Below are 66435 nucleotides of genomic sequence, written 5' to 3'. Positions count from 1 at the left end.
CAAAACTAATGATTTAACTATATCCGAATTAAGGGAGATAAAGGTAGGGGAATAACTGATTTAAGGATTTTTGTTTCGTCGCCTTTGTGCTTTTTTCTGAGGATAGGATGTTTGTTGTGACATTGGGGTGTATGAATGGTATGCATTTCCTGCATTTGTATTGGCTACATAGCGTTGATGTAGGGTATGTGTATAGGATATATCCACTGGCAAATGATACTTAGCTTTAATGGGCTTAATATCTTTTTTTTTTTTAAATTAAATTGTAAAAGACAATAAACATCACAGCAGGTACAGTGTGAGGGTTTTATACTTCAGTCCCATGACCTATATTTAGCGGTCATTTATGTGGCGAATTCAAACGAGGTACTGTGATAGGATGCCACCTTTGCAATAAGTCAGTTCGTCTCTGCTAGATATTCCACGGTCATAAGTGGTACGATTGGAAAGTGGAAGCGTTTAGGAACTGCAGCATCTCAGCCACGAATCAGAAGACCCCGTAAAGTCACAGAGAGCGTGGTAACTGAGTGCTGAGGTGCAAGGTGTGTAATAGTTGCCAATGCTCTGCTGATTCCATAGATGAAGATTTCCAAACTTCCACTAGCATTAATATCAGCACTAAAACTGTGAGGCGGGAACTTCCCGGAATGGATTTCCATGGCCGAGCAGCTGCATTTAAGCCTCACATCACCAAATACAATGCCAAGTGTCGGATCGAGTGGTGTAAAGAATGGTCTCAGGAGCAGCGGAAACTGTTCTTTGGACAAATCACACTTCTCTGGCATTCTGTGGTTTGATGATGCCCAGAGAATGTTGCCTGCCTGACTGCATTGTGACAACTGTAAAGTTTGGTAAGAAAGGATAATGGTGTGGGGCTGCTTTTCAGGGGTTGGGGTAGGCCCCTCACTTCCAGTGAAGTGAAATCGTAATGCTTCAGCATACCAAGATATTTTGGACAATGTTATGCATCTAACTTTGTGGCGACAGTTTGGGAAAGGTCCTTTTCTATTTCAGCATCGCTATGCCACAGCGCACAAAGCACGGTCCATAGAGACACGGATGAGTTTGGTGTGGAAGAACTTGACTGGCTGGCACAGAGCCCTGACCTCAACTCCATCCTTCTGAGAAGAGTGGCAGCTGTTATAGCTGCAAAGGGGGGCTACATATTAATGTCTATGCATTTAGAATGCAATGTCATAAAAGTCCCTGTTGGTGTAATGGTCAGGTGTCCCAATACTTTTGTCCATATAGTGTGTGTGCCCTTTCAATATATCAGCTAATATTGAAAAAACAATCCACATGGACCACTTTTTTAGTGCTCCTATAGATTTTTTTTTTTTTTTGCCTAATGGCGTTCTCTGAGCAGATGAATTGAATGGTAAGTAACAAGGCTGTAGGATCTATTTGACTGAAACTGATGGCCAATATTTTTTCACCAAATAAGCTACAAATTGCTTACTTTGCATCCAACCTCTAAGGCATCCAAAAGAATAAAGAAGTGATTTTGCAGGCATGGAAAAAGTTGGCCGGGAGGCACATGCTACCTCTCCCACTAAAAAGGACACAAGAGCGATAGAACCCCATCTCATTTAAGAAATTTAATGCTGAACTTGAAAGAAAGCAGCATATTTCAGAAGCTATGCAGAACAATCCATGAAGACCTAAAATTAGTGGTGAAGGTTGTGATTAAGGAACTGCATCTTAAATTAAATACTTAGGAGGAAGAGCATGAGGAAGAGCATGAGAAATTGGTAGCTAAGACCGCTAGCAAAAGGAAGAGGCAAGGCGGAATTACATCAACATCAGAGGAACCAATGAGCAGATACCATTGGCGATGTTAATGTATTATCCACAAGTTACTTTAAAACAATAGTCCCTGACTCCACCAAGTTTCTTAGTCTATATATGAGTACCATATATCGTCGGTGTCAGTGACAAGTGAGTTAATAGAGTGCATAGGCCAAAGGAAGCCATAGTGTTGGTTCCTCCCATGCAACTACCTCAAAATGGAAAAGGTCACATGGGCGACAGGCAGAATAAAATAAGTGACTTTTCCTATACCCTTAGAACCTCACCTACAGAGATTTAATATGTTGCCTTTACATAGATGATACATTAGGAAGCTTTCAACATTCCTATGACGGAAACAAGGCACACAGCAGTCCCTTGCCGGGGGTGGCATCAAACATAGAAACATATAATTTGATGGCAGGTAATAATCATTTGACCCATCTAGTCAGCCCATTTTTCCTCATGTGTAGGCTCAAATCTTAATTAGCCCTTTCTCCCCACGGGCATTATACTCTCTAAACAGGGTTAGAACCAAATTCTGATATTTTACCAGTTATTGCCTTTTTATTCATTGAAAATGATCATGTTGGAGGCATTGAGTACACAGGCAAAGGCACTTTGGTGGTTGTGGAATGGATACTAGGGAAACTCAGATGGAAACATACAAGCCCCCATTGTTCTATAAGGCTGTTAGGTACCTGCAAGCGTGGCACGCCTCTTCCACCTCACAACCGCAACAGCAGCAGCTGATGCGGGGAAGAGGGAGACCCCACTCCACTATGCAATCGCCACAACAGCAGCAGCTGTACAGGAGAGGGAGACAACGTTCCACAACGTTCCCTGCAGCAGCCAGATCCCAGGGTGGCAGCAGATGAGTCTGTTCCTGACAACCGGCGCCAAATTTGAATTCTGCGCTATATCCTTCTGGCTCCTATTTAAACCTTTCAGTTCCCAGTGGTCCTTGCCCTCTGATGGTCGCCTATGCTCCATAGTGCCTGTCCGCAGTGTGCATTATCCTCTCTCAGTCCTTGTCGTGTTTGACCTCGGCTTGTTTTTCGTTGACGTTGATTCTCCAGTATCCTGACCTTGGTTCGTTATCCGCTGATCCTGATTCCTGTTATGTTGACTTTGGCTTGTTTGACCACAAGATTGTTCTACCTGACTCCAGTGTCTCCAACTTTGATGTGCGTGACAAAGGCATATATTGCAATCTCCATCAAATTGAAACATCAGCCAATACAGCTGCCTCAAGGCCAGATTAGTGCCTTATGGTTTTTAATGTTACATTTATAACTTTCTAACAGTGTATATTAATGTGATCTCCATGAATTTTAAATGGTTAAACAGACCCCATAGATCTGGTGTTACAGGCATACATGTCATATGACTTTATTGCATGTTTTTAAGAGACATATCTCTCTAAAATGAACCTTCCACACCGTCCATTCCTCTCTTTATATATCTACTAATTTCTCTCTCATCATTTTCAAACTTCTGCTCCCCACACTTTCTATATCCATCTCTCCAGACTTTGGCACACTTAAACCCCTGCACATACCAAGTCATACCAAAAATTAAGCTTACAGTCCAGCATTTTATCACACGGAAACCTGTTTTATCTTTGTTTACTTAGCTTTGAAATGCTAGATTATGATTAGCATGAGGTAACACAAAGCACATTACATTCCCATCACGTTTTGCATAGCCTTGTCAGCCAATTCCTTTATATACAGTAGAGGAACCTCAAATAACTACAGTGTGTTTCATTTCTATATAAAACTCTGAAACGTGCAGGTTATAAATTTAAAAGAAAACAGTGTAGTTATGCAGATACGAGATAGAGAGGTGGAGAACCGTTTTTAAACATTGCAGTTCTCTTTCTTGAATCAAAGGCCTATTGAATGTTACACAAACCCACACATTCGCTTTTAATGAAAACCAAATTTTTTCATTCTTGTGTTTTCATTGCCCAGATTTCAAGGGGGATACAGCTGATTGAAGGAACTTGGCTGTACTTTCATAGATCAAAATGTTTTATGGCATTGTGGCTTTAATATATTAACCCACTCTTATTAAACATCCAGATGGAAATCCACAGAGAAAATAAGTTTATTCATAGGTAGCAAGGTCTATTAATATCAATAATTAGTGTTTACCATTATACATCAGCATTGTTACCTGTTAGTAGTCATCATAAAGCAAACTGCTATAAAAAAAGAGGCTTGTGGCTTACCAAAGATTAATAGTCACAACTTGTGAAAGGGGTTAGACTACCTCTGTATCATGTGTCCGATTTTCCTGTTCACCGTCTGTGAGATATATATTACAGTTTTTGAACTGCTAATAGTGTATGGATCCAACACTTTGTAGGTGAAGTATGTAACTTGTAGAGTACAGATTCTTTGGCCATCGCCACTGTTCCTGCAGTATAAGTGAATCTATCTAGTTAGCCCCTTAGAGGGATTAGCACTACAAAATGCGCTGGCGCTCTATAAAAGATGTAATGTAATCTTATATGTATGTCTTGTTGCCTGTCTTGTTGTCTTGTCCCTTTTATTGCTTTACTTCTGAGTTTTTACACAGAGCGAGCGGCTAAGGCTTTCTATTGTTTACATATGTAATTTAAAAAAGTGTTTCCTAGTAGGATAAAATACATAAACAAACCAATTTCTAAAGAAAAGAGAAAAACAACTTATTAAATCAAATGTTTTGCATTATATTGTTATACCAATTAGAATTACAGATCAACTAGCATTTTGTCAAAGATACAGAATTGTCTATATTTCTTTGTATATTGCAAAATTATTAACAATTAACATTATTAACATGTTTAAAGCATAAAAATGTTGATTGCATACAGCAAGTATTCTGTGCTATTCTTCTTTGCTGTCACAACTATAATAAGCTCTAGTACAGCCAACTGTCTTTAGAAATCACATAATAAAAAAGTCTATTTGTGTGTAATTAATCTGTCATGTGATCTCACATTAAATACACATAGTTCTGGAAGGTCTCAATAATGTTTGATACATACAGGACTGTAAAGATTAAAAAAGCACGGGATGCAGTTTTTTGGGGAAGCAGTAATCACATCTGTGTTATGAAAAATCTCAAATATCTCTGAAGCTATAAACATTATCATAACCATTGTAAAACCCATCTTTCCAAAGAACGGCATCCACCAAAAATCATTGACCCAGCAGTGACAATGAGAGGAGCTGGAGAAGTCCATAGAGCAGCAGAAACTGTGCACAGGGCAGTGCTCAACCACATGTTCCACAAAGGTAGGCTTTATGAAAGAATGAGGACGAGAAAACTGTTAGTGAAACTTACCTTTTGTAAAATCCTGCGAGTGTGGCCGCCAAGACACATGGTCTTGCACTGTAGTGGTGACATCAAGCTGAAATTGAGCTATTTGTTGTCAGGGACTGACAACCTGGTTCTTTTCCCAGAAGCTTCATACATTGGTTTTACAGAGGAGAGCCCCCATCTGAAATCAGTTTCTACTACATCCCCCCTTACTTTTTTACCAATATAACATGCTGATTAAAAATGTGTCTACTCATTCGTATTCCTGGTAGTATCTTTGTGTTTCTCAGAATATGTTAAACATAATTACCAGATATCTTTTATGGAACTGAAAAATGAAGGGAGGTTTACACACACTGTCCTAGCAATGTACCTCCTTAAATGCTGTGTGTTTGCTTCAAGTACCAGCAAAATTCAAATCCTAGTGCAAGTCTCATATTTCAACACCTGTTGCATCATGAAGTGGTTATATTTTCTACAGTTCAATGAGAATTGAAAGAGCATCCCAGAACAGAAAGACTGATCGCAAATTGTGACAGTCTCACCAAATCTGCTCCCTGACACATAAATCGCACTTTCCCTTACACTTGCATACGCAAATTCTCTCTTACACATCTATGCACACTCTGTTACATATACAGTACATGAATACCAACTATCCCACACACATTGAAACACTCACTATCTCAAATAAACCCGTACGCAGAGCCGGCCTTAGGTGTTCCGGCGCCCTGTGCGAACTACTCCTCTGGCGCCCCCCCTCACTACCCCCCCTCTGCCCCATCAAACTACCCCCCCTGTGCCTTCAAACTACCCCCCCTGCCCCTTCAAACTACCCCCCCTCTGCCCCTTCAAACTACCCCCCCCTCTGCCCCTTCAAACTACCCCCCCCCCTCTGCCCCTTCAAACTACCCCCCCCTCTGCCCCTTCAAACTACCCCCCCCCCTCTGCCCCTTCAAACTACCCCCCCCCTCTGCCCCTTCAAACTACCCCCCCCCTCTGCCCCTTCAAACTACCCCCCCCTCTGCCCCTTCAAACTACCCCCCCCCTCTGCCCCTTCAAACTACCCCCCCCCCTCTGCCCCTTCAAACTACCCCCCCCCTCTGCCCCTTCAAACTACCCCCCCCTCTGCCCCTTCAAACTACCCCCCCCTCTGCCCCTTCAAACTACCCCCCCTCTGCCCCTTCAAACTACCCCCCCTCTGCCCCTTCAAACTACCCCCCCTGCCCCTTCAAACTACCCCCCCTCTGCCCCTTCAAACTACCCCCCCTCTGCCCCTTCAAACCGCACAGGGCGCCACACTCCAGGGGGCGCCGCCGCCGGGTCCTCCACCGCCGCCGCTGCTGCCGCCGCCGCCACGGGGTCCTCCGCCGCCGCGGGGTCCTCCGCTGCCACCGCCGCGGGGTCCTCCTCCGCTGCCGCCGCCGCAGGGTCCTCCTCCTCCGCCGCCCCCGCTGCACCTAAATGAAAACGTTGTTTTTTTTGTTGTTGGTTTTTTTAACTTTATTTAACATCCTCCATGTTAAATAAAGTTAAAAAAAACTTTATTTAACATGGAGGTTATTAAATAAAGTAAAAAAAAAACCAACAACAAAAAAAACAACGTTTTCATTTAGGTGCAGAGGGGGCGGCAGCGGAGGAGGACCCCGCGGCGGCGGCAGCGGCAGCGGAGGAGGACCCCGCGGCGGCGGCGGAGGACCCCGCGGCGGCGGCGGGGGAGGACCCGGCGGCGGCGGCGGCGCCCCCTGGAGTGTGGCGCCCTGTGCGGTCGCACAGGTCGCACACCCCAAAGGCCGGCCCTGCCCGTACGTCATATGTAAAATACATTTAAATATTCTTTTAGTGTGAAACTGATTAAGGTACAGGCCTCCATCAGTGCAGGACATAGGCAGTTCCCAAGATCCTGTGATTGCCCCATGCAATTGTGTTAAATGACATCTATTTTACCTCCTGAACTGGAGACATTTTGTGGATGATATAGCTCGAGTCAGAGTATGGAAATATTAGGTTTTAAAAACAAAGGTACGTCTATGCATTTAAAAAATAATAAGTTACTATTAAGTCAAAAATCATAGAAGAGCATACACTAAGATAAATACCTTCCTTTGGATGTATCAAAAGGCCTCATGTTTCAGGAAGTAACATCCTTTGACTCAATGTCTTTTCATAGACCCCAAAAGGATATAGGAGATTTTTGTCTGATCACAAAAGCAAAATGAGCTTAGTTATAAAGCAGCATGTAATATTCTAATTCTCATGCACTGGTACCGTAATTTGTGAAAAGTATGACTAATTAATTTTACATTAATTTCTGAAATGTACAATGTACACCTCTATAAACCTGTTCATGGGTAATGTGAATTAATAATTAGCACTTTCTGATTTTGCTAACTGTGTTCATGATGTGAACTTGTGAAAAAACATGGTTCTGTCAATAATTTAATACAAAGCCATGTATTTGTCCAGGAATTATCAAAAAAAGAAATACACTTTTTTTTTTCATGAGCAAATTTACAGTTTGAAAGGAATGCCACAGCAACGCACATTGATGTTTTAAAGCTTGTTCTCTTGAAAATATCAATATTATTATATTACTTAGTCAATAAAAAGAATCCTGAACAACTTGGTTGTAAGGTTCAAACATTATCATCTGATGTACAGGGATTTATATATAAAGCAAAACTGCAATCATCAGCCATAGGTAGAGCAGAAAACCATTCAATATAAATCTTCATGGATCTTGCAGATCTTTACTGTAAATTAAAATTACTGAATCTTAACAAACAAAAGAAAAACAAAAAAACATATAAAATCAAGCCTAGGCATGCTAATTTGTTTGCAGACTGCACCCCCTAGTGATCGGTATAAAGAATGCACATGTTAGTAAAACAAATGTGTTTATATTGGCAATAAATTATTACTGTTTATTTATTTGTGCCCTGGTGGGAGGTTGGTAGGATATTTCAGCAAATTCCCATAGACACCAATGACTTGCAGACCAACAAGACTTGTCATAGACAACAAGCTTTGCTTACCTCTGCTCATGCAACAGATCTATAATGTTCAGTATAAAGCTGCTGGATCAATATCCCCCATCCTCATGCAGCTAGAGTGTAAGGGTGTAGCGTGAGGCTGCTCTACATTCACCTTTGCTGGCCTTATAGTGCGTTATTTTACCAATTTTAGTCTGGCCCTGATGAACAACAATGTTCACTAATATGACAGTAAAATATCCTACAAGTAAAAAATTGTAAAAAAAAAATAAAATAACACAATATAAGTTTGAGGAAAGCAGGCATGTTACAGATCTAGTCATTTCCCGATTGTTCAGAGAACTCTGTTTGGCATGCTCGACATTTTCCTGCACTTTTTTTCCTGTGACTTTTTCCTAGAATGCGTTAGTCTGACTATTCTGTCATCCAAAAAGCTATGTGCTAGCAGTGAAAAATCAGAGGCCATAGCTACCAGATTCCTGCCTTGTCAAGGCCTGATTATTAAGAATATAATTGGCGGATGAGCTGGGGGGTGTAACATGGAAATTTCTCCCCATTAGGCAGACTGTTGGGTATTTTAATGTGTGTCTCTGTATGTAAGTGCCTGGTACATTAGTGTGCGTGTCTGGGCATGTAAGCATGTGAACATGTGTTTTTGTTGGGTATGTTAATGTCTGTGCCTGGTTGTGTTAGTTTGAGTATCTGGGTATGTTAGTGTGTGTGCATGAGTGTTAGTCTTGAGTCTCTGTGTGTGTTAGTGCTGAGTGTCTAGTTGTGTTCAGGGCTGGCCAAAGACATTGTGCTGCCTGGGGCGAAGTGTGAAATGCTGCCCCTGCCCCAGAAAAAAGTGCAGCAAAAAGTCCCACGGGGTGAAAAGAAAGGTGAAATATAACATATTATGTCCAGACTCAGTCTGGAATTAATGAAACTCAATAAAATAATATTTTAAATATATTTACGGGTCAAATATCTGTCACAGTGTCAGATGTGTGTGTGTATATATATATATATATATACATATATATAAACTATTAGACCTTGCTGCCAATACATTTTATAGTGAAAAAATTGGACCGCACGCAAGCTTTTCCTTGGGCCCCGCTTCACGCTCCTTAGCATGGAATCACTCCCTCCGCTCCAGCACCACAAAATAGGCATAGATCAAATAAACAACACATAAAACAGCACATTCATGTATAGATCAACTGAATAAGACACAAACCTATATAACTACATACATAAATAATCAACACATAGATAGAGAGATAGATCAACACATTAACACATAAACCCAGCATTGCATGTACAGATCAATTGAAATTCACATGTGAACTCAGCACTGAAGGCATAGAATCAGACAAACAAATCCTGTGTTTGCAGGTATACAATAATAATGTATGGAAACATAGCATTGCAGATATAGATCAACCGGAAATCACATGTAAACTCAGCACTGATGGTATAGATCAAATAAACACACAAACCCAGCTTTGCAGGTATAGATCAATTGGAATTCACATAAAAACTCAGCAATAAAGGTAAAAACCCCTAAATTACAGACACAGGTTGCACACCAAAAAGCCAGCCCTGGCGTCCACACTGCCCACATGAATCTGACAAGCACCCAGATAACACACATAAGACGTGCCATCTTTGTCCCCAAACAGCCCAGCATGAGTGGACGTTGTCACCAAACAGCCCGGCCTGCGCCATCTTTGTCACAGAAACACCCTGCCTGTGCCATCTTTCACAAATCCATCTATGATACACTTTTACAGTCACTCACCAATTCACACTTTCATTCACATAATTGTTTATTCTCTCACACACACAAATCATTTACACATTCATTAATGCATTCTCACAAATTCATTATCTCCCTCAGACAATTCATCCACACATTCATTCATACTCTTCCTCATTCAGACAATTCATCCACACACTGATTCATGTATTCTCACTCTATTCTTTTCAATATATTTCAATATAATCTACCCCTCTCTCCCTCCCTCCCCATAACCTACCCCCCTCTCCCTCCCTTCTCATCTACCCCTCTCCCTTCCTAACGTCTCAGAATCTACCCCCTCCCTATTATCTACCCTTCCAGCAGTCCTGCGGCGAGAGTCTCCTTGCTCGGTCTCGGTGCGCGCTGCTTCACTGCTGAGCGCCTGAAATGACATCATATTCCGGCGCTCAGCATTAAAAGCCGGCACTGAGACCGAGCTAGAGGGCTCGCAGAGGAGAGGGGCGGGGAGGGGGTACTGACAACTCGGCGCCCCTCTCTCCCCTCCGCTTAAAAAAAAAACGGCTCTTGGGGCGGCAAAGTGCCACCTCTTCCAAAGTGCCGCCTGGGGCAATCACCCCACTCTGCTCCATGATAGGGCCGGCCCTGGTTGTGTTGGTGTGAGTGTCTGGATTTGTGTGTCTGGTTGTGTATTAGTGTGAATGCCCCTTCTGATGTCAGGTTCTGGATCTGCCCCTGGCTCAGTAGTGATACCACTAGCAGTGAGATAGAGGCCTCGTACTCCCACCACAGGACCTCACCAAGATAAGTGATGGGAGAAAGGTGAGAGATATATAGTGAGAAAGGGGAGAAGTAGTAAGAAAATTGAGAGGTAAAGAGAAAGATATTGGGGAGAGATAATCAGCCAAAAGAAATGGGATATATGGAGAATATGAGGAGAGGATGAGAAAGAAGAGAATTGAGAATTGAAGAGAGGGGGGAGAAAAAGAGGAGAGATGAAGATTCATGGGAGGAGATCTGGGTGCTGGTCCAGTCCTATGGGTGTAAGCGCTGGGCTTTGGGGTGTGCGCCCCCTATGATCTGTGCCCACAACGTAAGTGCTGTCATCACAGGGTGGTTCATGTGTATGATGCGCTCATATGACCCAGCTCCCAAGGGCATTATACAAGGGGTAGGGCCAAGGGGGTTGCAAAATGAGCTTTTGTCCAGGGTGACAAAAATCCTTGCACCAGACCTGGCTGCAGGCAGAAAACTTAAGTATCCACGATTACCTGTCTTTTTTTATTTTTCCAGCCTTGGCCAAAAGCAAGGCTGAGTGATATATGTAAACAGCAAGGCTGATTGATATATGTCCACATATCCTCTCTACTAGCTCACTAATACATGACACTCATGTGTAGTATTTTAAAACCTTAATTACCAATGGTCTTAAATACTGATTTTTTTGTCATTTTTACTATACATCAGGCCTTTCGTTCAGGACAAGCATTGCTTTCCTTTGAAACCACACTACACTCCCTAAATGCAGTAATACCCCACATACATTTATGTTCTAGAGGGCCGTATCCATAATTTACCTAATACATTATATATTTACTACTACTGGCTTAAGGGGTAGTGAAGGTTTTATTTATTAATATAATTAATTTATTTAGTGCTTGGACAAAAGGATGCAGTAGTCAAGACAGGAAATGATAAGTGAATGAACCAGAGTTTTTGTGGATTTTTGGGTGAGGAATGGACGGATGAGAAATATGTTTTTTAGGTGCAAGCGGCAGGATTTGGCAAGGGACTGAATGTGAGGGATGAAGGAGAGGTTAGAGTAAAGGATGACCCTAAGGCATCGGGCCTGGTTAGTAGGAGAGATAGTCGTGTTGTTAATAGTGATAGAGAATTCAGGGAGTGGAGATGGAAGGAAGGAAGGAAGATAACAAGTTCAGTTTTAGAAAGATTAAGCTTCAGGTAGCGTCGTAGATTTGGCTATCATCAGCATATAGATGATACTGGAGGTCAAATGAGTTGATTAGTTTGCCAAGAGATGAAGTATAAAGAGAGAACAGCAGAGGGCCAAGGACTGAACCTTGGGGAACGCCAACCAAGAGTGGAAGAGGTGATGATGTCTTGCTAGAGAATCTGAGGAGATCCAGGAGAGAGCTGTATCTCGAATGCCTGTAGAAGCAAGTGAGTCAAGAAGAAGGTGGCGATCAACAGTATCAAAAGCAGCAGAGAGATCCAATAGTATTAGAATGGAGAAGTGACCTTTTGCTTTGGCAGAGAGCAAGTAATTTGAGACTTTTGTTAGAGCTGTTTCAGTAGAGTGAAGGGGTTTGAAACCAAACTGTAGAGGGTCAAGGAGGAAATTAGAGGAGAGGAAGTTAGTAAGGTGATTGTACACAATCCGTTCAAGCAACTTAGAGGTAAAAGGAAGCAGAGAGATAGGGCGGTAGTTAGTCAGACAAATGGGATCTGAGGAAGGTTTTTTAGAATGGGTGTGATTAGCACATGCTTGAAGGCTGTTGGTACAGTTCCAGGTGATAAAGATTAATTAGGTGGGTAAGTGATGGGCCAAGGGTTGGACATTTGTGAGGTGTGATGGGATGGAGTCATGGGGACAGGTTGTTGGATGAGAGGAAGAAAGAAGAGTGGCTCTCTTTTCTTAGATTGTAAAGGAAAAGGCAGTTAGTATGGGATGAGTGGAGAGAGTGGTGGTGGTTGGTGTAGGAGGGGTTGTAAAGAAGAGAGGTCTTGTCTAATAGTCTCGATCTTGTCTTTGAAGTGGGTAGCAAGATCTTGGGCAGTGAGAAAGGTTTGTGGTGCGGGTATGGAGGGACAGAGAAGGGAGTTGAAGGTAGAAAAAAGTGTCACGGGTTGGAAGAAAGGGAGGATGCGAGAGTAGAGTAGTAGAGCTGTTTGGCGAGAGAGAAGAGTTGTAGGTCCGCAGCATAAATTTATAATAAGTCTTCGCTGGATTTGGATTTTCTGAAGTAGCACTCGGCAGTGCGGCAGCACTTCTGAAGAAGCCATGTGGTTTTGGTATGCCATGGTTGGCGTTTCAATTGTCGGAGGTAATATTTAGTAATTGGAGCTATGCTGTTGAGAGATGAGGCAAGTGTATTGTTATAAAAAGAGGCAGCTGTGTCTGGGCAGGAAAGGGTTAAAATGGAATGTAAGAGAGGTTCTAGTGAGGCTGACAGTTGGGTAAGGGTATTATCTGGTAATGGCCTACAAACATGAGGTGAGCTCTGTAAGTTTGTTTTGTTAGGATATATATAAATTATTATGGGAGTACGGGGTCTCCCGCAGGTGTATATGGAAGAAGTCAGGGACTAGTGTTTTAGTTAGTTTTAGTTTTGTTAGGGGTTAGCTCTGGAGAAAAGTGGTCAGACAGGGGAAAGGGAGAGATGGAGAAATCTGAAAGGGAGCATGATCTGGAGAAAACCAGATCAAGTGAGTGTTCCTCGGTGTGTGTAGGGGAATTAGTCCATTGAGAAAGACCAGAAGAGGATGTCATGGAGAGGAGTTTGGAGCTAGCACAGTTGTTAGATATATCTAAAGGGATGTTGAACTCACCCATAAGACAGGGGATATTAGGAGAGAGGAAGAAAGGGAGCCAGGCAGAAAAGTAGTCAAAGAACTGTGAGGTAGGACCTGGAGGGCGATTTATTGCTGCAATTTGAAGAGAGAAAAGAAAAGAGGGATTATGTGAACCTCAAAGGAACAGAATGAGAGGGAGGGCTTGGTATATTCTGGAAGGTGCAGTGAGGGGAGAGTAGGATGCCTACACCACCACCCTTTCTGCCATCAGGCCTAGGAGCGTGGCTGAAGTGTAATCCCCCGAAGGAGAGTGCAGCAGAGGCGGTAGTATCATGGGAGGGGATCCAGGTTTCAGTTAGTGCTAGGAGGTTAAAAGCATGGGAGAGAAAAAGGTCATGTATACAGGCGAGTTTGTTGCATACTGAGCGGACATTCCATAGGGCACAAGACAATTAAGCTAGACTAGAGGGCATCAAATTTAACCCTTGGAAAGCAGCAGGGTATGGAGACATGCCGGATAAAGACATACCAAGTGTAAAGCAGGGGTAACAGCAGGAGATGGGGGTTCAGATGAAATATGTGATCATACCAAGTGTAAAGCAGGGGTAACAGCAGGAGATGGGGGGTTCAGATGAAATATGTGATCATACCAAGTGTAAAGCAGGGGTAACAGCAGGAGATGGGGGTTCAGACGAAATATGTGATCATACCAAGTGTAAAGCAGGGGTAACAGCAGGAGATGGGGGTTCAGACGAAATATGTGATCATACAAGTGTAAAGCAGGGGTAACAGCAAGAGATGGGGGTTCAGTCGTGTGATCATACCTGTAAGAGAAGGAGATATGGCAGACATGAGTGATTGCCAGAGGTGTAGTTGGATGAAAGCATGAAGACCAGGCATGGTTGTTTGGATAGTCCAGTGTAACTCTTAACTATCCACTTATGAGGAGGCCACTTGGGGTGAGGCCACAGCAGCTACATTTCCAAGCAAGCTTGTTTCCAAGTGAGGTAGAGTGTCATATAAGGCAATTGTCACTAGTTTTTACTAAATTTCTCATTCAAAATTTTCCGCTAATCAAGCAACAATTATGGTATCAAAAGAAAGCTCTCCTTGAAAAAACAATATATAGTTTACATGGGTACACTATTCACAGGAAAAGTGAATCATCGCTGAAAATGGCACTTGAGGTACCAAAAACCCCTGGGAGTGAAGGGGTTAAATATTAAAAAATGTTTACATGTGAATTAATATTTACTAGTTTTTTTTTCCTATAGGGTAATCTTATATCCAGGCTTTTTCTTTTTTTCCCCTAAATTAATATTCACATTTTGGGGGGTCGTCTTATGATTGAGCAAATATGGTATATTTACCGTATATAAGATTTTTTTGGGTGTTTTATTATGTACAAGGCACTTTATCTTTCAATCAGGTTTTCCTCAATTAAACAAAAGAAAATTAAAAAAAAAACACTCCCAAAATCTTGTGAAAAGCCTTTCTAGAAGAGTGGAAGCAAAGGAGGGTCCAACTACACATTTCCATCTATGCATTTTGAATGCAATGCCATAAAAGTCCCTATTTCTGTAATGGTCAGGTGTCCTAATATTTTTGTCCATATAATGTATTTGTATGTACTTCTAACAGTACATACCTTCAAAGTGTATAAGGAAACCATAACTGACATAGTATGACCGGCAATATATTAACAAACCCCTATATATACCGTATTGGCTCGAATATAGGCCGCACTTTTTTCGCACTTTAAAGACTTAAAGTGGGGGTGCGGCCTATATTCGGGGTCTAGCGCCCGACGCCCGGGCGCCGGGCAGGCAGCGGGGTTAGGATACAGATAGGGAGGTTGTCTAAGCGCATCGTGCGGATGCGTTTTACCTCTGCACCCCCCCCCCCGGACTTACCGGAGCAGACTCCCGGGTGTCTTGCGGGGGTGGCGGGGACATCTACGCAATACAACTTCCGGTGGAAGTGGTAGAAGTTCCACTGGATGTGCCGGCACCGGAAGTTGTATACGCGTATTGCGTAGATGTCCCCCGCCGGCCCCGCATGACACCCGGGAGTCTGCTCCGGTAAGTCCGGGGGGAGGGGCAGAGGTAAAACGCATCGTGCGGGGTTAGGATACAGATCCCCCGCAGCGGTGCAGGGGACCTGCATCCTACTCCCCAATACGCTTAGACAACCTCCCGTGCCGGCACCCCCCGGGGGGGCAGAGGAGGACAGTGGTAGCATTTCTCGGGGAGGGAGGACAGTGGTAGAATATCTCGGGGAGCGAGGACAGTGGTAGCATATCTCGGGGAGGGAGGACAGCGGCAGCGAATCTCGGGGAGGCAGGACAGTGGCAGCATATCTCGGGGGGGGGCAGAGTGGCAGCATGTTTTTTTGGTGCTTTTTTAAAGAAAAAAACTTTTTCTTTAAAAAAGCACCAAACTTTTAGGGTGCGGCCTATATACAGGGGCGGCCTATATCCGAGCCAATACGGTAATAACATCGTACAGCACCTCATGCAACTCCCTACCATTCACAATCCACACAGACGATAAACAGCATCACTATTTGCCTAAAATACTGCAAGATATCTTAAAGAAAGATTACTCCTCTTATTTACAGTTGTCTAAAAGTATGGTTATAGGCCTAGCTAGAGGGTAGGACTTTACCTCAATTTTTTTATGCGACTGTATTTTAGTGACAGCTTTTTTTTAAAAAGGTAAGGATGTCAAGGAATAATTTATTGGATATTTTAATTATATTAATTTAATATATAAACACATTTTCGGATGTTTCTATAGTAATAATTAGTATTGGCTTCCTATACCAGTAAATTATTAGTTTATGGTAATAACGGTAAAATATTACCTATATTCAATATACAGTATATAACACATACATCAATACTTACTTTCCCAACCACAAACGCTACTTCTGCTCAACAGAATTGTGATATATATATATATATATATATATACAGTATATAAATGTGAACATATATGCGTCTATATCTATATATGGATATATTATTATTCACTAACTATGCAAGAAAGTAAGTAGGGTTCGTTATGATTTCACAGCACCAGGATTCTGTATCGAACTGCACAATCCTCTTAACGTAAGCCTAAATTAATGTTCTAAGTTTACGTCACGTCCCGCCTTTCCAGAAGCCTCGATCACGTGATTACGAAGCGCCGCCTCTCACTGTGCTCGTTGCCTTGTGGGAAACGGAGAATCGAGCTGCGTGAGGCGAGAGAACGAGGCGGGCAACATGGACGCGGGCTTCTTCCGCGTGAGTTATGGGAACCGGGAAATTAGTGTTGGGGGGCATCGGAGGGCAGGTTTGGCCATGGCGGGTTTTGTGTCCGGTGATATGGTCTGATTACGTTCGCAGCCTATTGAGCGTTCTGCGCCATGAGTCCTACTGATAGAGTACAAGGCCTAACCTGTAGTCTCAATATGGTTATATGTGAAAGCTAAATATGTCCCATAGACCGACAAAAGCATGTAGTGGTTACAGCGTTCTTCGATACTCTTATGTGAAGTGAACGTAAGTGTGTTGGTTCGTACTATGTATTTACACCCGCGGTGCTTATCGTAGTTATAGGCCTCAGTGCAAAGAGCAGCGGTTGGAGGAAGTGTGTGTGTGTGTGTGTGTGCGCCAGACTGACGGCGGTGCCTGCTATTGGTTCAGGACCCACGTTACCAGCTACATATTGAGTCTATAGCGATCATCTACCTATGCTATAGCACGCTGCGTTCCAAACTGTGGCCATAAAAGTCATGTTACCATTAAGTGGAATTTCGTGCTTTCGTCCAAATTGGCCGTTATTGAGAAATCCAGGATTAAGCGTTTTTTTTAGTTTAGGTTGTTTCCCCTCAATGATATGCAATGTAGACGTTCCATGAAAAAATGTGAATGTACTTTTTTCTTTTTTGGTAGGAATTTATGATTATTTAGGTCTACTTTAATTTGCTTTGCATGTGAGAAACTTGCAGATAATTGGTTCTTTGTAGTTTACAGTACACAAGTAATATTTCTTCTTGCCAACTATATTGAGTTTCTGTGTTGCGTTCTCTTGTGCATATGCAAGTATTTCCTCTCTTTTGATTATGTTCTTTTTGTCTCTTATACAGGGTACAAGTGCAGAGCAAGATAATCGATTCAGCAACAAACAGAAAAAGCTCCTGAAGCAACTCAAATTTGCAGAATGTCTGGAAAAGAAGGTATACTTATTTTTTCTTAAATAACATTTGCCCAGGGTAAAATCCCACAGAAGTCTGAGGCGCCTTTTCGTTATCACCCTACAAAATAAAGCCGATAAATGGAAAAAAAAATCCACACCCTTGTCCTTGATATTTAATAAAGTAAATGTGTGTGCAGGAACAGGTGGGTATAGGTCAATTGAGACTTAATGCATTTAATACTAGCGCTTACTCATAAGGCACTTAGAGGCAAGAGAGCTTTACTTTACTGAAAGTATGGTAGATGAGTGACCTCAGATTCTGTTACATTCTACCAGAGTTCCTGATGGTCTGGTGGTCCCTACCCTACAACAGGATGTGTGAACCCATAGTATGTCCCTACCTCCTTTTCTGTTGCACCTCTTGGATGACGAGTCCACCTGTGTCAATGAAATGCATATTTTGAGTTTCTTAGCCTAGTCATGTAGTTCCAGAGTTGAACTACAAGGGTTTGTGGCTTTAAGAGTCGTAGTTTCATAACAGATGCTAAACTGCATGTTTAATATTCAGAAAGCATGTAAGTAAACTTCTTTGATGAAGCTCTTTATTCTTCTGAACAGCGTGCTTTGGGAAGTAGGTTCACCCATTTTTGTTTTCTAAAACGTACCTGCACATCTAGGTTTTGAATAATACCGGAAAAGGTGTTCTGTATCTTGATGTGTTGTAAAAAAAATTTTCTTTCCCCAAACAGGTTGAAATGAGCAAAGTAAACCTTGAGGTCATCAAGCCCTGGATAACAAAAAGGGTTACGGAAATACTAGGATTTGAAGATGATGTGGTCATTGACTTTATTTTCAATCAGCTGGAAGTCAAGGTAATCCATGTTGTCGGAGGTTTCTGTCACTGTCTGCTATATGAAAGGCTTTTCTGTTAGGATGGATACTGTGTAACTATTCATTTTAGAAAACAGAAAAGTTGATTTTATTTTTAGCTGATGGTACATGGTATTCAAAGTGCAGTTGAGAAGGAAGTTATTGTAATGATGTTGCTGTGTGACGTTCTGGGCTAGATGGCAGATTTCTAATGATGATGTGATTTATGATTTAAAAGGCTTGAACCAAAATGGATGTTATTCCTTTCGTGTGAAGTATAGCACCATCAACTAATTAGGGCACAGCAGAGTGAGTGTCCAATGTCGCTCTCACCCAACTCTCTTGATGATGCAGTGTGTGTTTTGGAGGTGAGTTGTGTTATGGTGGCCCACCAACACAAAGCAAACTGACACTTAATTTAAGCCAGAATTCTTCTTAGCTGCCCACTTTAATAAGCAAAGTGCTTATTGTAGGGTGGGTATTTAAGTAATTCGTTTTAGGGCTGTGTAAGATGTATGGCAGTGAATGGAGGTGAAGGGAGAATTTTATTCCTGTGCTTTAAAGCGAACCTATCAGATTTGAGTATAGTTGATATTTTTGACAGCCCATCTTTGCTTTTGTCTCTCGCCACTATTTTGTCATGTTTAACTCAGTGGACATCAAAAATATTTCTAACTTTCCTTTCAGTTGAATAAAATATTTCAGCAGCTAACTTTGTACCTGTCAATGTAAACAGGTAATACACAGATCAGCAGGAATACTGTATTAAGAATAGAGAACAGAACACATTAACAATGCTAGCATGGTAGATCTTCATCCCATAGCATAAATGCTGCACACTCGTCAGTTGGCATTTGAAACATCCAAAATTACCTATTTCAAAGTTTTCATACACTGTGTGTGTGTGTGTATGTATGTATATATATGTGTGAATTGTTACATTTAACAGTAACGGTTGTTTCTAGAGAAAAAATACTTGCTCAAGCTATGGATTTGCGTGTTTGTCTCTACAGAATAGAAGTTATTCGGTTTCCATTGTTAGCACCTCCTTTAAAGTAACTATTTTATGGAGGGTGCTCATTTAATCATTAATTCTGATGCTGCTCAGTTGATCTTGAATGTGACCATCTAGCATCCTTTGTCCTACAGAGCATCGCTTAATAACCCTTCGCGCAAAGGCTACCTTAGTGACATGCTGTCTATTTTAAGGTGCAGAGTTTGAGCATTTAGTCTAAAGCACTCGCGCTTGAACAATGTTTTCTAACTGCATGTAACTAATTCTATTTATAAGGATGAGCATCTTAATTTCATGATTATTCCATTTAGTGAGATTCCATCTAGGATTTGGCCCTTTTAATTTGAATGTGGAGCATAATATAAAAGCATAGAAATTTGATAAAACTATATTTGTGGTTGTGTACTCATTATTGCTTGTTCATTTTTTGCAATTTAGATAAATGATATAACATTAAACTCAAGGTGGTTGAGTTGCTGTAGGCAATCGGAAGCAAGCCAAGCGAACACCTTTCTCTCCAGGGGAGCTTGGAGATTCCCAAAACCCCCACAAGGTTTCAAGACGAGACTGAAGACTGCTGGGATCTGTACTCTGTACTTTGTGCTTTTGCGCTGTGCTTTATACATGGACCAATATTGCTTGATCTTGGGCTTTTTTTCTGAGTTGATCGAACTGCCCATTTATGTTGAACTCAGCCTTTTAACCCTTTGTGGACTGCACCTCTAATTACTATTTAGTGTAATCGGTAGGCAGGGACATGCATGAAAAGTTTTCACTCCATTCATTTTAAGTCCTAAATGTAAGGTTTTCTTTTAATTTAGGCAATATCATTTTTAATGGTATAGTGTGTATTTCTCAGTGATAGTGAAGATCAGATTAGTAGGTTAGACTATGCATTTAAAAAGAAAAATCGGACTTTGGAAATATCCACAAAGGATTAACAGGACGTTTAGTTAAGGAAAGTGATTTGGTCTTTGGCAAAACGTAAGCCGCAAAGTCCTAGGGACAGACTTTGTTTTCACATTTGTGTTCATGTTAGGCTAATGTGTTCTAGTATTGAATGTTATGTAAATATAATTAAAATCTTCAGGGTGTATTTTTTTTACTCACCTGTAAATCATATGTTCTCTTTTTCCAGAACCCAGACTCCAAAATGATGCAGATTAATCTGACTGGCTTTCTTAATGGTAAAAACGCTAGAGAATTCATGGGAGAGCTATGGCCTTTACTGCTGAGTGCCCAAGAAAATATTGCAGGGATCCCAGCAGCATTCTTGGAGTTAAAGAAAGAAGAAATAAAGCAAAGACAGGTATTCAGTTGTATTTTGTTATGAAAGTTTTTTATTTTCTTTGTCAAAAAACTAGTATCAAATTATTTTAATCTTGTGTATGACTACTATGTACATGGATTCAAAAAGGTTTAGTGTTCTAGTGCCTTAATAGGTTTGCTTACTGTCATTGCATGTTCTGTCTTCTAACTTTTAGTAACAGGTTTGCAAATTTTACGCCAATCTGTACACCAGATTTTTACCTCCGTTCTTTTTTACCTCTAGATTGAACAAGAGAAGTTGGCATCTTTAAAAAAGCAAGATGACGATAAGGATAAAAGGGACAAAGATGACAGAGACAAAAAAGATCGCTCCAGAAGTCCACGGAGGTACTTACGATTAAGAGCATGTATGTGGTTTTTGCAATTAGTCTTTGGGGTGTCGAACTAATCACACCCTGATGCCTTTTCATTATAGACGCAAATCAAGGTCTTCCTCTCCACGAAGAAGGTCTCCAGCCCGTAGAGAGAGAAAGAGAAGCCCCTCTCGTTCACCCCGGCATAGGACAAAAAGTCGTAGTCCTTCTCCTGTTACTGAGAAGAGAGAACCAGAACTGCCAGAACCTGAGTCATCCATTAAAGTGAAGGAGCCTTCTGTTCAGGAGGCAACTTCGACTAGGTTGGTATCTTGTTTTTATCTGTCACTTTCACTTATTAAGGAATATTGGTGTGTGTGTGTGTGTGTAAAATGTGGGCAGGTAACTTGCATGGGATTGGCTTCCATTGTTCAGTCTTTTTTGGTAGAACTAAACCTTCTCAAAGAAAAAAGCTCTTATCGCTAAACAATTTGTGAACTTACTGGGTTTAATCTTAAAACTGTTTCCTTTTTTTTTTCATCCTGATTATAAAGCTTATTGGATCACCATTTTTTTTTAAATCATTTTGTGTATCAATAACTTCAGTTACTGTTAGTACTATTGCCTGGCAGGTACAGCTGTTATCTTTGCAGAGGCTGTTCTGTAAATTTCTATTAACGGGATTTTTAACTGATCTTTTCAAATCTATCTGCAGTTTTATATTTATGGTTATGTAAAACTTCAAATGACCTATACTGCAAATTCCAGGCATGAGTATTTTCTGGTTTTACTTATTTTGCTTTTTCTTTTTCCCACATTTTTTCAGTGACATCCTGAAAGCTAACAAAGCAGACCCTATTCCAGACACAAAGGAGACATCTCCCGAACCAAATATTCGTAAGGTTAAAGAACGGGAGCGCCATCGCCACAAGTCTCGTTCACGGTCAAAATCAAAATCGCGTTCCCCATCTCATTCCAGACCTAGGAGGCGTCATAGGTCGCGATCACGGTAAGTGCGTAAATCTTTCACAGTTGTGCATAGTGTGCATAAATCATACCCTTTCCCTTATGTTAATAGCCTTTGTGCTGGTGTTGGCCTTTGAAAGGAAAACATAAGTGATCTGTCAGGATTGTTTATGCATTGCATAAAGCTCATCCATGTCAGTTGTAAAGTACTTTATTGTAATCTTAGCAGTGTAAAAGAGGCTGTTATTAGGTCCGATTGAAATTACATTTTTTTAAAACATGGCCTTTTTATTCTCATACATTAGGATCAAACTGTTTGCTACCATCAGCATTAACCTTTACTACTGTCTTATGTGTTAGGTAAAACTTTATCGTAATGTTTCTTTCTCAAAGGTTTATAGTAATATTGTTCTTCCTTATTGAGTAGATCCTACAGCCCCAGAAGACGGCCAAGCCCTAGACATAGACCATCACCGAGGAGGAGAAGCCCACCACGTCGCATGCCACCTCCACCAAGGCACAAGAGAAGCAGAAGTCCAGTGAGGAGGTGTGTATTGCATGGAATTGTGTAATCTTGCTTTGGCAGCTATGCATATATATGCCTGTTTTAATGTTGGGTTTTATCCATATAAATTGTCATTGGCTAGGGTTATCCAGGTTATATACAGAAATATAATGCACTTTAGGAAATTAATTCCTCAATATATTATGTAATTTAGGAGAAGGCGTTCTTCTGCATCTCTGTCTGGTAGCAGCTCTTCATCATCTTCTTCCCGATCACCACCTCCACCTAAAAAGCAAGTGAAAAGAATATCTTCTAGTCCACCCCGCAAGCCTCGCCGCTCTTCACCATCTGCAAGCCCACCACGTAGGAGATACAGGCAGTCACCGCCTCCAAGCCCGCCACCAAAAAGACGATCACCATCACCGCAACAGTCGTTTAGAGCCAGAAAAAGGAGTTCATTGTCTCCTCCTAGAGCTTCAGGTAATTCAGGCAAATGTTTTTGTTAGTTTTTTTTTTTTTAGTACTTTTTTTTTTTTATACTAACATCTATTTTTCTGCAGCAACAAAACATAAAACTGTGGACAAAAAGAAGACTCCTTCACCACCTCCAAAGCAACGCAAAAGGGATTTGTCAGAATCTGGTAAATATTTCAATGTAGATTATTTTCTTATGCTACAGCTGTCTGTTTGCAAGTTATTACAATCTTAATATTACATTAAATAGATCAACATTTACTTACTATGAAAGCTTTTTTAAAAAAATGCTCAGTTTTACCCAAAAAAGTTTACATAGTTGGTACAGATGAAAAACGATAGATATGACATTTGTCTTGATGTCAAAACCTCATATTCCATAATACTGCCATATACATATGAAATTGAAAGTCTTTGTGCATATTTTTGTATTGAGTTTGACTGTGTTTTGATTGAAACCTCTGTTGTAGATGATGATGATAAAGGGGGGAGATTGGGCCCTGCAGACTCCGTGCAGCAGCGGCGTCAGTACAGGAGACAGAACCAGCAATCTTCTTCAGGTACTTTATTACTGAATGTTACCCTGTGTGTGTGATATATATATATATATATATATATATATATATATATATATATATATATATATATATATATATATATATATATATATAGGCGCATTTTTGAACCAATGACATGCCAAGCATAGTTAAGGCCTGGCACATCATGGGGGTTAAACGAGCATAGAAAGGGATCAACGGTTGCTTTCCTAGCTGAAATGGTGTTGCTTCAATGCCTCAATATTGTGAAGGCCCTCCTGAGAACTGTGAGCTCCCCATGCAGGTCAGTGGAGCCCAGCTCACTTATAAGTAAATTAAAATAAATATAAATGTAATAACCTCAGTCATGTCGCCATGACGCCATCTAGTTACAAGAAAATGTAAAAAAAAAAAAAAAAAAAATCACCACGAGCAAGTCCTAAAATTTGTTCTGTATCTTCCCAGATATCATGGAAAGAGTTAAAATATCACCATTTCAAATACCCTGAGGTGTCTCGTTATCAAACATATATATGGTTTGATAGGGTAAATTGAATTGTCTGGCTTCAAAGTTGTCCCATATAGCACATGGGCGCACGAAATGTTGGTATTTGCACACTTTCCATGCACTAATTTTAGTACCGAAATGTTAACAAAGGCTAGTGGTAGAATTAGTGCATGGAAAGTTTTTAAAATAAAACCATTGGTGTCTAGTTTTCAAAAATATAGGGTTTTATGGGGATAAATTGGGCTTCAAAGATGTCCCAAATAGGACATAGGAGCTGGCTGACTCAATTTGGAAAAATGGTTTTGAAATTGCAATGCACCGCTTGTAATTTTGCATAAAAACATTGGGTATTTCCATTTGCTTTTGTAGATGAGTAAAATTAAGTTTTGTTTTTTTTCCTTCAATACACTTTTTTTATACAGTAAATAAATTAGATATGATCTAAAGAAAGATCTTGTCTTAAAATATATATATTTAATAAAACTCCAAACAGATGCGATTAAGAAATCATTGTGTTGCTACCATATGTTAGGGCCACTTAGTGGCTGTAGAAGACTGGCGTTCTTTAAGGCTGTGTCGAAAATCAAATTCAATAGTGTGTTATTTACAGATTCTGGCTCTTCATCCTCGTCGGAAGATGAAAGGCCAAAAAGGGCATCAGTGAAAAATGGAGAAGTTGGTAGGCGGCGGAGACATTCAGCATCACGAAGCCTTTCACCACGTAGGAGGCCGAAGGATCCATCTCCCCGGTATGTACCTGGTCATGCATCTTTATCGGATAAAAGCTAGTTTTTTTACCAGCCAAATTATGGAACTGTTTCCAGTTTTCTAGTTGTCTAGAAAAAAAAAAAAAAAAAAAGTGGTTACTTTTTGGGTTTAGCCATGGAATAATGTCAGAATAAATTTGACCTTATTATTTGCATCCAAAGGCAACGGTTTTTGAGGTACTTGCCAAATAAGCATCTGCAGTCTATAGACATTTAAAATCATTGGCAATGAAAGATGTTTATTTGCTGATGTTTATAACTTAATGTTTAAGGTTTACACGCTCAGTTCTAATGTGAAACAGAGGCATAGATTGCGACGTTGTAAACTTGGACGAAACAGAACAAATAAAATGGCTTTGGTCTATAAAACCGCAAAGGCATAGGGCATGGTAATGGATTCACCATGTGAAATGAGAACGCATAACATGAACTATGAAACCAGGTCTCTATACAGTCACAGATTACACAGGACCATCCCCTACAGCCTTGCCAAGTGGTCTTGGTGTCGATTTTTAAACCTTATATGTAGGAATTTTGCTTTCCTCGTCTAGTATTTCCCTACAGGTTGTTTGAGCCTACCTCTAAAAATAAATGTTGGTATTTATCAATAACACTTAAACAGCTTGTAGGCAAAACCAAGTGATGCTGTCATCCTCTTACCCCCAGGCACCTAATAGTTGCAATGTACTGTTTACCACTTAGGCATGTGTGTTTAGATGACCAAGCCTTGTTTATCTGTACTAGTATTTCATTCCTATTACTTTTTTTAATCCAGTCTAGTAATTTATTAATCGCATAAATAAGCCTGAGGTAATGTTCTGGAAACAGGCAAAATATTTTAATTTCTTGTTGCTGTTTCTTTAAATTAGTTTGATCTTTAGTTCCGTGACGATTGAGTATGATAGCTTTTAAGCACTCCATATCTGTAATAGCTAGGCTGTAGGAAATTTTAGACACCGTGCACATACAAGATTAGCATCTGATGTGTTTGTAATTGGCCTGCAATGGGGTATTTATGCTTTGCTGAGAGCCTACTTCAAAAACAGTTTTCAGATTCTGAATCTTTATTTTGCAGTCGTAGGCGAAGGAGTCCATCTCCACCTCAAACTAGAAGGCGTCGAAGTCCATCTCCAGGACCACCTCCAAGGAGGCGTCGTTCACCATCTCCTCAGAGACGGAGGTAAATATCAGTTGAAAGGGTGCAGGTATTCTTATGTTGGTTAGTACGAAGTGTGGCCTTCATATAGAGCCCTGCATTTTGGGAGGTTATAGAACATCTAGTCAAAATATTGTTTGGGGAGGAAAAAAGCCAGATTCATTCACGCTCAGCGATGATCACATAAAACTAGCTATTTAAATATTCCTTTTTATTCAGTTATATGTTGACGTTCCTAGTTTGTTATACTTTAGGCAGGCCAGTATGTAATTTTAATTTCCTCTTTCTAGGTCTCCTTCTCCTCGTAGGCATTCTCCTTCCCAGAGGCGCTACTCTCCTCCAATCCAAAGAAGATACTCCCCTTCCCCTCCACCCAAGAGGAGACCCTCCTCTCCCCTTCCACAGCCACCTCCAAAACGCAGAAGTTCTCAATCCCCGCCACCATCGAAGCACAGATTATCGCACTCGCCACCTCCCAAACAGAAAGGATCTCCCCAAGGGAAGAGGCATTCCCCGTCAACTTCTAAACACCGAAAAGGCTCTCCCCCGATCAGGCAGGTCAGAGAAGCTCGCTCACCACCGCCACAAGCCAAACGACTCTCTCCCTCACCACGTCCTAGGGTTGCTCGGTGCTCTGAGAGTCCACCAGTACAAAGAAGGGGGCCATCAACATCTCCAGTCAGGAGACAGGAATCGTCTTCTCCATCTACCAGGCCAATCAGAAGGGTGTCCAGGACTCCAGAACTGAAGAAAAATAAAAAGTAAGATTTCATTTACCTGTTACATGTGGTGTTGTGTTTTTATATATTTTTTTAATCGGTGGAAGTTGCTGATATGCACAAAACTGATTTCTGTGGAAATTTTTGCCAATCCCAGACATATAGGCTTATTTTTTACATATATATTTTTGTTTTTTAGCACATCTCCAAGTCCGCCACCTCCAAGAAGAGTCTCTTCCTCTAGGTCTGTATCTGGATCCCCTGAGCCACCTCCTAAGAAGTCGACACCTCCGTCACCAACAAGATCACGCTCTCGTTCAGGAAACTGGTCTCCTGCTCCTCCACCTGCAAAGAAGGCAAAGAGCACAACACCTAGCCCATCTCCCGCTCAGGTATGCAAGCCTTTTATCACTTCAAGTGGATCATAACAAGTTTATACCAGTGTCAAATCTTAAGTTTGGTGTAATGGTGGTTCCCCTATTAAGTCATAACTACTGAAGGTGCAAGTGAAACAGCAACATAAAGTATGCTAGAAGACAGGCATTAAGAATGCTAAAACTTTTATAGTGCATATCCATGCAATGCAGCATCCTTTGTGGTGCTTTACATTTAAGGCTTTGGAAATTTGAACCTCAGCTGTGCTAGTACATTTTGTTTGATTATTCGTATTAATCATTTTATTTCTACTTAACAAGATAATCTCTTCAGATTGTTTTGTTAAACAAAGTATTACTTTTCCTCCTCTTTAGACTTCAGATCAAGAAGGTGGGGGTAAGAAGAAGAAGAAGAAGAAGGATAAGAAACATAAGAAGGACAAGAAGCATAAGAAGCACAAAAAACATAAGAAGGAAAAGGCTGCAGTAGCTGCTTCTCCTGAGACAGGTGAACAGGATGTGGACACTGATGTAAAGAAGGTGAGGGGGGTGGTTGAGAGGCTAGTTTAACCAGTTGGAGTCCTTTTCATGAAATCCATTCAGTGCCATAATGTAGTATTTAGGCCGCCTCAGAAATATGATCTCTGAACCAAACTTGTGTGCAGTCACAAGTTTCTGTGTTCAGGGAGTATCATTCTCTGTACGCGGTTTGGGAAGGGGATCAGTACAATATAGCCCCACTTACAACTAGTCCCGGTCGCCAATCATTTTTCTGCCTCCTTTTCTGTCTTCCGCTGCAGTGTAATAAAAATTCTGCTGATGCCGGGCGTGTACCATCCTAAACAAAACCCTATACATTTCCCCCCCACCAGGAGACTGAAAGCGATGGAGAAGACAATCTAGATGATTTGGAGAAGCATTTACGAGAGAAGGCACTGCGGTCCATGAGGAAAGCGCAGGTTTCCCCTCAATCCTAGTTCCGCCATTTTTTGTTTGCTAAATGTAAATTTCATTTTGTTTTGTATTTACTCCCACCTGTTTTTCTTCAGAAGGCTATTAATGCATTTGAGCAATTTCAGATACCAGTTGTAATTAGGTTGAGATTGCCATGTAAGTCAGAACAAAGTGGTGTTTGTACTAAATTTCATATGTAGTGGTTGGGATGTTTGTAATGCTGGAGGCAGGAGCAGGTTTTTTTTTGTTCTTTGGGGTTTTTTTTTTATATATCTGGGTATTCATTGTTTTGAAGAGAGATCTCCTCCTCCCCACATATTATGGCTAAACTCAACCCAAATGTGTGCCCATGCCACGGATTTCCTATGTTTCATAAATTGTACAGACATGGTTTTATTTTAATTGTTTTGAGGAGTATATGAAGTGATCCATTACTGACAGCTGGAGCACATTTCCGATTAGTCCATTAAGAGATGTCAGTAGAGTTGAAACGTTAACAGCCTTATTTTAATGTTGGAATGGATATATCCCAGTTTATAAGGTCACAAAACCAGTTTACCTCTTGCTCTATTAGTGACATAACTGTTCTGTCCCATATTGTAACAGGCTGACACTTCTTTTACAGAGCAATCTTGGAACACTGGATTTTAAGTGTGTTGTTTTTGTTAAGGGGTGGGGAGTCATGTTCACTCAAACCATTGTACTCTGTCAGCCAGGTTTACCTTTCCCCAAAACCTGTCAAACTGTTATGAGGAATAACCTGGACTTTGGATAGTGTAACATCCTTTTTTGTTATGTTTTTTTTCTTTTAAAAAAAAAATGAGCTGTCTAAAGCGTGTGGATTAAACAAAGGTAAATTTCTACATTAAAAGATTTGTCTCTTTATTTTAATCTGTTAAAATGTAAAAAAACAAAACAAAAACGTGTTAACATAAAACAAGGGGATGGGGTTTGCAAGAGGTGGCATTTGAGTGAATGAATGGTTTCATTTAGATCTGATGAAAATTAATTTTAAGTTTAAATATCATCAAGATTTGCCAGGCTGGTGAAATTTTTCTCTACCCTCCCATTAAATATAAGGCTGAGAAACCTAGTGCTCAAGATCTTGTCTATGTAGAAAAAAAAATTCACTACCCCCTAAAGGCCAAAAGCATAACAATTAAAAAAAAAAACCACTAAATATTTAAAGGATGGATGTGGCCCTCAAGAACATACTTATATAAAATGTGTATTACTATCAAGATATGTCGCCATATATAAATTTGGTCATCGTTTAGCAGGAGCTGAAGATAAAAGCTAGCTCTGGAATTGAATACCAGTCCTGTATTTTATGATCTGAATGTGGAGTCCCACCCCCAGTAAAAAAGTATGATATAAACAGTTTGTTACTGAAAACAAAGTTCTTTGAAATCATGGAAAGACGTAAAAAAACAGTACAAATATTTAAAAAACAAAACAAAAGGTACAGCTAAATATGTAAGAGTGGGGGCGGAGTATGTGAGCTACATGCATGATCAGAGAGAGTGTATACCATGGCAAGAAAAAGTAAATGAACCCTTTTGGAATCATAACCAACAAATTGTAACACACCACGTGATACACAAATCAACAGCTTAACCCTTTAAACTGAATGCTGCTACGTAACAAGTACTACTCCAATGCTTAGTTGCAAATCCCTTTTAAAAGCAGGGGCGCAAACACATGTAAAGGAAAAACAAAATAGTGTAGTACACTGCTCAAAATAATAAAGGGAACACTTAAGCACAATGTAACTCGAAGTCTATCACACTTCTGTGAAATCACACTGTCCACTCAGGTAGCAACACTGATGGACAATCGATTTCACATGCTGTTGTGCAAATTTAACAGACAACAGGTGGAAATTGTAGGCAATTAGCAAGACACCCCCCCAATAAAGAAGTGGTTCTGCAGGTGGTGACCACAGACCACTTCTCAGTTCCTATGCTTCCTAGCTGATGTTTTGGTCACTTTTGAATGCTGGCGGTGCTTTCACTCTAGTGGTAGCATGAGACGGAGTCTACAACCCACACAAGTGGCTCAGGTAGTGCAGCTCATCCAGGATGGCACATCAATGCGAACTGTGGCAAGAAGGTTTGCTGTGTCTGTCAGCGTAGTGTCCAGAGCATGGAGACGCTACCAGGCGACTGGCCAGTACAGCAGGAGACGTGGAGGAGGCCGTAGGAGGGCAACAACCCAGTAGCAGGACCGCTACCTCCGCCTTTGTGCAAGGAGGAGCACTGCCAGAGCCCTGCAAAATGACTTCCAGCAGGCCACAAATGTGCATGTGTCCACTCAAACAGTCTGATACAGACTCCATGAGGTTGGTATGAGGGCCCGACATCCACAGGTGGGGGTTGTGCTTACAGCCCAACACCGTGCAGGGCGTTTGGCATTTGCCAGAGAACACCAGGATTAGCATATTCGCCACTGGCGCCCTGTGCTCTTCACAGATGAAAGCAGGTTCACACTGAGCACATGTGACAGACGTGACAGAGTCTGGAGACGCCATGGAGAACGTTCTGCTGCCTGCAACATCCTCCAGCATGACTGGTTTGGCAGCGGGTTAGTAATGGTGTGGGGGGGCCACACAACCCTCCATGTGCTTGCCAGAGGTAGCCTGACTGCCATAAGGTACTGAGATGAGCTCCTCAGACCCCTCATTCAACTATGTAAAGACGAAAGTATGTCATACGATTAGTTCATTCATTCAGATCTAGGATGTGTAATCTTAGTGTTCCCTTTATTATTTTGAGCAGTGTATATTTAACCCCTCAAAGTGAGCAAGCAAACAATGTGCGGGCAGCCAGACAGGAAGCTGCTGGAGGCAGGTGGGATATATGTGCTTGTGTATATGTATGTGAGCATAAATGCATAAGGGGCGAGATGTGGTGTGTGTTAGAATGAATCTGAACATGTGTAAGTGTGTGTGCCTGAGTGTATGTTGAAAGGGGGCAAGGGGCAAAGAAGCCACTGACCAGCTGTTGAAGTTGTTTTCTAGTTATGCCCCTGTACCACTGTTTTCTTGATCCCTTTTTGAATGTCCTTGTTTTCTGCTTGATGGCATGCTGTCCAGACCCTGAGACAGCAAAGCAGCCCCAAATCATGATCTCTCCACTGTACTTCACCCAGTGGGATGATTTCATATAGGTATGTAGTGGTGCGTATTATGAGCCATAAACCCTTAGTTTTATCAGACCACAAAACATTTTCCCAGCACCGTTGTGGAGTGTCAAGGTGCTCTTTAGCAAATTTTAGGCGCGCAGTGTCTTCATAAGGTAGACTCATGAATAGAGATATTGACCAGTTCCAATGATTCCTTCAAGTCTTTTAGTTCTAGGGTTCTGTTTTTTACCTCATTGAGCACTCTAGGTTGCGCCCTTGGAGTAATCTCAATTTATAAACAATTTGTCCAACAGTATTTAGTATTAGTTGTATTTTTCCAAGAAACAAAAAAGTGCTATGATTTCTATTTTTTTTTACAAATGCAATAACGAGGAAATACCTGTGTATATAGAAACCTATGGAATAATACAGGGTTTATCTAAATTTCTCCTGTTTTGACCACTTCAACTCTCCATTGTGAATGCTGCTACCTAGCTTATCTTTATTACTTGTCACTCTACTAAAACCTCTCAGGGGGCTAGTCGGGGTACTGGCCCACCAAGTGCTTACCTAATTTGCCAGATGGATGTTTCTGGCCTGAACAGCTCTCAATAAATCTTGTGTTTAAACACATTATAGCAATTTGCCTATCCATGGCTAATTCACAGAACACTGTTTTTTTCCTCCAACATAAATTTCCTCTTTTCTATTCTGCATAGCCTCATATGTCACTGGGCCACTCCCTAGACAATGAATAACATGGGAGCTGGAGCTTTTTCGGTTCTCTGTAAAATAGTTCTTGATAAAGCAGAAATAGATACTTAACTGGGAAACTCCTTAACTCAGAGGCCCAATGCAATCTCAAAATGAAGAGTCGAAGGTGTGACTCACAGCTAACAGGAGCTACTAAAATCTGCCCTTACTGAGTAAGCAGCCACTAAAGCAACAAACTCTTCTAAAGAAGACTTTTTAAGGTCACACCACAGCAACTCAATCAGATTCAAGTCAGGACTTTGGCTAGGCCACTCCTTAATTTTGTTTCTTTTGAGTCATTCAAAGGTGGAATTGCTTGTGTGCTTCAGATCGTTGTCCTGCTGCATAACCCAACCGCACTTGAGCTTTAGGTCACCAACTGATGGCCACACATATTCCTTCAGGATTTTATGGTAGCGAGCAGAATTCATTGTTCCATCCTATGGCAAGTCGCCCAGGTCCTGAAGCAGCAAAGCAACCCAGAACATCACACTACCATCATTGTGCTTGATTGGTGGTATGGTGTTATTGTGAAATACTGTCTTTCAAAATGTTCCACTTTTAACTCATCAGTTTACAGAATATAAAAAAAAAATGTAGGGCAAATATGTGATAATCATTCGTGTTATTTTTGGTAAGAAGTGGTTTTTGACTTGCGACTCTCCAATGGATGCCATTTTTGCACAGCCTGTTTCTTATTGTGGAACCATGGACACTGGCTTTAATTAGGGCAAGTGAGGCCTGCAGTTCTTTACATGTTAGTGTGGATTCTTTTGTGACCAACTGCATGACTCGTCAATGCGCTTTCTGGGGAATGTTGGTAGTCCAGCCCCTCCTGGGAAGGTTTACCACTGTTCCAATTGTTCTCCATTTGTAGATAATGACTCTCATGGTGTTCCCAAAGCCCTAGAAATCTGTAATGCTTTACAGACTGACAATTGTCAATTACTTTTTTATATCATATGTTCAGGAATTTTACTGCATCATCATCTGCTTTTTATGATGTTTAGCCTACTTTGCTTTGCAAGACAGGTTCTATGTAATTGATGTTTAAATTCAACAGGGCAGACAGTAGATGTGTCCAGTGAAATTGAACCCATCCTCAGTTAAATTTGGTTAATTGGTTGAGTTAGGAACTAAGGCTATGGGGACGGTTACTTTTTCACAAAGGGCCCAGTAGTGTTGGATAGCTTTTTTTCTATACATGAGATAACTCACGCAATCTCCTTAGGTATAAACAATAAGTTACTTAAATGATTTGGAATACATTCAGGCCTGCACTAGCCATTTGGCAAACTAGCCAACTGCCCCGTGGTGCCTTCCATGTATCTTTAGTGATGCTTGCATGGTAGATCCCCATCTGCTGATTGGATTCATGTGGTGCAATTCTTTGGGATGTGGAGGAGACAAGTGCGCCAAGCAGTTGCTGAAAACGTTTTCATGAGTGACCGCTCGGCGTCCTTCTCTCTCCTTCATTCCCTGCCGCCTGAGTGCTGTGAACTTCTTGCACTCGCCTCAGCGTGGCCCTGTTAATGTGTATATGTAACTGTGTGTTGGCATGGATGTGTAAGTCTGTGCAAATGTGAGTGTGAGTAAAAATCTGTGACAATGCAAATGTGAGTTATGGGAGGAGTAAGCAGCTGATTGGGGTGCTAAATATAGGATCCGCCATGCCAAATACTCTAGGTACGCCTTTGAACTGTCCTGTAACAGAAAAACAGGCAGGGGTTATTCCCATAAAAATATAAAAGGCTACTGCTACAAAAGGTCACTGTATTCAGAGTAGAGGTCCATATGTGAAGCAATAGAATGAGTTTTGGCATCCTCAGGACTAACGTCAGGATATTATAGGGTGAATAGAGAGTTAATCTGATGTACTCTATCTCACTTTTCAGCTTCCTTTCTGGCACTACTCCGCAGAACTTCCTCCTTTCAAGAATCCAGTGTTCCAAATTCCAGGAAGCTGAAATTACACATTCATGAGTGATAAGGACCATGCACATGGTCCCTCCCAAAATCCTGTTAAAACAAAAACATGATTAGATCATTGAAATAAGTCTTATTTTTCAGGGTTACAGGAACTTGAGAAAGAAAAATAAAATACATTAAAGTGGCTGGGTATAGATGAATTTATTGGTACAATCACAAAAAATGAATTTTTAGTGTTTGGACCCAAGATGTATAGTACTTTATTCTACAAACAAACATGTGGACATTCATATTTTCTCAACTCAGGATCTACATTTTGTGTGGTCCTTCAACGGATTGGTCTCTTCCACAGTCTACATAGAACAAAGTGCGATCCAGTGGCTTTTCCCTGAGTAGTCAATAACCTTGGGACTTATGGGAATTTACAGAGTGCAGATGCTCCATAAAAAGTAAATTTGGAATGCTTCTACCCAAGTGACATCTCAACATACAGGGTGGGTGCCATGGGACAGCAAGTAACACATCCACAGAATGATGTTTCTACAGTGGACTTAAATCTGTGCTCCTTCAGGACAGCAAGTAACACATCCACAGAATGATGTTTCTACAGTGGACTTAAATCTGTGCTCCTTCAGGATTTTATGGTAGCGAGCAGAATTCATTGTTCCATCCTATGGCAACAAGATAGGATTTCAAGATGTATGAAAGATATTTAAAAATGGGTCCACGTGCACTCAAGAAGCTTAGGGCCTATATTTGGTTCCCGAAACTTGTCCTAATGAATTAACCATGAGATGAATCATTAACTAGCATTCAAAAATATGCTCTAAAAGCATTGTCAGAGAAATAGTTACCAGATTTTGGGTCACTCTGCGATAACTGTTATCCTGCCATATATTTATGACCTTATTATAATAATGAGGTCTAGCATGAGACAACTCTCATAAGACAATTTTGTATTGCCAGAAATAACCCCACTATTAAGACGGAGTAAATATAAGTGGCAAACGGGACCTCAGCTACTTATCTGCTAAAGGGCATTCATAAATTAACTGCTTGTGGAAGAAAGTGGTGCATTATCTAAATTGAAAAGCTTAGTATGTATACCAAGTATTTCATTTCTCAGGGCTCACGTTTTTATAACAGGGCCCCTGGAAGTTCTAGGCAGCCATTAAAATGTATACTTATCATTTGTTTTTATATTTGTATGAATAGTTTTCATACACTAGATGTCCAAGGTAAATCCTGCAAAATTATTTATAAGGACGCAAATACTTCCTTTTCCATCCCCGTTTCAAAGATAATATTATCTACTAGCATTTCCTCTCATTCACTTTTCAAAGCTCATTATCTGCAGTTACTCCCAAATCCTTCTCCATCAAGAATCTTCTTAACACAATACAACTTTCTGTGTCAAATGTTATATTCATTTTTATACATAAACTTGTAACATTATACGAGTAGTTCAACAGTGGAAGAATCAGAGTATTGTTATTCCATGTTATCACATTTCTAGCAGGATATAGCAAAAAGCGATGATGAGCATATTCATAGCATTGGCCAGCGGATACAGCAAAGGTCTACACAATTTCTGTGCACATAAACAGTATACTGTGCATGCAGTGTTTTTAATCAATCATCATGAAACTGTGCAGTTGATATTGTGTTTTTTGTTAACTTTCATGCGGTGATGATTCCAGCATTACAACAGCCCCTTTTTAATAAAATCTAAGGGGTATCAAATGTGGTGTTAAAAATATATCACAAAGGTTTGTCTACTTTAACAGATATTTAATAACAAAAACAAAAACACAGTAACCTACAATAGAGTGACAGCCCAACATGCAATGCAACACTTTCCAAGACTAACCTGCAACCAAAAGGCCCAACATAACGCAGCACAGCGCAGATTGCCTCATCCATGAAGGATGGTGGTGGGCAGAGAGAGAATGAACTAAGATTTTGCATTCAAGAAGCATATTGAATTAATTGTGAGATCACTGGAGGCGTGCCCTCGTTAACATAACAAAAGACACATGGGATACAGGAAGAGTTCAACTGGCAAAAACATTGACAACAATACTTATGTCACCACATCATAGACTTTTTAAAAGCGACTTTATTTGTTCTTGGTTTATAAGTGAAACAGCCTCCCATTAGAAGTGGTGGAGGCTAATACATTAAGTCATGGAAGGAAAAATGAACAGACTAGATGAGCCAAATGGCACATATCTGCTGTCAAATTATGTGTTTCAAACAGTGACAGTGAGTTCAAAACCACAACTCTCCTGCCAACTCTCCCATTTTTATTATCACTCATCAATGATTCTTGAATCTAAATAAATAATGATATCTGAAATCCAAAAACTACAGATATATGCTGATTGTGCATCCCTGTGCTAAACCTGGATTATAATCAGGCCAATACAGTATTTAATTTAGATCAAATAACTCTCCATTTTTAGATGGTGAGTTAGCTTTAATAATGTTATTCATTTTTTTTCATAAGTGTCATAAGAGTAGGATCTTTTAGAAACTGAGCAACACCTCTGCTCCGCTATAACTGATTTTATGAAGCATTTATTTCCACTGCAATAAAGTAGCAATGTAAGCAAAAACCTTCAGCTTCTATTGGTGTAAAAGTATAAAATGAAAGAGAACATTAGAAGTTTAAACCACATCTCAACCTCAAATGTTGACAGAACATGTTAACAGAAATATTAAGTCACATGTACATGTGATACACATAAGTAGGTTAAATCACAGTATTGAGATTAGGATGTGATGGAGATTTTAAGATCTCCCCATCTCCTTTCTTCCTCTCTTCTCTCCTTCCTGTCTGAGATTCCGCTCTCATTTTTCTCCTTTCTTCATTTCCCATCCCTCTCTCTTTTGTCTCTTTGCTCACAACTTTCTCTTTTCGATCCTACTTCTCTAATCTCTCGTGTCTCCTATCTCTTTTTCTGTTTCTTTTCTCTGCCCTCTTATTTCCCCCCTTTTTTAAACTTTCTCTCTTTTCTTTCTTGTTTCTTCTTTCTCCACTCTTCTAAACCTAACATTTTAGCTTTTACCGGTAACCAACACCCATGGCAACATGACCCCACCCTAGCCACACTCCTTTCAAAGAATGTCCAGGAAACAGCTTGGCAAAATGTGGCATCCCTAGTTATATTGGTACTTTATGACTCAGTGTCTTCAGCTTGTGCACACTTTCTTCTTTAATGTATTATTTTTAGATTCTGCGCATGAGAATGACTGAGCTATTCCAAACAGACATTATGTCATAGGTTATGAAATCATCTTTCTGGAAAAAAGTTTCCAAAAAAGTCTTAGATCAACACTGTAGTGTGCCGGCCAGCCTGGAAATGTTACAGAAAGAATTGGGCTGAACTTCCTTTAACATCCACCCTCTATTCCTAGCCTCTTGCATATTCTGACTCAATTTTTAGCCCGATTCCTTGTGCTCTAACTAGGTTTAGTTTTTTTTACATAAAATTACCTTTTCTGTACTTAAGTGATCTGATCTGTAACAGCCAGCCTCCCTTTATAATAGGGCTATACAGTTATTCACCCCCTTGGCATTTCTCCTATTTGCTGCATTACAACCTGGAATTAAAATGGATATTTAATTAGATTTCATGTAATGGACATACAGAAAATAGTACAAACTGGTAAATTGTTTTTTTTTACGTTTTTTTTTAAAAAAAAACAAAAAAATGTAAAAAAAAAAAAAAAAAAAAAACGGAAAAGTGGTGCATGCATTTATATTCACCTTTTGCTAGGAAGCCCCTAAATAAGATCTGGTGCAACCAGTTACCTTCAGAAGTCACATAATTAGTTAAATAAAGTCTACCTGTGTGCAATCTAAGTGTCACATGATCTGTCACATGATCTCAGTATATCCACACATGTTGTGAAAGGCCCAGAGTCTGTAACACAACTGAGCAAGGGGCACCATCAGGCAAGTGGCATCATGAAGACCAAGGAGCTCTCCAGGTCAGAAAAAAAAGTTGTGCAGAAGTACAGATCAGGGGTGAGTTATAAAAAAAAATCTGAAACTTTGAACATCCCATGGAGCACCATTAAGTACATTATTAAGAAATGGAAGGAAGGAGATTGGATTATCTGTCCATAGGACAACTTTAAGCCATACGCTCCACAGAGCTGGGCTTTACGGAAGAGTGGCCGTGAGACTCTGGTCAGACGAAATAAGACTAAAAAAGAGCTTTTTGGCCATCAAGGAAAACGGTAAGTCTGGCGCAAAACTAACACCTCTCATCACCACAAGAACACCATCCCCAGTGAAGCATGGTGTGGTGTTTTTCATCGGCGGGGACTGGGAAACTGGTTAGGATTGAAGGAATGATGGATGGCGCTTAAAACTTGTCTTTAATGGGTGAGTAGTTATGCAAGCTCAAGTTTTCTAGTTTTTTGTGTTTTTACTTGTTTGTTTCACAATTAAAAATATTTTGCATCCTCAAAGTGGTAGCCATGTGTTGTAAATCAAGTGATACAAACCCCCAACAAATACATTTTAATTCCAGGTTGTAACGCAGCAAAATCAGAAAAATGCCAAGGGGGGTGAATACTTTTGCTAGTCACTGTAAGTATAGGGTGGTATTAATTATGCTAGTCTATGTGCGGATAAGTTATATTGACCAAGAATGTCTCTCTTTCTGGTAAGTAACAATGCAGCCATAGTTTACTGTTTTTCTCTGAAGCCAACATTTTCTAAGAACTGTAAATATTTTTCTTACAGAATTGTGTTAACAGATTATCTAGCTAATGTGTAATTAAATTGTTTAGGTCATTTTGTAATGGCTGTAACAGTGAAGCCACTTCATACATTGAGTAGTGCCCCAGGATTGTCTTTACATGTGTTATTCAAGTATTATGATTGTATTATAGTAATTATAAAGATTAGAAGCAGACTATATATATATAGATATATATATATTAAGCACAATTTTTTGCGTTCCATTTTTTTGTGTTCTTGTTGTCAATCTTGAAGTCTTCTATTTTTTTACTTCAACTGGAACATCTAATGTAAGTATGTTTGAATAATCAATATTTTATGTTTTAATTATTATCGTTTATTCACTTTTTTTTGAAGATGTCATCACAGTTAGAAAGGAAAACTAGAATATGGGTGAGCTAAAACACGTGGTTGATCTGAGCTTGTCCTAGACAGAATGGCACCCTAGAAAAGGATACCCATATATATTAAATTATCTCCCCTTTTTATTAAGTTGTTGATTGTTGTTGATTGGTTCAAACAGCCTTTTTAAGGTTAGGGAGGAGGTGGGTGTAGGGAGTGTGCAAGCGACATTCAGGCTGTCATCTAGCCCAGACTGTGGAGGGTATGTCATGCAGGCGACACTCCGGTCTACTTACCTGAAGAGCGTGCAAGCAGCATTCATGCTGCCTTTGGTACGCATCCTCCCCGGCTAGACCGATGCTGACATTTCATATTAACAAAGCTCCAGTCGGCCTTTACCTGGCTAGCAGCACTTTGTGCACCTAATGTCTTTGGCCTAGAGGCTGGCGGCTTTCCACATGCATGTGTCTTCCAGAAGGCATGCGTGTGACTTAAAGGCACACCTCAGCAATACCATGTGACCTCCTATGAAATCAGCTCGTCCCTTCCTCTTTAACTTTAAACTGACTGTTCTCCTCAAAATCTGACCTAGCCTGTTTTACCATTAAGCTCAGCTTTTATATGCATAACTAGGAACATCCCAGGGTAAGCGACTTGGAGCTCTCGCTCTTCTGGGGCAGTGACTTCCTAATGAGTGGGGCTATCCACATGCAAGGGTTTATCTCTCCACCAGAGAGCCTGGAAAGTGGGCAGCGAAAAGGTGGAACGTGAGCGAGGAGTAGGCACGTAAAAAAAACTCTCCCCCGTCTGGGGAAAAAAAAAAATCTGATATCTTGGGAGGCAGTCATTCACCCTGGGACCCTGGGCCAGTCCCAATGATAATCTATAAAATTTCAAAATCACCTATTAAGTAATAATGACAATAAATAATGATCTGCCAACAAAATCCTCTCATCAAATGAGCTGGGATAGCTTGTGGAATTGAAAGGCAGCAGCTGCCACAAAAGCTCTTGTAGCCCTAAACATACCAGGGACATGTATAAAAGTGTCACAAGCGCATGACCAAACCAACTAAACCCAATCTCCTTCTGTAACACACATATACATACGCGCGTTATGGATGCAATACCCCTATTTCGAATGTGAGTTAATTTTGTTTGGTGATTTTTTGATGGCCTAAAATCCCCCCAAAAATATTGGATGCACAACTTTTTATGACATGGTTGTGCGCCTTTTCACCACAGATCTACTCTTGATGTGACTGTTTCATTAGTGAATAGTTGCATGAGTACATTCACAGTCTTGAGTGGTTTCCAGCATTTCTGCAACCCAAAATGTATATCTTAGGCCCGCTATTAGCATCTGAGGTCTAAACACATGTTAGCATTTGGATTGACAAATAGGATTACTTTATACCCCTTAAAACAATCACATTAAAAAAAATCTGCACCGTTGGATTACTCAATGACGTGCCTACAGTAAAGTAATTTTTTCTTTATACCATAAATATCCATATTATTGCATCATATTACAGTTTATCAGACAGCAATATAAACTCCTTAAAGCGACTACTTATGAAAAATGCATACTGCAGCATTACCAGGGAATAATACAACATTGCACAGTGCGCATTTTCACGTGTCCTCAAATAAAGAGGAAGTATGGTAATGTGAATTATTTATTGGGGTAGTTTCATGAAATTTCTTTTCGGTCTCAAATCAAAACAGACTTATTTTTGCAGCATCAACAACCTAGATTGTAAGCTCCATGGGGCAGGGACCTCCTTTCCTAATGTATTCATACATATTGCACCACAATCAAAAGGTCTGTAGACTATGTTACTTATTGTATCTCGCCTTTGCTATAACGTAAACTGTAAAGAGCTAAGTAAATCTATTAGCGCTCGATAAGGGAAAATATAAATATACATCAATATTGTGAGAAAGAAATGGTTAATTAGTCCATTTGCTCTTCTTGTAGCTGCCCCTCCCTCTTTCTCTCTCCCTCTCCACCTCCACCCTCTCCTCTCCTGAGCTCTGTGTAAAGTCCCGTTAGACAGTGTGCTGTACCACAAGCTTATTCATCAGAAGCACAGTGTGGGTGAAGGAGGGGTGCAAGAATTAGGGAGACTCAGCCTAGAAAGGAACAAAGAAGATACTAGATAGGGAGTGCAAGACAATAAGTGGCAAGTGAAAGGGGGAGAGCAAAGTGTAGAGGCTGGAGGGAGAGAGAGAGATAGACATATTTATAGAGGGAAGAGAGAGGGGGATAAGGGAGTGGGCATTACAAGAAAATACAACCAAACAAGGATAAGGAGTAAGAGGGAAAACAGGGGGAGGGAGTGAATAAGGAGCAGCCCAGTAGGAAAGAAGTTGGCTGTGTTACACTATAGCGCCGACGGTGACTGGGAGCAGCAGCATTGTGACTGGGAGCAGCAGCAGGGTTACTGGGAGCAGCATGTCTCTGTCCGTGCCACAGAATGGAATGCAAGAGGACAAAGACAACCTCATCGAGCTCTTTGTGAAGGTGAGTGGCAGTCGCTATTTCTGTGTCCTGCTCTCTATGGGTCCCTGGGACAGGGTTTGGTACAAACCCAGCGATCACATTTCAATTGGTAATGGGGCGGCATGTGGCCATCACCATCAGTAGCCTGCTGCAGGTCATCGTCTGATACATGATAGGGCTTACGGTGATCTATGATGTGTGCACGTGTGTGAAGTTCGCCTTATCCCTTGTAAGTTGTTATACTGAGTGGCATGGGGGGAGTCGCAGTGAATTCAGGCAGTCCATCTTCCCTAGCAGTGCTGCTGTATACTTTTCAGATGTTTTAGAGGGGACCGGTAAACGCTGCCTCCACCCATCACATTCACAGCAGGCTGGTGCAGACATGGCAGGATCTGCATGATGTCATCCTTATTACTCCCCAGAAAACGTGCTTACTTATAACCGATCACAGTGGACGTCTGATTGACCCAATCCCTTCTATTCTTAGTCTATGTGTGACGTCATGCAGAATTACTGAAGATGTCTTGTGTAACAAGGGTTTTCAAGTCAGACTGTCACTGCCTTGTCCTATTTTCTATTATTTTATAAGCTGGAGGTAATGGATGCTTTCAGATGACCTGATATCACTGCTTCTTTTGTCCTTATGTTATTTATTCAGACCACACACTGGGAGTTTGCTCTGGGGGGATCCTGTGTCCTATTTTTCTCTTTCATCCTCTCTAATAATAAAATAAAATGTCATATGTCTCATTTAACTATCTAAGAGCCAGCTGTTGTTTCCCATTGGAACAAATCTAAATTTTGCTAACAATACACCATCTGGTATAATTATTGTGAAGAATACCTTTTTAGCAACTTTAACATTGCACTTCTGTAAGTGTTTAAAATTTGGCAAAATATTCTGTCAGCGTCACAATCAGGAGTTTTCAAGCCTGTTGTACAGCGCTCCTGAATATGATGGTGTTAAATAAATGAAATAATTAGAGGGTAGGAAGATTGGCCTCTCCTCTGGTGCCGGTAAAGACGCCATGGGGCGTGTATACCACTGTTACTATGGCATGGCAATTCATCATAACACTGTGCTCTCCTCCGAAACCTAATTGGCTCCAAGCCTTTAGGGAATCTAATGTTCATGCAGGCACCTCGGGAACTAAAGGGACAGAGGGAATGTATCAGGATATTTTCCACTTGGCGGAAACAACCAAAGATATATTCTTTCACCACGTCCCTTATATTATTACCTTATATGCCCGTATTTTTTTACATATTTAAAAATGACGGTAGAAGAAATTCTCAACATATATATTTTTTTTCATTTTCTGCTTAAGCTAGTCTAGCGATGTGACTTTTATTCTTATTAGAATACCCGAAATACAAGCTCGATGCACATTTTTGGATTCAGTAGAACATATATTTTCTAGGTTATAAAGTTTTTATTTTGGTGGGTTCCAAAAACCTTGAGAGGACAAAAAAAAAACAACCTCTCACTCAACTCTCAGAACCAAAAGTAGATCTACTGAAACATATTTTTTTGTATTTGATGTTCCTATTCATTATGAAAGTAAAACTGTTTTTTTTCTCAATAGATAATAAGTCTTTGTCTGATTTTCCCTCTTCATGTCTATCTCTACTAGATGCCGGGAGCATACTTAATCATGTGTACCACAGCTATCTTATAAGTAGAGGGAGAAGAGCCAGTGTTCACCTATAATACGCTCAAATCGTTGCCTCTTCCCCCATTCATTTCATGCATACAGCGTATGTATAGGAAGCATACCAAAGTATGCTTCCTGCCTTCAGTAGGGACCGGCAGTGGGAGGCGGAATGTGAGCCAGGAGTCAAATTTGTCTTACTCTAGTAGCAAAATAACATATGTGCTTTTTTTGTAAGCAGTAAAAGGCATTGGGTCTGTGCAAAACGTACTTCAATATGAATTTAACATAAATAGGAGTGCAGCGTCCCTTTTAAGGGGTTTGGTGTTTCAGTACCAAAGTAGCATATTATTATTAATAATAATGTCAATTATATTTTATGTATATGGTGCAAATAACAGTGCTTCTTGCAATACATAAGGGTACGAAACAACTAAAATTGACAGACCAATACATTAGGTAAATAAGGCCCTGCTCGCAAGTTTGCACTCTATACGGTAGATATCTGGTGGTATATGGTTTTGGGAATATTCTAAAGAAAATAATAATCGCATAAACATTTAATACAGTTTCAGCTCTTAAAGTGTTTTTCTTTTAAAGTATTGATATTTTCAATCCTTGATTGGGGGGGGGGGATAATTAGATCTGGAAAGCAGTGTTAATCGTGTAGCAATGTAAATTCTGCCATAGTGGTGCCCATGAACATTACTGTTTGTAAATCCAATAAATAATCTTTCTGGAAAATAATCATGTTATTTTAAGGCTCAAGGGGTTGGTTGCCAGGAGCAGAGTACTCTTGGGATGTGCTATTAACCTCTGCCTTGCCAGAGTTCAGCAAATTTGATGTGTGCAAAGTGTTTAAGGTGGGTGCCACAGTCATGCCAAGCAAGACACATAGGACTTTAATAATGTGACTTGAACAGCTCTGTTTATGAAGTACGGGGTCTTCTGCTTTTAGAATAATTGCTTAGTTTCAAGAATGGCTGTTTGTTGCTGTCTTTGTTTTGGATTTCAAAGGGGATCTCCTATTGAACTGCATAGACAGAATGTACAGAAATATTGGAATTTAGCAAAGCCAGAGTAAACTTTTTTTTTTTTTTTATGATTCTTGTCGATATTGTTTTGAAGGGAACATGAGCAATTTTCTTGGCTGTATACTATTGGGAATCTCCTGGCTGTCATAGTAGTATGACATCATAGATTTTTGTTTGAATACAAATTGATTCGCCCCTTTTGGGGTCTAATAACTGATCTGTGGCATTCTTCCATATATACGCTCCATCCCCAAAGACAACTATTGCGGTTGTGTTTGTAGGGTCAGGGTTGCCATCTCATATGTTCTGGGGGGGGGGTTGTCCACGTGCTGGCTTGACCAGATTCAGTCTAGTTTATATATCCACAGGAAATTCTGAAAAATAAAAACTAAAGTAAAATAACATTTTCGACATCTTACATTTTATTTACAAGTAATCTATACCCTCCATACAGAAGATGCCCACTCTGGAGCTTAATTGTTTTGTTCACGTCTCTGCAAAACGCAGCCGTGCTTTGTAAGGGACAGTGACAGGCAACATTTGAAGAGATTAAGTAGGATACCCTGCTGCATGCTTCTTTTTCTTCTTCACCAGAACTGGTAGTTTAGTACATCCCTCCATAAATGACCTCTGCACATGCAGTTCCCTTCCCCCCACAATGTCCTTTTTATTCTCTCCCCCCATACCATATTCTGCCTCTCTCTTCCCCCTCCTCTCTCACGCTCTCTTGACTTCTGTTCTTGTTCCCTCTCTCCTTTCCCTCCTCTGCTGTGCTCCCACCCATAATCTCTTGTCTTCCTCTCCCATATACTGGAGTGTCTGGAAAACTTGGCCTATTAACACTATTCCTGCCAGGCCAGACATCACTGAAAATATAATCCGTGTCACTGGGGACATTCAACAACCTTTAAGTTCTAAACAAAATAGTGCCCCTGAACTACGTTGAATTATACTTAATGTTAGCAATGCTTATTAAAAATGCCAGCTCTGCCTACCACATTGCTGCTTTTTTAATATGTAAAAGTGTCATCGTGTCAGGCCCCGTAGGCCATACATGATATGTATTATTATATCTTCCCTAAAAATTTAAGAGTATATATATGGCTATATGGCCGGTGTCTATGACATGGCATTGCCCATTAAAGCAATGGCCTACCAGGGCCCCTAGACTACCAACAATTTTGTGTCTAATGAATAACCCCCTGTGAGACTGTGCTTTGAAAATGAGTCCTTTATTTTTCAGTAACACTGAGATGTCCAACGGCTCATGTAGCGCTGTCAAAGTATCTTTGGAGTTCATGCCAACTTTTTACAGAGATCATTATGTAATAAAGTTTAAACAGCTCATTCTCTGTCTGCCCTAAAGAAACTGTTTATTATTCATTCGAAAGTGAATATAAAGCAGCTCTCTGTAGGTGAATGTAATGCAACCTTTTAGAGGTGTTGTCAGCTAGCTACAGTCACATAGGATCATAACTATGAATTTATTTGCGGACTTGTGTTTCTGCTCATTCATTCACTATTTATTAATGCCAATGTGTTTAGATGCACCAAAGGTATGGCTGTCCCTATATAATCTATATCTAAATTAGCAATATTTCTTCAGTTTCCTCACATTGAATTATGCTTTATACAGGGCCAATTCAGCCCTTTATATTTAAGAAACTTTCCTGTGCCCTTCACAATGAATAGAGAAATTATTTTAAAAAGGAGTATAATTCAATTCTTCATTAATGCAAATCGGTGCCTATGTCTTCAGGGTGTACATCCAAAAGGACCCCGCTGTAAAAGCCAAAGATAGGCAAAGTGTGAAAGTCCTTAGAGCATCCATAAATTGTACACCAAAGACCCCAGTAAATGTCTGCCATGAGCAATGTTGGTGCTGACCTCTGGTAAAAGCTTGATATGCCGGTTACCCCTCTGAGCGTCCAGTAAGATTAGTAAAGTAAATAAATCTTAGTGGTACCGTTTTGGCTCGATTTATAGGCCGCATCCTTAAAGTTTGGTGCTATTTTAAAGATTTTATTTTTAAAGAAAAAATACACATTAGTGGAATGGTAAAACAGTATTTTACCTAATAAATTGGAATACATGTATTTTAACATTTTTGGTATCTATTATGCAGTTGGTCAGCATATGTTCTATACAAACAGAAATTTGGAAAACCAAAAGTCATTTTAAGGTCCCCCCTTAATTCATAATGCACCTTACTTATAGAAGTGCCACTCTGCCCCCCCCCCGATATGCCACTATGCCCCCCCCGACTTACCAATGCATCCCCAGACTCCCTGGTGACTAACGGGGGCAGCCGGTGGACATATGCGCGTAGACAACCTCTGCCGCTGCTCGCCACTTCCGCCAGTGCTTCTCCGTCAGCAGTGGAAGCTATCGGCACGCATCGCACAGACGTTCATCGGCTGCCAGAGAGGAGGATACAGGTCCCTTCAAGTGCTGCAGGGCTTCTATGATGGAGCACCGGAAGGTTATGCCACGCCGGTGCTCCGTTATAGAAGCCCCGGCGGAAGTGCCGACAGCGGAGGTTGTCTACGTGCCAGAGAGGAGGATCCTAACCCTGCTGCTTGCCTGTAGCTGGGCTAAATGAAAAGGAAAAAAACACCCGCCCGCACCCAGAACTGCATGTCCCGGGTGGCGGGCGATAGGAATTGCGCGTCCCTGGGCTAAACCCTGTTTATAGGCCGCACCCCCACTTTAAAGACGTAAAGTGGGGGGGAGTGCGGCCTATATTCGGGCCAATACGGTAGATATAAAGCAGTTATTATGAACCTCTAGCCACAGGGGTGTCCACTCCTTTCTTTACTGTGCCATCGTGTTCTAATAACCTCTTCCTGAAGGGTCTAATAATTATACCTATGTACATTTTAGTACATTGGCAAGTAATCAGATAGACTACCCCTGTAGTTTAACAGATTATGAATGATTTTACTGCAAAAGTACTTGGGGTAAAAGAGCTCATCAACATATTAGCTGGTTTCACAATATTACAAGCCTTGCAATGGCCTAAGGAGGACATTTTGTTGGTAGGAGAAGGTAGCCAGGATACGGTAGACTTGGGTTCCAAATGTGAATTAATTAAAAGATCCCTAATATTTTGTGGCCAGATTAATTGCATAACGGGAGGAAAAGTCCAGGGTTAAACCTATAATTAAAAGATCTTTCTTTCATCGATATTTTTCTCTTGGCCAGATTAATTGTATCCACATATATTATCCAAAATCCTTTTGTGGTCATTGCCGCAGGAAAAGTATTGACATTCTTCTGTATTTCGTGTTTTAAACAAATAAGAGATGTTCTAAATGTCATTATTTTTGTGAGTGAAAATTAAAACATGGCATATTCACCTAAGAAAAAAAGGGCCACATATATAGCTTACCGCAGGACTGCTCTTTAACCAAACGCAATCCCATCTGGTCGTCGCGGCTCATTATGAAACAATATTTTCTCGTAACTGTCATATTGTAATTGTTCTGCTGGGAACAGGTGTTATTTAAATTTCTGCCTCAGACAGAAAATCTTGCAGAGGGATTGCATCAGCCTTTTTTGGATTTTTGTGGTTAAAGCATTAGTGTGAGACCTGCTCAGTGGGGGCAGGAAGTCTATGAGAGTTTGGGTGGTCATGTGGTGTTCTATCTTCTGCGAAACTAAAACACATTGGTTTTTGAAGTATCTAATTTTATTTAGTTTCTGTGTTATTCTGATTTGTAGACCAAAGAAAATCTTGTCAAGATATGAGTGTGGTATATATTAAAAGGACACTCCAGAATTGTAATGCATATGTTAGCTGCGTGGTCCTTTTAAAAGTTTGTGCTGTCTCTTTTGCAAATGTATGGGGAGATCCTTGCAGTATGCCCCCCGTATAAAGATATCTAACTTGGCTACATGCATCCCGAGGCCTGACTCAGCAGCACCCTACCGCTTACTTCCACAGCCGCTGTTTACTGTGCTGTGTGCCGATATATATGATGTCATATCCTGGCGCACTGCATGTATGGTGTTTTGTTGCACCTTTTGTCATGGGTGCTTTAATAAAAAAATAAAAATAAATAAAAAACCCTAGCAAGAGATTCATTCAACTGAGTACAGCAAATATTGGAAGTTTGAAGTATTTGTCAGCTTATAGCAGGTGTTTCCTAACAGATGATATTACCTAAAACTAAGTTTTTGAAGAACCTGTCAGTAACAGAAATGTTGCTACACTGGGTGAAAACAGTGAGTAAAGTAATTTAAAGTAAGTTGTATAACATATGCAATAATGAAATCCGTGGTGGCGGTCTTACTTTCTATTTTAATTTGAATAAAGTAAACAGCCCAGCTTATTTTTAATAATAATGTGACAACAATGTGTAATCTTGAGTAATGCATTATACTGGATCCAACTATGTTATATATATGATCCCAGTGGATGGTGTTTAATGAAATGCCGCCTTCTCAGAATAGTATAAGACTGCGTCATCATTACGAAACCGTGTCTGATTATGGAAAAAATAAAAAAAAAAAGTATGTTATGTTTTAATGATCAATGTTTTTTTTTTATTATTATTATTAAATAAAATCGCACTTGGGTGTAATATGTCTGTGTGCAGAGGCAATGCGTTTGTGCATTTAGATCCTGTGCAAATCAGAACTTGCTCCGCAAGGGGCCAACTGGAGATATCCATGGTTGGCCTGAAGCTGCAGCTGCACGTGCCAGATGATGCAGAGTCACCCTTATTCTGTTTTTTACCATTAGTCTGTTTTGGTTGTTGGGTGGCCTGACCTATGAAGTGTGGTCTTTTCTGTTCTTATTGTTTCGTAAGGAAGTTTCCAGGGTGAACAAGATATCATCTACAGCGTATAACAATACTGTGGCTGTTTGCGGGAGACAGAAAGACACAACAAAAATGAATCGCTCTTTTGAGAGCTTTTTTGATGCTGTACACAAGCAGTATTTTTTTCTGCAGTCCTTTATTGCAGTACATTTAACCCCTTAAGGACAATAGGCGGTCCCTAAACCCATTGAAAACAATGCATTTTGAGCCCGTACATGTACAGGCTTTGTCATTAAGGGGTTAAAGGACATACCAAAGCATTTAGGGAAATACAGAATTTGGTGTTGCACATGTTTTTGTGGTTGAACTATGTATTGTCTGTTTAGCATTCTTTTGGTGCAGAGAAAACTTGCTGGTTAATTACTGTATCCATGTGATTGTGAAGGATAAAGCACATATCTTGGCAGTATTGGTAAAGGGAAAGTAACCAGATTTGCCATATCCAAATTCAGTGCTATGAACTGCTCCAATATACAATAATTACCATATGTTGGCTTGCTATTTGGTAAGCACAAGTTATATCTAATAATCCATGAGATACATACATGCACTAAACAAAAATAAGAGGAGTAATGTATTTTATCCCTCCATCACTGGTAATTTTTTTGTATGGTCCTTGATGTTGTAAACAGTCTAACTCTCAACATCTTTGATAATGATGAGATCTGGCTTTAAAGCAGAAAATACCATAGAGAAGTACATAGTAGAAAAGTTCTAAAAAAAAAAAAAAAGTACATATGTGGCAGATGATTTATTTATAGTAGTCTCAGTCTTGTTTTTTTTTTCCAATTAAATGTATGGACACTTCTTGAAAATGAAGTGGTAAATAATTTACTAAACCCTTGTAACTTTAATCCCAATGACATCTTTAACGTTCTGCAAAATTCATTTGTTAACAGATGTTCTAACAAAGAACCATTATTTGAGTTGATTGGTTTACAACGTGGGATTAATGGAAACTGGCTTCCTGCACATTATGTGTTACTAGACCCTATATAATCATTTGTTTTCCGTGTTTTATATAGCCATTTGTCTGGCCTTGTTTTTAATAACTTTGGTAAGTTGGTCTCGATACACCCTTTATCTATGAATGGAAAAGTTCTGCAGCCTGTCATTGTGTCATTTACTTCCCACTTTGTCTGTTAACATAAATAGGCAACCTATAGGTACTCCATAGCCCTTGAGTGCAACTCTCATTATGCTCTGGTGAATGACGTTGTTCAAGTGGACACACTGCCTAAATAAGAGTATTACCAAGGGCCAGCATTTTCTGAATTGGATGTCATTGGCGACATTTAAAATAAATATATATATATATATATATATATAAAAAATGGTCAGTCTGTTAGTGTTTGGTGTGTAACCATGTTTCAAGAGCCAAGAAATATGGGATCACAGCGTTCATTACATGGTTACAAATTCCCAAACAGTTAATCTTTACAGGTTTTCGAGTTGGGTGGAGGCTCCATCTTTAGGAGCTAACACACAGTATAGCAGAAAGGTGCCTTGCAACGTGTTCTTTTTTTGGTTACATGACCCTTAACCTTTTAAACAGCCACAATGCACTCAGTATGCCAACCAGGTTCCATCTCCCTTTTATGTATCCCTTTCTGTAGCTAGGGTAGCAGTTATCTTCCCCCCGTCTGCTGAAGTCTTACATGTTTAACCGTGTGCAAGAGACTTCTGTTGGAGGAGAAAGCCTTGTGTTTACAATTAAATGTGTAGGCTTCCTCTGTAGCAGTGCCGCCAACAAAATTATGAGGGGGAAAAAAGGAATCCTGGATAGCCTCAATGTACTCCAGCCCTTTGGCAAGAGTGCGGGTTGATGGGGTCTTGTCCAAACTGTTCAGTGTCGAACGATAAGAGGCAAGGATGTTCTCTGTCTCCATTATTGTTGATCCTGACGTTAGAGCCACTGGAACATACTATACTATGGCCCTAATATCCATTGGGTTACCATGTGGACAACCTCACAGAAACTTACACCTGATGGCTATATTCCTCCGCAGAATTGTGAAATAGTCCACAGTGAAAGGTGAGAAGGCCTGGATATTTTTCATAGACCTACCCCTTGACTCCACACCCTGGATTGCAAAACAACATAGACCATTGGTATGTGCAACATACACTATTAAACCCATTCTCGTACACTGGGACAGACTATCACAACCTTTTCAACTATCTAGAACATCCTCTCTGATGACACCACAGCATATTAGAAAGTCTACCAGATGACCTGACCCTATTCCTGCATCATGTTGTCAGAGACCACTTGAGATCCGATCTCCATAAGACCACCCTGACATAGTTCAGATAAAATACCCAAAAACCTAACAAAAAAGAACAGGTGACCATGGCAACCAGCCTATATACATCTTGCATTTACCAACTTTCTTCTGCCTTTATTTTGAACCTATGGTTGAACCTTCGCTTATTCCCAAGAGTGTATGGGGTCACCTGAGGTAGATGACAGATTTGTTGTATGCTTAATATTTAGATGTCTGATTAACATATGCTGTCCTTTGTTCATCCTTTTGCCTCCCTTATATTTCTCTTGTGAAAACAAAATTAATATTGAATCAAGAAAAAGGGAAAATCCAATTGTGGATGAGAGTGATAGGAATTGTAGCTCTCGGGCATGTGCACCAGGGGTGCCATAAGGTTTTCATTGGCATAATTAAGGAATTTAACCCCTTCTTATATGTGCCCACCCTTTAATGTGTACTGTCAACAATATGGGATACATGTGCAATCTACATGTATGTACCACTGATGCCATCTCTCAAAGGGTTAAGAGCAGCTGTATTATTATAAAACATTCTATAACCCTGTACCCATATGTCTTCTAATTAGATGTCAGATCTTTAGCCTTTCAATGCTTTAAGGATCTGTTACCTTTTATAATATTTTATTTTAATTTTTCAAGTGTAGTTTCCCTGAGCTAATCTCCTCCTGTATTCTATTTCTGGAAAATTCAGAACCTTTTTCTGTGAAATTGGATGGGTTAAGTTACAGAAATTGGGTTGATTACTGCACACATCTGGTCATGGTCGGATTTGGTTCAGGAAGGTTTTTTTTGTAGTTTGAGGATAATAAAACATAAAAGGGAATCACTTGAACGGTCATTTTGCAGGTGTAGTGAGGTGCTGTTTTCCAAAACACTTGAATTAAAACATGACATGATATCCTGCATTGCTGTATCTCCACCCGTGCTCTGTGCGGGAAACCTTAGCTTGATCTCTAAAACCCACGGTGGCCTGATGTATCTTCACAGAAGATAATCTCTTTAAGCAAGCTAAGCTAATTATAGTGTTATTCTTTTGTAAGCAGAAGCTAGCTTCAAGAAGAGCCTTCTTTAGATTTTTTTTTTTAGATTAATCGGATAAAAAAACAATATACAATTTCTTTTTTTTAATTTCAAATAATTTAATGAACAAACTAGGTGTTAAAAACAAACAGAATAAAAAAACTTAATATACATTAACGTGTCATTGACTCTGTGCACACTTTTATCTCTATCACAGCCTTATTTTACTGACATAATAAAAGCTATGTTTTAAAGAAGCAAGAATCTAAACAAAATATGGTTTTAATACCTAAAATGTTTTACTAGTAAATATTAATTCACATGTAAACTATTTTTTTCATATTTAATAAAAACTATGAGAAAAATGAATCTTATTTCCTTTTATTTGCCAACCTGCTCCCCAGTTATGCACATTTGCCCCAGATATGACACTCTTGCCCCCAAATATGGTTTATACCCTCTATATGCCACTCCACTCCCAGATATGCCACTCTGGCCCCGATATGCCTTATATCCCCCTATATGCTACGGTGCCCTCTGATATGCCTTATACCCCCTGATATGCCAGACCCCTTGGTGTCTAGTGGGGGCAGCCGGTGAACGTCTGCGCGATGCTCGTAGACAAACCTCTGCTGCTGCTGGCCGGTGCTCCATCATAAAAGCCCCAGCGAAAGTGGAGGGCAGTAGCGGAGGTTGTCTGCGCGCATCGCACAGACGTTAAACGGCTGCCAGAGGGGAGGATCCTGGCCTCCTGCAGCACTGCTTGGGATCCTCCTCTCTAACAGACAGTGAACCTCAGCACCATGCGCGCAGACAACCTCCGCTGCTGCTTCACGGCACTTCCCCTGGGGCCTCTATGGTGGAGCACCAGAAGGTCATGTCACACCGGTGCTCAGTTATAGAAGCCCCAGCGGAAGTGCCGGCAGCAGCAGAGGTTGTCTCCACGCGTCGCACAGACGTCCGCCGGCTGCCAGAGAGGAGGATCCCGGTCCTCTGCAGCGCTGCAGATAGTTCGACCTCTATTTGAGGTCGGTGTATAAAACGAGGGGTCTTTTTCAGAGAATTTGCTCTGAAAAAAACCCTTATCTTATTTGACATGACAACAATTTTCATTATCGATTTTATCGATTAGTTGTTGCAGCCCTACTTATAAGTAAACAAATTGGACCCATAGAATTTGAATCAGTGGCTACTTAAATATTCTAAATTAACAGTGAATTTCCAAATTATCCCAGTGCTTCAGTGCTATTTAACGTCTTACTTGGGCTACATCGAATAACCTCTCAAAGGTGATCTGTGCCATTCAAGACCCAACTTGAGTCTTCATTCTCTCTCTTCCTACCCCTGACAAAAATTTCATAATTAGCTCCATGCACCGGGCTCAGTAATGATTAACGCGGACATGTAACTTTTTTCATCTTGTAACAGGCGTTTAAATTGGATTTAGAGGGAAAATTAATTTGTCTATTTTATTCTTTTTGCTTTTGGGAAACTTTAGCAAGATAAATAGTTTTTCCTTCTATTCAAAGCCACAATGTTAACAAGTTTTTGAAGAGCTTCACTAATTATAACATATATATATATATATATATATATATATATATATATATATATATATATATATATATATATATATATATATATATATATATATACATATATATATATATACATATAAGTGATTTGCGGAAGGTAAGCCAAAAAGTATCAGTGGAAAGAAGGAAATCATATCGCCTGGTCAATCACCCTGGGCCTGGACAGGTGGTTTATCTCATGGAAGCAATAAAAAAAAAAAATGGGTGTTTTTTTTTTTTTTTTTTTATGTAGTTCTGCATATGTAACAATTCGCTAAATTAAAATTACAACTGAATTACACTTTCTTTGTTAGTGATTGTGGTAGTCTAGTGTCAAGTATTAAAGATGGCTGCTTTCACTGACTTAAGTTTTATAAATTTCTAAATAATTTAATTGTTAGAATAATCTGTAAAGACCATTACTTTTAATCTAGATATGCAGACCTGCCCACCCGCTTCAAATTTTATGAAATAAACCTTAGAAATCCCAGGATCCTTGACCTCTGCCCTCACTTGAACATACATCTATTTATTTTCTGCGCCCCTGACGCTCGTCATTCATTTACATTCAGTCTTGGTGTATTACTCACTGACTTGGGGTGCACACAATACAGGCACAGTTCTCTAGCTTGGAATCTGGCAACATCTGGAAGCCTCACAAACAGAACTACTGTGAACAGCCTTTTTATGCACATCAGGTTTCTGTTTAGTTTTGGCACTTTAGAAAAACAGTGCTCCTAGTAACAAAACTGGCTACACATTACACATCCACGTGTACATCAAGGAGGGACGTTAATTAAAATGCTTTTTAACACCCTCCACACCCTACTTTTTGTAATCTAGTTTCCTAACAGCGAACAACTTGTCGGCTAGTTATTTCGGCCCAGCCGACCTGATTAAAGCCATGTTTGTCTCATGGCTACAGATAACAAGAACCAGTATTTACATGAACTAATAATAGGGCATTGTGTTATGCGAGTAGAATGTGAAGGGGCTCATACACAATCCTTTTATAGATGGAAGAGTGTTTGGATAATTATATGGCCATTTGCATTTCTGGTAGTGTTGTTCTACCATAAGAGATAGAACTGTGAAATTTTACCTGATATGCTAGCATTTTTACAAACATTATTTGATGTTTTCAACAAACCATACTTGCCACCTCCCATGGTAAGGTACATAGATACCGCGTACCGGCTGGACTAAGTTGGATCCCAGATATGAGAAAGGATGCATCTGTTCATCCACCTACAATTACTGCAGTTTTCTCAGTGCTTTCTGGGAGTAGGTTCGCTTCTTGGGAGACGTTGTGCCATCTAGTTTGTGAACTTTTGAAGAGGTTATGTAGTTGATTCCCCCTTTTCAGCTATAACCGTTCACACTCTGAAAGGTTCCACAAGAGTTTGTGTTTCTGTGGGAATTTTTGCCCGTTCATCCAGTAGAACATTTGTGAGGTTAGGCACTGATGTTGGATTAGAAGGCCTGGCTCTCAATCTACATTCCAGTTCATCCCAAAGGCGTTCAACGGCGTTGAGGTCAGGGCTCTGTGTGGGCCAGTCAAGTTATTTTACACCAAACTCATCCAACACTGTTTTTAGGGACCTTGGAATGCCAACCCAGAAGAGTAGAAGTGGTTATAGCTGCAAAGAGGGGACCAACTACATATTATGCACAGTATTTAGAATGCAATGTACAATGCTACGGAATTTTATGGCGCTATATAAAACAAATATTAATAATGATAATAATGTCCCTATTGGTGTCCCAATACTTTTGTCCATATGGTGTATTTTGTTTTGAAGTAATAGAAAACGGAGATATCAGTGCTCTATTAAAATGTATATTTAATGGCAGATAAGAACCATCTTGTCTGCCCTTTGAGCAGAAGTTACAGTTCCACAAGGCTTTTGTAAACTGCCTTTTATCCAGAGTCGCAGGGCTTTATATCCTAAAGGGAGAGTTGACGTAGTTTGCAGGAGAGTTGTGGTTTCGGCTTCCTCACTTCATTATTCATTATGAAGAGACAACACAGGTACGTTTCTCCAACTAGGACAGAGCTAGCCCTGCAGGATGTAAAATGCTAGAGAAGAATTCTGTCTGATTTAAATATACATGATACAGGGCCAACCAAGCTATTCCTGAAGCATAAGCATGCTGATGTTGGCACTTTATAATGTATAGTGAAATAGTTGAAACCACAACTCTCTCTTAAATTCTCCTGTCAATTTTCTCTTTAGTAAAAATATCACAGGCTTGAAAGTACCTCACTGGTTATATAATATTATATAAGAGCGCTCTTGAGTTTACGTTTGAGAGATATACGTAAGTTAAGACAAACAGTAGTGGTGAAAATTACAGTCCTATATTGCAATGTATGTTTTGATGTTCCAACAACCCAACAGCCAGTATCAACAAACCTTTTAATGTGTATTTTTGGTTTGAACCAAAAGGTGCTGGGTTTTTCTATTACTTTGATAGGTCTATAAATATCTGATCTATAGACCTATTTGAGAATAGCTCACTAAAGAAATTCAGATAATTAAAAAAAAAAATGTCATCGTTATGCTATTTCTCAATTGAGCTTCTGTTCTTTGCACGATATTACTTAAGGATTTGCTTTAAGGTAGCAGGGCATGTAAACTAACCGGTTCCCTGATGTGGATAGCTTTGTTGAATATTACATAAATATCACTTGCTGTATGTTTTCCTTTTTAGGCCGGAAGTGATGGCGAGAGCATTGGAAACTGTCCATTCTCGCAAAGACTCTTCATGATCTTGTGGCTAAAGGGTGTAGTGTTTAACGTGACAACAGTTGACTTAAAGAGGTAAGAGTTTGAACTTTATTTTCATGTATATTGGTTTTTTTCTTTCTTTCCTTATCTTGAATTCTTCTGTAACATTACAAAAGGTCCATTCCAGCTCTATTTCAGATTTAAATATGGACTTTACTGCATTTTACTGAATGTGGTAAAATTAAATTAACGTTGACAGCCACTGTGAATTAAATTATATGTATTACCTTTTTAAATGGTTAAGTAACTTGCCAGAACAAATCAGGCGACATAGTATATGTTGATCATAACTTTATTTAATCGCTTATGTAATAAAGGAACCAATATGAAGGATTATCCTTTGGTGAAAGCTTAACTTTTTAAATTTTGAAATCAAATTATTCATTCTATAACTGTTTTCCTTAAAGGGACACAACAGTTAACCGTTTAAAGAAAGAATGCATATTAAAGAACTTTGTATGTACTAAGTACCAGGTCTAAATGCGTTTCACAAGTGCCTCGCTTGTTAAAACATAGAGGGGCTAAAAATAACCACGTACAAACAGGAAAGCTTGTTTAATGGTGTAATGTAATGAGCTGCAACACTGAGTGAATGAATTCAATTCACAACACGCATCTGTAGGCCTGTTCATGTCGCACACAGCCTTGTGTTCTCTAGTGTCTGCCCTGCAAGGGATTCTGGGAGATTCTTTACAGCGCTTAATTTAAAGACAATCTTATGTACTTTTAGGGCTTCTTAAGTAATCATTTTTTGACAAGTTTGTGTAGATCTCTGACCGTTTATGTAATATGTTCCTCAAGTAGAGCTGGACAGCATAGGTTGTCTATTTTCTGTGTATTCTTTTTCTTTACCCCCTTAGTCATATAGTTACACAGTTACATAGTACATAAGGTTGACAAGAGACCTAAGTCCTTCAAGTTCAACCCTTCTGCCTAACCTTCTTACTCTTGATCCAACAGAAGGCAAAAAAACCCTAATTAAGCTACTTCGAATTCTGCCATCAGGGGGAAAATTCCTTCTTGACTCCAAAAGGCAATCGGATTTCTCCTTGGATCAAGAGGCTCTAAAATGTTCTATTTATAGCCCTGTATGTCATGCCTTTCTAAAAAAAAAAAAAAAAAAAATATCCAGGCCCCTTTTGAAGGCATCTAATGTATTTGATAACACCACCTCCCTTGGCAGTGAATTCCATACCTATTATTGTCCTCACTGTAAAGGATCCCTTCCTTTGTCTATGAAATCTAATCAGAAGAAATACTTTTTTTCGAGAGCGTTCTTCTAACTAATTTATAGAAACTTTTTGCACGTTGTGTGTGTTGGGAGGATCTATTATTATTTTCTTTTGCTAACAGAAAACCTATTGTAAGTCCTAGTGCTAACGATCTGTTATGTGAAGGAGGTGAAACCACTTTAACTCAATGCGTAAAATGAATTCTATGCATTGCATTACATGTAAAGCGCAGACAGAATTTTTTAAACCCAGCTATTTTATAGACGCAAGTTACAGAATAAAAATGAAGTTGATTCTATACGCAGAATAATCAGCTGTGCCCTAAATAATTTCTAAATTGAAGCTGCAGCCTGCCATTCTGTGACTGCATGTTTTAAGAGGAAAGGAATTTGGGTTAGGAGTGATTCAACTGCTGGGACAAACAGGCTTTTGGCATCTAAGCGATTTCCTGCAGTTGTTCTAAGTGAATTTTAATTGCGTAAAATCCCTCTAATACTACTTCTGGGATTAGCTTGTTGAATTGTACTTGTTTGGGCATCTCTAAATGACTCCAAACATTTTGCTCCATTGATTGCCACCGTTGATATCTTTTCTCTACGTGGCCTTATAAGGTTTCCATACAGTTAACTGTGATTTTGTAAATAAATGAAACATGTTAGTTTTTACGTTGTAAATAAATGAAATGCTTAGTAATCGTACTTGTTTTCTTGCAGAAAACCAGCAGATTTGCAAAATCTTGCTCCGGGGACACATCCGCCTTTCATAACTTACAACCATGAAGTGAAGACAGATGTGAATAAGATAGAAGAGTTTCTTGAGGAAGTATTATGTCCTCCAAAGTAAGCACAATTACTACACCTGTCCTACCTGAAAGTCCACATCTCTTTTCTAAGGCACTCACAAGCACTTTTGATACTGTAGGTTGAGCAATATTACACTTTAATAGAACAGGATTGTAAATACAACATTAAGTTAAGAATTGGTTGAAAAAAAAAACTTTAAAACTATTTAGCTGGTAAATCATTATTGTTCATGGCTGCCAAGGAGATGATCCTGGTTTATTATTTAACTTGAATTTCAGTTGAAGTATGCAACTTTAAGCCAATGTTTTCCAATAGATGGTATTTATTATTAAGAAACATACTTAGATACATCTGAATTTATTGGCCCATCTACTCTGGCGATTTTTGTCCTACTTGTAAAAATCCTAAACCTGTATTATGTCCTTTTTGTCCTATTTCAAATCACCTCTCTATTAACATCTAGCCTTTCTGCTTATCGATCAAGCTTTCATTGAAGTAAAACTTTCTTACATTACATCCACGACCCTGTAGTTTTAGACTTTGACCTCTTGCCCTATATTTTCCTCTTGTAATTTGTTAAATTCCTTTACTTATTTAAATATGTATAACCTTTCCTCTTACTCTCGCTCCACTCTTAGCTAACTCTGAAAACTATTCTCTTTAGTAGAGGATGTGGTCTCCAGTACCGTACAACAAACTCTGGTCTTAAATTCCCAAGTGCCGAATTTTACATGTATCAACATTGATCGACAATTTACTTAAATAATTCTTTATTTGGCTTATTCCACTAGGATTGTTGCAGACTTTTTTTATTGATTTTAAAAAGACTAATGTATAATGAGCTTTGAAAAAAAGATTTCGCTTTTTTTGTACCTTCTTTAAAAGCATAGAATACTTACATATATAGTTTAAACTTGCAGGGGTAAAAATTGATCATGCAATGCATAACTAGCACCATTATTTGCACCTGAACTTCGCAAGTGTTTAATAGCGTTAAATGCACTAGTGTGGGTCAATTCTACAACTAAGTATTTAAAATCCTACATACAATGTAATTAACTGAAATACAAATTAATGCTGCCCTGTAGCATCATTTACTGTCCGTAAGGTGCCATCTAGTCAGTCTATTATATATCCCACTGTTACATAGTATGCTTCTTTTGATTTTGGTTTTATGGAAGTAAAATTTTGTGAAGAACCTAAAGTTTGTCATTAACATACAGGTGCCCACATAAAAATACATACTCCTCCAGCCAGAACTATGAGTTAGTATTGTTAACAATCTATGTCGGTTTTCTTCCTTGGAACCAAAACCTTCCTAGGAACTCAAACCTGTTTCAGGCTTTCTAAATAACAATCATACTTGACAAAACAAACTATGTATAGTCATTAAATTATATTTGATTTACCGTATTTGCTCGATTATAAGATGACCCCCCAAATCTGAATATTAATTTAGGAAAAAAGAAAAAGCCTGAATATAAGACGACCTTATAGGAAAAAGGTTTTACCAGTAAATGTTAATTCATGTAATCTATTTTTTTTAATAAAAGCTATGATTGAGAAAAATATTTTGGTTTTATTTCCTTCTATTTTCCAACCTGCCCCCCAGTTATCCACATCTGCCCCAGAAATGCCTTATACCCCCTATATGCCACTGTGCCCCATGATATGCCTTTTAACCCTCTAAATGCCACTGTGCCCCATGATATGCCTTTTAACCCTATATGCCACTCTGGCCGCACCGGTGTGGGGAACTCTGATCTCTGACAGCCTTGGAAGGTGTGCGCGATGGACGCAGACAACCCCCGCTGCTAGCCACGCCTCCTTCCTGCTGCAGCGGGAGTTGTCTACGCGAATCGCGTAGACATCTGCACGCTGCCCCAGCTACACACTGGGGACTCAGAAGTACCGGTAAGTGGGGCGGGGGGGGGCAGGAGGATCCAGGTCCCCTGCAGCTGCGGGGGATCTGGATCTTAGTCGTCTCATAGTCAGACCTATTTGAAGTCTGATTATTAGACGACCCCGATTATAAGACGAGGGGTATTTTTCAGAGCATTTGCTCTGAAAAAAACCTCGTCTTATAATCGAGCAAATGCTGTATATAATGCTAGTAGATTATGTGGCGCCATTACAATACGGGAAGGTGGATATTAACAATAATAACATTAACTTTGGACGTAATGGTGGTGAAGAAGGCTCCTGTTCTTGCAAGTTTAGAATATTATTAGTTATACAGTACACTAATAGTCATTTTTTTTTCAACATTATTTCATTAGAACGATGATACCCACTCTCTGTCAGATTTGCCATACCTTCTATACTTCCGTGTCCCTTTCTCTTTTACTGCATACGTTTTCTCCCCTTACTTGCTGGTTCCAAGAACCTATCAGCGACGTTAAGGACTGTCTGTGGTTCATTATCATTATAGAATTACCGGTGTTTATACTTTTGAAAGAAGAAACAGAATGTTCATCTAAATGTTCTCTTAATATTTAAATCAGGTACCGTAAGCTATCAGCCAAGCACCCAGAATCTAACACAGCCGGTATGGACATATTTGCCAAATTTTCAGCTTACATAAAGAATTCTCGACCGGACGCCAATGAAGGTATGTTTCTAGATTAGCATAGACAGTGGATGGCAGCCATGAGTCACTTGTTCCTTATAGTCTGCTTTTTTTTAGCTGCTCTGTAAACGTTTACATGACAGTAAATTCTTGACCTACTGGTATGTTTTAACCCCTTAAGGACCGGGCTCATTTTTCGTTTTGTACCCTGTGGGACCGAGGCTGTTTTGACACTTTTGTGGTGCTTGTGTTCAGCTGTAATTTTCTCCTCACCCATTTAGTGTACCCACAAAAGTTATATATTGTTTTTTTCAGGACAAGATGGGCTTTCTTCAGATACCATTATTTTGATCGTATCATCTTATTTACTATAAAAAAAATAAAAAAAACATGGTGAAAAATTGAAAAAAAACACATTTTATGACTTTTATTTGAAAAATCTTTTACTCACCTAAAAAAGCAAGTAAAAAAACTAGCTAAATAGATTCTACTACTTGTCCTGAGTTTAGAAATACCCAATGTTTTTATGTTTTTTTGCTGTTTTTTGTAAGTTATAGGGCAATAAGTACAAGCAGCGTTTTATGATTTCCAAATCTTTTTTAACAAATCTGGTCAGTCTGCCTCCATCTCCTCTTTGGAACATCTTTGAAGCTGGTTAACTCAATTTAACCCATTCAAACCATATATTTTTGAAAACTAGACACCCCAGGGTATTCCAAATGCTGTTATTTTAACCCTTTCCATGCACCAATTATACAACTACACTTTGTCAAACTTTGTAATAGTAATTTTTTTTATTTTTTTTTCCACACAAATTGTAATTTAGTTATAAATATACAGGTCCTGGTATATGTCACTGTCAAACAACACCCCAATATGTGTTCAGCAACATCTCCTGAGTACAGCGATACCCCACATGCATGGGTTTGTCAGATTGTTTGGCTGGTAAAAGGCTACTTTTGGGGCATGCGTAATTCAGGTGGTCATTTGGTCATTCTGCCTCCATCTCCTCTTTGGAATATCTTTGAAGCCGGTTAACTCAATTTAACCCATTCAAACCATATATTTTTGAAAACTAGACACCCCAGGGTATTCCAAATGCTGTTATTTTAACCCTTTCCATGCACCAATTATGGAACTACACTTTGTCAAACTTTGTAATAGTAATTTTTTCACACAAATTGTATTTTAGTTATAGATATACAGGTCCTGGTATATGCCACTGTCAAACAACACCCCAATGTGTGTTCAGGAACATCTCCTGAGTGCAGTGATACCCGACATGCATGGGTTTGTCGGGTTGTTTCAGATTTAAAATGCCACATTTGGGAAGTGCGCTTTTTTTCTCCATTTTGGTCAGTCTGTACCTATGCCCTATCTTTGAGCCAGGCCACTCCATTTTACCCCATCAGCCATTTTTTTTATATATTAGACACCCCTTGGGTATTTGAAGTGCTTTTATTTTAACTCTTTGTTGAGATTTTTGAGAAATTTTAGCACTTGCTCAAAATAATAAACTTTATTTTTTAATTTTATTTTATTTTTTTAATACTTTTTTTATATTTTTTTTTTACACATTTTGCTGGTACTGGATGGTTCATCTAGTGACATCACTGCATAATTATTTTTAAATGTTAGCACAATTTTTTTTTATTTTTTTTTTCCATTTTTTATTTTTTTTTTAATATTTTACTAATCACATAGTGATTAGAAAGCTGGGCTCCATTGACTTGCATGGTTGAATGCAGTACCTGTATTCAACCAGCAAGTGGAGCCAGTTCTCTAGAGGGTCTGGAGACCATCTAGCCAACTTTTTCACCTTTATTGTTTTTTTTCCCGGGCCGCCGCCATCTTGCGGATGGCGAAGATCACCGGCAGCTGCGGCTGTGACCGCTCTCCGGAGCGGTCTCAGCCCACCCAGAGGTAAGTGTTTGGTGTCGCTGGATGCCTCCTGATCGAGGCATTCCAGCGACACCATTTAAGTTTAGGAGGCGATCGTTGATCGCCTCCTAAACGCTTTTAAAACGGGCGTCCGCCGCCATACAATGTATGGCGGCTGTTGACGCCCCGGGGAGGGGCCAGACATGGCCCCCGATGCCGATCTCGGCCTTGCTGAATGCCTCGACATCGAGGCATTGCAGCAAGGCCGTTTAAGCGAAGAAAGTGATCCTTGATCACTTTCTAAGCTTATTTAATTTTTTGACGGTTCAGGACCGTCAAAGGTCATTTAGTGACCTTCTTGTTATGACGGTCCTGAACCGGCAAAGGTCGCGAAGGGGTTAAGATAGACTTGCCTGAATTAGCCTGACAAATTCCATTGAAAGATACCGAGTGCATGTGATGGTATTAAGGACTCTAGAGGAAATTAAAATGTTTTGATGCTTCAAGCCACCTGTTTTCATGTTGTGTGTGTGTGTGTGTGTACGCGCGCAATAGATCAGATAAAACTAGCAAATGCAAAAGAACGGTAAGGGATGCTAATATTTTTTTTCAAATAACAGTGACTGTGTTCACATTTTGTTTAATATAGGGAGTTTGTATAGTAATTACCATGGTAACAAATTATTACCATTATTATTATTAAATATGGTAATTAATAGGAAAGCCTTGGCCTCCCTTTATAATTGTATATACCGTTAATATGGCTAAATAAAGTGTAACATGCTGTCATTTTATACAGCCCATACAACACACGCTAGGATTCGTGTCTATTGAAGCAGTGGCCGTTTATCTCATGGTTACAAATGTGTAATAGCGGTGCACAAGGTACACAATGCTGCCCTCTACTGTTCTGGAAAGATATAACTCATTCTGTAACCAAAGTCTTGAAGTGAAAGAGATATTTAGGAGATTTGGGGGAAACGTTAGCAGAATGTTTGAGTTTACCCTAGTAGTTTATAATATGTATCATCAATATAACTCACATTTTATTGAGCGTTATAATCAACTTCTAACTACTGAAGTTTGTTATTCTTAACTGACTGATTATGATAGGGCTTACACTCCACTGCAGGCTGTGTGCCAGAGATACTATTAGCTCTGCCTAACGCCTGGCTGAACCCAACTACCATGATGCTGAGCAAGTCTGGATTAGTACGATGGGAGTTGGCATTAAATACAACCCATTTGATTCTCATTTTTTTTTCCAGTGGTGACCCCCGCATGTGGAATAAAAAAATTTTTGTTCTACTGTTTATAATTTTAAATGAAGAAGTTCCAGTATTTTAGGTTATTTCCTTTTTCAGTGAAATAGCCTTCCCTTCCCTTTTATACAACATGTATTTAATATATTTATTTATTTATTGCATTAAATGCATTATGGTTAAACTGCTTCTGTTTGCTGATGCTGGTTGTTTTGTCAAATGGGTGCCCAAGCCAGCGAGAGCTCTAGTTTTAATTCTCTGTAATTCGTCTGTATCACACCGAGATCTGTTAACAAAGTGTCTGTTCTATCCTGCAGCTTTAGAGAGAGGCCTGCTGAAAACCTTGCAGAAGCTGGATGAATATCTTAACTCTCCTCTACCGGACGAGATTGATGAGAACAGCATGGATGACATCACAATTTCCAACCGCAAATTCCTAGATGGAGATGATATGACTTTAGCAGACTGCAACTTGCTCCCCAAACTTCACATTGTCAAGGTACATTCGTCAAAAGTGTTGGACACAAAGTGGCTGCAGCCATATCCTACTGTTCTATCATCTTTAGAATAAGTGTAGTAAATAAGGGTTGGTTTAATGTCCTTGATATAGAAAAAAATCATATTAAACTATTCTGTGAGTACTGGTTTTAACAACCAGTTAATGGGACTTGGATCAGTGCCCAACCAGGATAGATAGAGATTAGTGAACACTTGCCTGAAAGTGCAGCTGTGCTTCAGCAGATGTCGTCGTCCTCCATAGTCCGAAGCTGCCAATAAATTGGAGGAAAGTTCTGGCACTGAAATCAGTGGGAGCGCTTTCCCCACATCTACACAGCGTCTGAACAGAGCCCCCTCCTGCAGCACAATATGCTTGCTCGCTTCCATGTTTGGTCTTCATGCATGACCGCAAGAATGCAGGTAGTGATGAGGCCTTGGGACTGGATCAGCCCCAGCATACATAATTTGACATTAATTGTTATGGCGATTTTTTATTATTATTTTTATTTTATTTTTTTTAACTGTGTTTTTCGCTTGGCAGGTGGTGACCAAAAAATACCGAAACTTCGATATACCAAAATCCATGACTGGTATTTGGAGATATCTGACCAATGCCTACAGCAGGGAAGAATTTATCAACACTTGCCCAGGAGATCGTGAGATCGAAATTGCCTATGCAGATGTAGCCAAGAGACTTACCAAGTGAACTGTGGACCACAAACAAAACAAGGCCTTAATTTCCACCTGAAATTTATATATGTATAGGGGAGGGGTCACTAATTCTTACATTTTGTTTTCTCTATAATTCCGTTATTTGTGAATATTCAATCCAGAGCAAGTATTTTTTTTTTCTTTTTAAGTCCCACATAGGTAAACTTGCCAATGTATGGCATATTTATTGGTTAAAGAAAGATGTTGATATTAATGCTAAAGTTACAGTTGTTCAAAGTCTACAACCTTTCCAGAAACATGTACTTTTAGTTTTAGTAAACGCTTTCTGTGAAAGGGTTACGTTATATTTATTTCTGTTAATATTTCCTTTTTCAGTAATGACTATGCTTTCACAAGAGGCCTCATCAGTGTTGTTGCCATAATTATTTTTAATGTTTTCTGAATGAGTATGTGCAGTGTTTATTCTCATGCTGGACAAAGGTTAATGGTATTGCATATTTTTGACATTCATGTCCATATTGTGAGTTGACGTTAAGTTAGTGCTAGAGGGTTATTTGGTTATAACGCCTCACAGTTGCTGTCGGTAAAGATTTCTAAATTGCGAGCATTAAACAAGCAGAATTTGACCTTATTATGTTTAACATTGTTACAAACCACTTCCGTATAACTAGCACCCAAATTATTTTAGGACTGATCTTACAACCACACCTCTACCTACATATTTCCCTTTTCTCTAATGTATCCTTTAATCACTTGCGCCAACTTGTGTGTTATTAAGAACCTATGCTAATTACTCAAAACTCATCCAAAAAGAGGTCTAATAATCACTCAGTATAGACTCCACCTATTGCTTCATTTAAATTCACCTCATTTTACCTAAATGCCTTAAATTTTGTCATGTGTA

The 66435-nt window shown here is 39.7% G+C and overlaps 2 protein-coding genes across 5 annotated transcripts; both read left to right on the top strand.

Annotated features, from left to right (window-relative positions):
- Positions 1–16552: 16552 nt before the first annotated feature.
- SRRM1 (serine and arginine repetitive matrix 1) lies at positions 16553–28892 on the top strand. Of its 4 annotated transcripts, none has more exons than XM_053454705.1 (17): positions 16553–16660; positions 17506–17595; positions 18305–18427; positions 20579–20749; positions 20993–21096; positions 21185–21385; positions 21889–22071; positions 22456–22575; positions 22748–23013; positions 23094–23174; positions 23478–23567; positions 24662–24800; positions 25894–25998; positions 26265–26735; positions 26893–27085; positions 27443–27575; positions 27940–28892. In XM_053454705.1, the coding sequence occupies exons 1-17, from the start codon at positions 16640–16642 to the stop codon at positions 27945–27947; spliced, it is 2499 nt and encodes an 832-aa protein (XP_053310680.1). In that variant the 5' UTR covers positions 16553–16639; the 3' UTR covers positions 27948–28892. The 4 variants fall into 4 exon arrangements, with proteins under 4 accessions (XP_053310680.1, XP_053310681.1, XP_053310677.1 ...); XM_053454706.1 differs by having other exon boundaries at positions 27868–28892; XM_053454702.1 differs by having other exon boundaries at positions 27443–27607.
- A 12080-nt stretch (positions 28893–40972) lies between these two features.
- CLIC4 (chloride intracellular channel 4) lies at positions 40973–65864 on the top strand. Its single transcript, XM_053454707.1, has 6 exons — positions 40973–41450; positions 56538–56647; positions 58560–58685; positions 61154–61260; positions 64679–64860; positions 65401–65864. Exons 1-6 carry the CDS (start codon positions 41382–41384, stop codon positions 65563–65565), a joined length of 759 nt encoding a protein of 252 aa, XP_053310682.1. The 5' UTR covers positions 40973–41381; the 3' UTR covers positions 65566–65864.
- The last annotated feature ends 571 nt before the right edge of the window (positions 65865–66435 follow it).

The sequence above is a fragment of the Spea bombifrons genome, chromosome 2, assembly GCF_027358695.1.
Source record: "Spea bombifrons isolate aSpeBom1 chromosome 2, aSpeBom1.2.pri, whole genome shotgun sequence".
Classification (NCBI taxonomy): domain Eukaryota; kingdom Metazoa; phylum Chordata; class Amphibia; order Anura; family Pelobatidae; genus Spea; species Spea bombifrons.
This window is presented reverse-complemented; position numbering and strand designations above follow the sequence as displayed.

Coding starts and splice junctions, on each gene's coding strand:
- CLIC4 (XM_053454707.1), top strand. CDS start 41,382: ATGTCTCTGTCCGTGCCACAGAATGGAATGCAAGAGGACAAAGACAAC. Junction 58,686..61,153: donor GAAGTATTATGTCCTCCAAA/GTAAGCACAATT, acceptor TATTTAAATCAG/GTACCGTAAGCTATCAGCCA. Junction 61,261..64,678: donor TCGACCGGACGCCAATGAAG/GTATGTTTCTAG, acceptor TCTATCCTGCAG/CTTTAGAGAGAGGCCTGCTG.
- SRRM1 (XM_053454702.1), top strand. CDS start 16,640: ATGGACGCGGGCTTCTTCCGC. Junction 18,428..20,578: donor TCAATCAGCTGGAAGTCAAG/GTAATCCATGTT, acceptor CTCTTTTTCCAG/AACCCAGACTCCAAAATGAT. Junction 21,097..21,184: donor CGCTCCAGAAGTCCACGGAG/GTACTTACGATT, acceptor TTTTCATTATAG/ACGCAAATCAAGGTCTTCCT.